At 52.3% G+C, this 70,629-nt stretch overlaps 2 protein-coding genes across 2 annotated transcripts; one reads left to right on the top strand and one right to left on the bottom strand.

Annotated features, from left to right (window-relative positions):
- Positions 1-58,704: 58,704 nt before the first annotated feature.
- On the bottom strand, positions 58,705-61,088 carry LOC126046630 (rho-related GTP-binding protein RhoB). The gene has a single exon (XM_049819301.1). The coding sequence runs from the start codon at positions 60,816-60,818 to the stop codon at positions 60,228-60,230; it is 591 nt and encodes a 196-aa protein (XP_049675258.1). The 5' UTR covers positions 60,819-61,088; the 3' UTR covers positions 58,705-60,227.
- A 5,461-nt stretch (positions 61,089-66,549) lies between these two features.
- Positions 66,550-70,389, top strand: LOC126046629 (ras-like GTP-binding protein RHO). The gene is made up of 3 exons (XM_049819300.1): positions 66,550-66,669; positions 67,326-67,966; positions 68,744-70,389. Exon 2 carries the CDS (start codon positions 67,328-67,330, stop codon positions 67,919-67,921), a length of 594 nt encoding a protein of 197 aa, XP_049675257.1. The 5' UTR covers positions 66,550-66,669; positions 67,326-67,327; the 3' UTR covers positions 67,922-67,966; positions 68,744-70,389.
- Positions 70,390-70,629: the final 240 nt, after the last annotated feature.

The raw sequence follows: 70,629 nt of genomic DNA, 5'->3' as shown, positions 1-70,629 counted from the left end.
CCAAGAAATGGTCACTGTTGCTCTGTCCTCACAGGCACATGTTGGAAGCAGGTGGGGGACCTTGGGCTGACGCTTGCCCACGGAACAGTTTTACTTGTCTTCCCTGATGGGACAATCACTGGGGATGCTCATGCTGCACAGTGAAGCATACTGGAGATTCCCCAGGCTACCATGGACTTAATCCCTTATACCCTCATGGTGTGGCACAGCATGGAGCCTTCACCATGGGCACCCACCGTACTTCTGCATCATTCTTCTTCTCCAACCAGGCATAGCCACTCTGAGTGTCCCAGCTCTTCTCTATGCTTATATATTACACAAAAATCTCCCCACACCTTCTTTCAGCAAGACACCCCCAGATTTCTGAAGAAAGTCAGAAGTATCTACTGTTTTATGGAAGTGAACACAAAGTCCATGTGTCTGATTTTTAACCCCTGCTTAACAACCACTTGTAACAACCCGTAACATATGTAATGTCAACATGTAATGAGGACAAGGAGCAACACTTTGGTAAACAAATATGATACATTTTCTATAAACTATTCTCTGGAGTATCAGCAGCTTCAATGACAATTACAGTGAGATTCTGCTATTGGGAATGCTTTGAAGAACAGCCTGGCAAAGAGCTGTATCATCAAAACCACTCCTAAGAGGGAGTATTTGACAAACTGCCTAAAAAATCCACAAAAATAGCACAACCAAGAAAGTTTGGGAAGCTCAGGTCAAAACTGACTGAAGATAATGATGTAAGGCCACAGGCTTTGTATTGGCTTGCACAGTACCATGTCTTGGGACCAGGGTGGGCTGGCGGTAGATTGGATCCACTAAGGTCATCCTAGCAGTGCTGGCAGTTGTCAAGGCCTCGGATGATGTTTGCTCACTGAGAGACCCAGGAATCCCGCTCAGGATTTCCTGATAAGAGAATGTGGACTTGGGGTACCAGTCCCTTTTAACTCCTGACACAGAACCACAGCTGTTTGTGGAGGATTTGAGGAGGCTGTGAAAACAGTCACTGAACCAACAATACTTCCTTAGCTCCACAGATGAGGAGGTTATCCTTCACCTGTTTGAAGCTCTAGCATGTTACAGAGATGTCTGATACATGGGGAATGAGATTTTTGCCCACCTCCATGCACTCTGTCTCCAACTCACATCTCCTGGGGTTCCCGATCCTGGTGCTCAGCTTCTTCCTCCTTGTGACCTTGGCCATGACAGAAGTACTTCCTGGTCAGAATACCTCTTGTTTTATGGAAGTGAGTGCAAAGTCCATGGGCTTGAGTAGGTGATGTTACAACAGGTAATAAACACAACTAGCAAACTTTCCATAACAAACATGAAGCACCTAGGGAAATGAAACAGGTTATAGACACTGTTTGGTGAAGTATCCTGCCACCAGCTGATAATCACTGGGGAAGTGATGCTACCATGACGAATAACTTTGAGGAGGTGCTGTGAAACAGCTCCATAACCAAAATAATGTCTAAGGGGGAATTTTCAACTAACTACCTGCAAAAGCCACAACAGTAGAAGGACATCATACACTTGGCAAGCCTTGGACAAAAAGGACTGCAGTTAAGGAAAGTAGGTGCTTCTCTAATGCTGGAGTAGATGCATGACTTTGGAACAGAATGTGAAGCTAATACATCACATGGTAGGGCAACTACCTGTAGACCAGGAGCAGGGAGCAGAAGGGGCTCCCACAGAGGCAGGGCACAGACTGGCAGCCAGGGCCTGTCCCAAAGCCCCAGCAAGGGATGAGGGCAAGCAAGGGGCTGGCGGGGGCAGCCCCGGCCCCAGCCACCGGACACCAGCCTGGGGATGGGGCCGGGGCCGGGGCCGGGCCGGGTGGGACGCGAGAGGGCCAGCAGGCAGTTCGTGGGGTCTCGGAGGGGCAGCGCAGGCCAGGACCTGGCTTTTGGCCCTTCCTAGCGAGAGGCCAGAGGCTTTGTACGGCCCTGCACGGGGCCAGGGCTCGGGACGGGCTGGGCTGGCCGTGGCCCAGCTGTGCTCAGCGTGGCCCAGCTGTGCTCAGCGTGGCCCAGCTGTGCTAGCCACTGTCCAGTGTTTGGGTGACTGTGGCCTCCCTCGGTTGGGTTCAGCTCAGCTCGGGGAGGGTCACTTGCTCCCATTGTCCCCGCATCACAGACGTTGCCGTAGCCGAGTGCCGTGTCGCGCCTGCATCACAAACGCGGGCCGAATATGTAGGTGGGGCTGAGCGAGGGCGGGCGGCATTTTGCCTGCGAGCTGCCGGGTGAAGAGAGAGGCTCTTGAGCTGGGAAGGAAGAGCGAGCGGACTGGGTCAGCTGGTTCCGACTGCTCCTCCTCGAGCTCTCCTTGGCTCTCTCTGGCACGCTACAGGCATGTCTGCCACGCCTTGGGGAATAAGCTGGTTCCCCAGCGCAGCGGCCACCATCGCCTTCGCCGCTTTCCTGGGGGTGCTGCTGGTGGCGCTTGTCTACCGCCTCGCGGGGACCGTGGCCAAGCCCCAGGTAGGAGTCGGTGCTGGTGCTGAGCCGAGCCCAGGCCGTCAGGGTGGGGGTCAGCAGGGGCCCGGGAGCAGCCCCAGGGGCGGGCTGGAGGGGCCCTGCCTGGCAGGGGAGGCCGTTTCCCAGCCGGGCCCTGGCCAGCCTGGGCCAGGAGGCTCGGGGCAGGCACAGGCCTGACGCTGGCGGGCTCGGCTTTGTTGCTGAGGCGGCAGGGAGGGTGCCCCTCTCACCCGCTGCTCTTCTTGCCTGTGCAGGAAAGGAGGCCGAAGAAGCGCCGACGCAGAGGCGGCAAGGGGGATGCCAGAGGTGAGCAGCCCCTGGGCCAGGGCAGGTGCCCTGCAAAGACACCCCCCGGCCCCACGGGCCCACCGCCCCGTGCGGGGATGCCCCGTCCGCTCACTCTGTCTCCTCTGCCTGCAGGCTTTCTCATCCTGGAGGCTTCATGGCCCGCAGGGACGCGGTAAGTGGAGCCGTCTCCCCCCCGGAGCACGACAGCCCCCGCCGGTATCCCCCCACCAGGGAGGTCCCACTAACGCTGCCCTCTGCCCCTCTGCAGTTCCACTGTAGACAAGGAGATGGTTGCCGTGTACAAAATAGTCCGTCAGTTCAACAGGACCGTGGAGGACCTAACGAGATACGTGGACATGTGAGGCCGCTGAGGAGGGCATGCGGACAGGGACGGGGGGCATGGCTGGGGGCAGCGGCTTGGGGAGGGCATGGGGAGATCCGTGGGCCTAAAATGGGAGGGTCAGTGCCCTTCTGGAGGCAAGGAACTGCATGGCACAGAGCTGATGGCGTCCCACCTTTGACCTGGGGCAAAGAGAAGCTGTGGGCAACAGGCAGGGATGGGGCCTCAGGCACACGCAGGGTGGGATCCCACGGCAATGATGCAGGCTGCCGCCTCCTTCAGAGCAGGAGGGAGAGGCCCAGGGCGCTCAGGAGTGCTGGGCTTAAGCTTCCCCTTCTCCTCCTCACACAGGCTCAACTGTGAGACGCCTGAGGGCAGCGACAGCTCCTGGACTTCCATCACGGACAGTGAAGCCGGATCCTCTTCAAGAGGCTCCCTGTCGCCTTCGAGGGAAGACCCCCACTCCTGCATCATGGCAAGCAAAGCCAGCTCCTCTGCAGAGGTGGACATGTGAGTCCGCTGAGGAGGGGATATGGACAGGGACGGGGGGCATGGCGGGGGGCAGCGGCTTGGGGAGGGCATGGGGAAATCCGTGGGCCTAAAATGGGAGGGGTGATGCCCTTGCGGCAGGATTGACCTCTGTGGTGCAGAGCTGACAGGCTCTTCCCCTTTTCCTGGGGCAGAGAGAACCTCTGTGCCTGGTGGGATGGCAGGGATGGGGCCTCAGGCACACGCAGGGTGGGATCCCACCGCAGTGATGCAGGCTGCCGCCTCCTTTTGGGCAGGAGGGAGAGGCCCAGGGCGCTCAGGAGTGCTGGGCTTAAGCTTCCCCTCCTCCTCCTCCTCACACAGGCTCAACTTTGAGATGGCCGAGGGCAGTGACAGCTCCTGGACTTCCATCACGGACAGTGAAGCCGGATCCTCTTCAAGAGGCTCCTTGTCGCCTTTGAGGGAAGACCCCCACTCCTGCATCATGGCAAGCAAAGCCAGCTCCTCTGCAGAGGTGCCTCTGTCCCCTCTGAGTGAGGACTCCTGCACTTCCACCATGGTGAGCCATGTTGGCTGCTCTTCACAGGCGTCTTCCCCTGCTCTTGTGGATGGAAAAGACATGGCTCATGCCTCCAGCATGCAGCCTGGCCTGGGACATCCCAGGGCTGGCCCAGAGGAGCAGCCTGGCCCAGCAACTCGCCCACCCTGCGAGGAAGAGGTGGCCAGCTGCCTTGAGGCCAGCAGCGTGAAGCAGCACCAGCAAGTTCTCGAGACCCAGCTGGCTGCTCCCACTCCACCACCAGAGGTGCCTGACATCCAGTCCAGGGAAATGGAGACACCTCTCCAGCACAACAAAGACCAGGAGGCCTTGGAGGGCCTCATCCCAGAATGCAAACTGGAGCAGGAACTGGACCTGCGAGCTGCTCTGGATGAGACACCACAGGATGTCCCAGCCTCTGCGCCTGCAACACCTCAGGGACCAGAGGTGCATGACACGATGGTGGTTCCCACGGTGCACGACCTGCCCTTCCTGGATGAGGCTGTGAAAAGGGAGCCAGAGTGTCGCATTGTAAAAATGAAGATACAATGCCGCTATGGGGTGCCAACCAAGGTCCTGGAGTATGAGAAGATCTTTGAAGACACTGCCCAGGAGCAAAAAGCTTCTCAGCCACCCCCTCCGCAGAGGCGCACTGGGCTGCCCTACCACTCTCCCTTCCAGCGCCGGGACAAGTGCGCTCAGACCAGGAAGGTGGCAGGACAGACCCCTGGCCCGCAGGAAGAAACCACAGAGCATGTGGACACGTGCCTGCAGAGGACGCAGGCTCCATCAGCTCCTCCAACACCTCAGCTACCCGAGGAGCGTGAAGTCCCAGCCTCTGCGCCTGCAACACCTCAGCAACAAGAAAAGCGTAACGTGACGGTGGTTGTCATGGTGCACAACCTGCCCTTCCTGGATGAGGCTGTAAAAACGGAGCCGGAGCATCGCATTGTAAAAATGAAGATACAATGCCGCTATGGGGTGCCAACCAAGGTCCTGGAGTACGAGAAGATCTTTGAAGACACTGCCCAGGAACAAAAAGCTGCTCAGCCACCCCCTCCGCAGAGGCGCACTAGGCTGCCCTACCGCTCTCCCTTCCAGCGCCGGGACAAGCGCCCTCAGACCAGGAAGGCGGCAGGACAGCCCCCTGGCCCGCAGGAAGAGTCCACAGAGCGTGTGGACATGTGCCTGCAGAGCACGCAAGGTCCAACCACTCCTCCAACCCCTCAGCGACCGGAGGAGAGAGACATCCCAGCCTCTGCACCTGCAACACCTCAGGGACCAGAGGTGCATGACACGATGGTGGTTCCCATGGTGCACGACCTGCCTTTCCTGGATGAAGCTGTGAAAACACAGCCGGAGCGTCGCATTGTAAAAATGAAGATACAATGCCGCTATGGGGTGCCAACCAAGGTCCTGGAGTACGAGAAGATCTTTGAAGACACTGCCCAGGAACAAAAAGCTGCTCAGCCACCCCCTCCGCAGAGGCGCACTAGGCTGCCCTACCGCGCTCCCTTCCAGCGCCGGGACAAGCGCCCTCAGACCAGGAAGGCGGCAGGACAGCCCCCAGGCCCGCAGGAAGAGTCCACAGAGCGTGTGGACATGTGCCTGCAGAGCACGCAAGGTCCAACCACTCCTCCAACCCCTCAGCGACCGGAGGAGAGAGACATCCCAGCCTCTGCACCTGCAACACCTCAGGGACCAGAGGTGCATGACACGATGGTGGTTCCCATGGTGCACGACCTGCCTTTCCTGGATGAAGCTGTGAAAACACAGCCGGAGCGTCGCATTGTAAAAATGAAGATACAATGCCGCTATGGGGTGCCAACCAAGGTCCTGGAGTACGAGAAGATCTTTGAAGACACTGCCCAGGAGCAAAAGGCTGCTCAGCCACCCCCTCCGCAGAGGCGCACTGGGCTGCCCTACCGCTCTCCCTTCCAGCGCTGGGACAAGCGCGCTCAGACCAGGAAGGCGGCAGGACAGCCCCCTGGCCCACAGGAAGAGTCCACAGAGCTTGTGGACATGTGCCTGCAGAGCACGCAAGATCCAACCACTCCTCCAACCCCTCAGCGACCGGAGGAGAGAGACATCCCAGCCTCTGCACCTGCAACACCTCAGGGACCAGAGGTGCATGACACGATGGTGGTTCCCATGGTGCACGACCTGCCTTTCCTGGATGAAGCTGTGAAAACGCAGCCGGAGCATCGCATTGTAAAAATGAAGATACAATGCCGCTATGGGGTGCCAACCAAGGTCCTGGAGTACGAGAAGATCTTTGAAGACACTGCCCAGGAGCAAAAAGCTGCTCAGCCACCCCCTCCGCAGAGGCGCACTAGGCTGCCCTACCGCTCTCCCTTCCAGCGCCGGGACAAGCGTGCTCAGACCAGGAAGGCGGCAGGACAGACCCCTGGCCCGCAGGAAGAGTCCACAGAGCGTGTGGACATGTGCCTGCAGAGCACGCAAGGTCCAACCACTCCTCCAACCCCTCAGCGACCGGAGGAGAGAGACATCCCAGCCTCTGCACCTGCAACACCTCAGGGACCAGAGGTGCATGACACGATGGTGGTTCCCATGGTGCACGACCTGCCTTTCCTGGATGAAGCTGTGAAAACACAGCCGGAGCGTCGCATTGTAAAAATGAAGATACAATGCCGCTATGGGGTGCCAACCAAGGTCCTGGAGTACGAGAAGATCTTTGAAGACACTGCCCAGGAGCAAAAGGCTGCTCAGCAACCCCCTCCGCAGAGGCGCACTGGGCTGCCCTACCGCTCTCCCTTCCAGCGCTGGGACAAGCGCGCTCAGACCAGGAAGGCGGCAGGACAGCCCCCTGGCCCACAGGAAGAGTCCACAGAGCGTGTGGACATGTGCCTGCAGAGCACGCAAGATCCAACCACTCCTCCAACCCCTCAGCGACCGGAGGAGAGAGACATCCCAGCCTCTGCACCTGCAACACCTCAGGGACCAGAGGTGCATGACACGATGGTGGTTCCCATGGTGCACGACCTGCCTTTCCTGGATGAAGCTGTGAAAACGCAGCCGGAGCATCGCATTGTAAAAATGAAGATACAATGCCGCTATGGGGTGCCAACCAAGGTCCTGGAGTACGAGAAGATCTTTGAAGACACTGCCCAGGAGCAAAAAGCTGCTCAGCCACCCCCTCCGCAGAGGCGCACTGGGCTGCCCTACCGCTCTCCCTTCCAGCGCTGGGACAAGCGTGCTCAGACCAGGAAGGCGGCAGGACAGCCCCCTGGCCCACAGGAAGAGTCCACAGAGCGTGTGGACATGTGCCTGCAGAGCACGCAAGATCCAACCACTCCTCCAACCCCTCAGCGACCGGAGGAGAGAGACATCCCAGCCTCTGCACCTGCAACACCTCAGGGACCAGAGGTGCATGACACGATGGTGGTTCCCATGGTGCACGACCTGCCTTTCCTGGATGAAGCTGTGAAAACGCAGCCGGAGCATCGCATTGTAAAAATGAAGATACAATGCCGCTATGGGGTGCCAACCAAGGTCCTGGAGTACGAGAAGATCTTTGAAGACACTGCCCAGGAGCAAAAAGCTGCTCAGCCACCCCCTCCGCAGAGGCGCACTGGGCTGCCCTACCTCTCTCCCTTCCAGCGCCGGGACAAGCGCGCTCAGACCAGGAAGGCGGCAGGACAGACCCCTGGCCCGCAGGAAGAATCCACAGAGCATGTGGACACGTGCCTGCAGAGGACGCAGGCTCCATCAGCTCCTCCAACACCTCAGCTACCCGAGGAGCGTGAAGTCCCAGCCTCTGTGCCTGCAACACCTCAGCAACAAGAAAAGCGTAACGTGACGGTGGTTGTCATGGTGCACAACCTGCCCTTCCTGGATGAGGCTGTGAAAACGGAGCCGGAGCATCGCATTGTAAAAATGAAGATACAATGCCGCTATGGGGTGCCAACTAAGGTCCTGGAGTACGAGAAGATCTTTGAAGACGCTGCCCAGGAACAAAAAGCTGCTCAGCCACCCCCTCCGCAGAGGCGCACTAGGCTGCCCTACCGCTCTCCCTTCCAGCGCCGGGACAAGCGCCCTCAGACCAGGAAGGCGGCAGGACAGCCCCCTGGCCCACAGGAAGAGTCCACAGAGCGTGTGGACATGTGCCTGCAGAGCACACAAGGTCCAACCACTCCTCCAACCCCTCAGCGACCGGAGGAGAGAGACATCCCAGCCTCTGCACCTGCAACACCTCAGGGACCAGAGGTGCATGACACGATGGTGGTTCCCATGGTGCACGACCTGCCTTTCCTGGATGAAGCTGTGAAAACGCAGCCGGAGCATCGCATTGTAAAAATGAAGATACAATGCCGCTATGGGGTGCCAACCAAGGTCCTGGAGTACGAGAAGATCTTTGAAGACACTGCCCAGGAGCAAAAAGCTGCTCAGCCACCCCCTCCGCAGAGGCGCACTGGGCTGCCCTACCGCTCTCCCTTCCAGCGCTGGGACAAGCGCGCTCAGACCAGGAAGGCGGCAGGACAGCCCCCTGGCCCGCAGGAAGAATCCACAGAGCGTGTGGACGCGTGCCTGCTAGGGGCACAGGCTCCAGTCCAATCCGGGCCAGCAGGTTTCCTGAGAGCCGCACGAGAGATGCCTCAGGAGGATGGAGAGACACCCCCCTGCAAGAGGGAGCACGGGGAAACAGCCGGCAGCAGCACGGTCAGCAAGGAGACGCTGCCCGACACTGATGGGAAGGAGCAGGGCCCTGTGTCTCAAGGGGATGCGCTCAGTCCTTCCCCTTCGGACCAGGCAGAGCGGGCAGTGCCACAGAGTGAAGGAGCTTCTGGGGAGCCATCAGGCCAGCTGTCTGAGAGTCCCAGCATCTCCTACGGGGACATGGGGCCATCGGAGCTGCCACTGGAGAAGAGTGTCCCCATGGCAGAAGCAGAGCACTCGGTGGGAGGCCAGAGCAGCTCCCGTGAGGACCTGGGGACACCTGAGCTGCCATTGGAGAAAAGTCTCCCCACGGAAGAAGCAGAGCACTCCGTGGGAGGCCAGAGCAGCTCCCGTGAGGACCTGGGGACACCTGAGCTGCCATCAGACATGGCAGCTCCTCCAGGCAGAAGTTCCCCACAGACCCAACACCCCTCCCACAAGGAGAGACCCTCAGCTCTGCCACCGTCTCCGGACTCTGCAGGGACCAGACTTCAGATCCCCCATCTGGCAGAGCTCCTCACAGCCCTCACTGGTTACATCAGGGCCTGCCAAGTCTCTGCACACCTGCAGAAGCAGCTGATTTCTTCATGGGTGAAGCAGCCCCCAGAGGTGTCGGGGTGCCCAAAGACAGAGCTGGCAGCAGAGCTCCCCGGTGCCTTACAGAGCGACGGCCATAGCGGAGCAGAGGAGGGCAAGGGAAGTGCCCAGGACAGAGCTGGCTCCAGGAGACTCTGCCCCAAGTGCAGCAAAGCCCCGCACCACAGCCCGCCTGGCAGTGAAGGCTCCCAGACTTGCGCTCCATCTGATGCTGCAGCCCCGGGAGCAGGAAGGGAAGGGACAGCGGGAGAGAGGCGTCCACCCGAGGACAGGGCCAAGAGGCAGCAGGGCCAGGAGAGGGCTGCTGCCACCCAGCAGTCACAGCGGGTCCATGTGTGTGGGTCCACTGTACGGATCCCTCTGTTTCGGCATGGGTGGCTTCTGCCACTGCGTGCTCCCACCAGGCTCAAGCCACCATGAGAGCAGCCGGGCACAGGAGTCCTGAGACAGAGACACCACCTCTGCCGGGCAGCAGCTGCTGCGTGCTCGCCTCCATGCTTGTTTGCTGTTGGAGCGCCTGCACCAAGCTCCTAGGCACTGGGAAGGCCCAACTGGACAGCAGCAGAAAGTGGAGGAGAGGTGAGGAGCCCCAAGAGAAGAGGACAAAGGGGATGGGAAGCAGAGCCTCAGTGCCCAGCAGGTGCCAGGCTGAGGGCACCATGCTCTTTGGGTGGGTGTCTGACCATACTCTTCCTCTTTCAGGTGTCCAGGGGCAGAGGGCCCAACGGGGCATGGACCCAGCAAGCAGCAGATTTCTCCCAGGCCTTACGAGGCAGCAGGAGCTCTCCCAATAAACATGTTTCTTTTGAAGTGAACTCATGGGAGTGTCTTGTTTCCTGGTGTACTGGGTTTACGTGGCAGGGTTTTGGAAGCTGGGTGTCTGCAGGTGTGGCTTCTGTGAGATCAGGAGCTGGCCCCCATGTTGGACAAAGCCAGTTCCAGCCAGCTCCTAAATGGACCCACCCCTGGCCAAAGCTGAGCCCATCAGCAACAGTGGTGGTGCCTCTGTGATAAGGAGGGGTAAAAAATGCTGCACAGCCAGTGAGAGAGAGAGGAATTGAGAATAACGTGAGAGAGACAGTCCTGCAGACACCAAGGTCAATGAAGAAGGAGGGGCAGGAGGTGCTCCAGGTGCTGCAGCAGAGATTCCCTTGCAGCTCTTGCAGATCATGGTGAAGCAGATTGTCCCCCTGCAGCCCACGGAGGACCCCACGCTGCAGCAGATGGATATGCCCTGAAGGAAGCTGCAGCCAGGGGAGAGACCATGCTGGAGCAGGCTCCTGGCAGGAACCGTGGCCCATGGAGCAGTCTGTTCCTGATGGACTGTACCCCGTGGAAAGGACCCATGCTGGAGCAGGTCTTGAAGAACTGCAGCCCATGGGAAGGACCCATGTTAGAGCAGTTCATGAAGGTCTGTACCCCGTGGGAGGAACCCCACGCTGGAGCAGGGGAAGCGTGTGCAGAAGGAGGAGCGGCCGAGATGAAGCATTATGGACTGACCACAGCCCCCATTCCCCAACCCCCCTGTGCTGCTTGCAGGGAAAGAAATGGAAGAGTCAGGAGTGCAGCTGAGCCTGGGAAGAAGAAGGAGTGGGGAGAAGTGTTTTTAGTTTTGCTTTTGCCTCTCACTATCCTACTCTCTCATAAATTGGCAACAAATGAAATTAATCTTCCCCAGGTGTCCTGGTTTCAGCTGGGATAGAGTTAATTGTCCTCCCAGTAGCTGGTACAGGGCTATGTTTTTGAGCTAGGTATGAGAAGAATGTTGATGACACTGATGTTTTCACTTGTTGCTAAGTAGTGTTTAGACTAAAGTCAAGGATTTTTCAGCTTCTCATGCCCAGCCAGCAAGAAAGCTGGAGGGGTACGAGAAGTTGGCCCAGGACACAGCCAGGGCAGCTGACCCAAAGTGGCCAACGGGGTATTCCATACCGTGTGACGTCACATCTGGTATAGGAACTGGGGGGAGTGGGGGTGGGGGGATCGCCACTCGGAGACTAGCTGGGCGTCAATCGGCGGGTGGTGAGCAATTGCACTGCGCATCATTTGTACATTCCAATTCTTTTATTATTGCTGTTGTCATTTTATTAGTGTTATCATTATTAGTTTCTTCTTTTCTGTTCTATTAAACCGTTCTTATCTCAGCCCACGGGTTTTACTTCTTTTCCCGAATTTCTCCCCTATCCCACTGGGTGGGGGGCAGTGAGTGAGCGGCTGCGTGGTGCTTAGTTGCTGGCTGGGGTTAAACCACGACACCAGGTCAAGTCTGTTTTGCCTGTGACAGCAGTGGCTGAGCGATCTCCCCATCCTTATTTCAACCCCGGTACTTTTAATTTCTCCCCCTATCCTGTTGAGGAAGAGGACTGAGCGAGCGGCTTGGTGGGCACATGGCACTCAGCCAAGTTTAGCCCACCACACCTGGGGAGGAGCAGTGGCTCCTGCTCACTTCTCATCCCTCCTTCTATGGGCAAGCGGGGCAGCACCAGCTCTGTTGGCAGCTTCTGTAGAGAGGACCACGATGGCTCTCCAGGTTCATGAGGAGGGGGACCTGGGACTGCTCTTCCGCTTCAGGCATCCAGAGGCAGCATGGGCTGCCCATCTTCCTGGAGGTCCCCTGCACACCACAGCTGCGTTTCTCGGCTGGGAGCAGTGCAGCTCTGCAGAGGAGGAAGAGGAGGTGAGCGGAGTCCCCAGGAAGGCAGAAGACAGCAGTGGGGGCTGGCGGAGCCGGGAAAAGGGGGGCAGGAAGGCAGGGCCTGGCAGCCAGGGCCTGTCCCAAAGCCCCAGCAAGGGATGAGGGCAAGCAAGGGGCTGGCGGGGGCAGCCCCGGCCCCAGCCACCGGACACCAGCCTGGGGATGGGGCCGGGGCCGGGGCCGGGGCCGGGGCCGGGCCGGGTGGGACGCGAGAGGGCCAGCAGGCAGTTCGTGGGGTCTCGGAGGGGCAGCGCAGGCCAGGACCTGGCTTTTGGCCCTTCCTAGCGAGAGGCCAGAGGCTTTGTACGGCCCTGCACGGGGCCAGGGCTCGGGACGGGCTGGGCTGGCCGTGGCCCAGCTGTGCTCAGCGTGGCCCAGCTGTGCTAGCCACTGTCCAGTGTTTGGGTGACTGTGGCCTCCCTCGGTTGGGTTCAGCTCAGCTCGGGGAGGGTCACTTGCTCCCATTGTCCCCGCATCACAGACGTTGCCGTAGCCGAGTGCCGTGTCGCGCCTGCATCACAAACGCGGGCCGAATATGTAGGTGGGGCTGAGCGAGGGCGGGCGGCATTTTGCCTGCGAGCTGCCGGGTGAAGAGAGAGGCTCTTGAGCTGGGAAGGAAGAGCGAGCGGACTGGGTCAGCTGGTTCCGACTGCTCCTCCTCGAGCTCTCCTTGGCTCTCTCTGGCACGCTACAGGCATGTCTGCCACGCCTTGGGGAATAAGCTGGTTCCCCAGCGCAGCGGCCACCATCGCCTTCGCCGCTTTCCTGGGGGTGCTGCTGGTGGCGCTTGTCTACCGCCTCGCGGGGACCGTGGCCAAGCCCCAGGTAGGAGTCGGTGCTGGTGCTGAGCCGAGCCCAGGCCGTCAGGGTGGGGGTCAGCAGGGGCCCGGGAGCAGCCCCAGGGGCGGGCTGGAGGGGCCCTGCCTGGCAGGGGAGGCCGTTTCCCAGCCGGGCCCTGGCCAGCCTGGGCCAGGAGGCTCGGGGCAGGCACAGGCCTGACGCTGGCGGGCTCGGCTTTGTTGCTGAGGCGGCAGGGAGGGTGCCCCTCTCACCCGCTGCTCTTCTTGCCTGTGCAGGAAAGGAGGCCGAAGAAGCGCCGACGCAGAGGCGGCAAGGGGGATGCCAGAGGTGAGCAGCCCCTGGGCCAGGGCAGGTGCCCTGCAAAGACACCCCCCGGCCCCACGGGCCCACCGCCCCGTGCGGGGATGCCCCGTCCGCTCACTCTGTCTCCTCTGCCTGCAGGCTTTCTCATCCTGGAGGCTTCATGGCCCGCAGGGACGCGGTAAGTGGAGCCGTCTCCCCCCCGGAGCACGACAGCCCCCGCCGGTATCCCCCCACCAGGGAGGTCCCACTAACGCTGCCCTCTGCCCCTCTGCAGTTCCACTGTAGAAAAGGAGATGGTTGCCGTGTACAAAATAGTCCGTCAGTTCAACAGGACCGTGGAGGACCTAACGAGATACGTGGACATGTGAGGCCGCTGAGGAGGGCATGCGGACAGGGACGGGGGGCATGGCTGGGGGCAGCGGCTTGGGGAGGGCATGGGGAGATCCGTGGGCCTAAAATGGGAGGGTCAGTGCCCTTCTGGAGGCAAGGAACTGCATGGCACAGAGCTGATGGCGTCCCACCTTTGACCTGGGGCAAAGAGAAGCTGTGGGCAACAGGCAGGGATGGGGCCTCAGGCACATGCAGGGTGGGATCCCACGGCAATGATGCAGGCTGCCGCCTCCTTCAGAGCAGGAGGGAGAGGCCCAGGGCGCTCAGGAGTGCTGGGCTTAAGCTTCCCCTTCTCCTCCTCACACAGGCTCAACTGTGAGACGCCTGAGGGCAGCGACAGCTCCTGGACTTCCATCACGGACAGTGAAGCCGGATCCTCTTCAAGAGGCTCCCTGTCGCCTTCGAGGGAAGACCCCCACTCCTGCATCATGGCAAGCAAAGCCAGCTCCTCTGCAGAGGTGGACATGTGAGTCCGCTGAGGAGGGGATATGGACAGGGACGGGGGGCATGGCTGGGGGCAGCGGCTTGGGGAGGGCATGGGGAAATCCGTGGGCCTAAAATGGGAGGGGTGATGCCCTTGCGGCAGGATTGACCTCTGTGGTGCAGAGCTGACAGGCTCTTCCCCTTTTCCTGGGGCAGAGAGAACCTCTGTGCCTGGTGGGATGGCAGGGATGCGGCCTCAGGCACACGCAGGGTGGGATCCCACCGCAGTGATGCAGGCTGCCGCCTCCTTTTGGGCAGGAGGGAGAGGCCCAGGGCGCTCAGGAGTGCTGGGCTTAAGCTTCCCCTCCTCCTCCTCCTCACACAGGCTCAACTTTGAGATGGCCGAGGGCAGTGACAGCTCCTGGACTTCCATCACGGACAGTGAAGCCGGATCCTCTTCAAGAGGCTCCTTGTCGCCTTTGAGGGAAGACCCCCACTCCTGCATCATGGCAAGCAAAGCCAGCTCCTCTGCAGAGGTGCCTCTGTCCCCTCTGAGTGAGGACTCCTGCACTTCCACCATGGTGAGCCATGTTGGCTGCTCTTCACAGGCGTCTTCCCCTGCTCTTGTGGATGGAAAAGACATGGCTCATGCCTCCAGCATGCAGCCTGGCCTGGGACATCCCAGGGCTGGCCCAGAGGAGCAGCCTGGCCCAGCAACTCGCCCACCCTGCGAGGAAGAGGTGGCCAGCTGCCTTGAGGCCAGCAGCGTGAAGCAGCACCAGCAAGTTCTCGAGACCCAGCTGGCTGCTCCCACTCCACCACCAGAGGTGCCTGACATCCAGTCCAGGGAAATGGAGACACCTCTCCAGCACAACAAAGACCAGGAGGCCTTGGAGGGCCTCATCCCAGAATGCAAACTGGAGCAGGAACTGGACCTGCGAGCTGCTCTGGATGAGACACCACAGGATGTCCCAGCCTCTGCGCCTGCAACACCTCAGGGACCAGAGGTGCATGACACGATGGTGGTTCCCACGGTGCACGACCTGCCCTTCCTGGATGAGGCTGTGAAAAGGGAGCCAGAGTGTCGCATTGTAAAAATGAAGATACAATGCCGCTATGGGGTGCCAACCAAGGTCCTGGAGTATGAGAAGATCTTTGAAGACACTGCCCAGGAGCAAAAAGCTTCTCAGCCACCCCCTCCGCAGAGGCGCACTGGGCTGCCCTACCACTCTCCCTTCCAGCGCCGGGACAAGTGCGCTCAGACCAGGAAGGTGGCAGGACAGACCCCTGGCCCGCAGGAAGAATCCACAGAGCATGTGGACACGTGCCTGCAGAGGACGCAGGCTCCATCAGCTCCTCCAACACCTCAGCTACCCGAGGAGCGTGAAGTCCCAGCCTCTGCGCCTGCAACACCTCAGCAACAAGAAAAGCGTAACGTGACGGTGGTTGTCATGGTGCACAACCTGCCCTTCCTGGATGAGGCTGTAAAAACGGAGCCGGAGCATCGCATTGTAAAAATGAAGATACAATGCCGCTATGGGGTGCCAACCAAGGTCCTGGAGTACGAGAAGATCTTTGAAGACACTGCCCAGGAACAAAAAGCTGCTCAGCCACCCCCTCCGCAGAGGCGCACTGGGCTGCCCTACCGCTCTCCCTTCCAGCGCCGGGACAAGCGCCCTCAGACCAGGAAGGCGGCAGGACAGCCCCCTGGCCCGCAGGAAGAGTCCACAGAGCGTGTGGACATGTGCCTGCAGAGCACGCAAGGTCCAACCACTCCTCCAACCCCTCAGCGACCGGAGGAGAGAGACATCCCAGCCTCTGCACCTGCAACACCTCAGGGACCAGAGGTGCATGACACGATGGTGGTTCCCATGGTGCACGACCTGCCTTTCCTGGATGAAGCTGTGAAAACACAGCCGGAGCGTCGCATTGTAAAAATGAAGATACAATGCCGCTATGGGGTGCCAACCAAGGTCCTGGAGTACGAGAAGATCTTTGAAGACACTGCCCAGGAGCAAAAGGCTGCTCAGCCACCCCCTCCGCAGAGGCGCACTGGGCTGCCCTACCGCTCTCCCTTCCAGCGCCGGGACAAGCGTGCTCAGACCAGGAAGGCGGCAGGACAGACCCCTGGCCCGCAGGAAGAGTCCACAGAGCGTGTGGACATGTGCCTGCAGAGCACGCAAGGTCCAACCACTCCTCCAACCCCTCAGCGACCGGAGGAGAGAGACATCCCAGCCTCTGCACCTGCAACACCTCAGGGACCAGAGGTGCATGACACGATGGTGGTTCCCATGGTGCACGACCTGCCTTTCCTGGATGAAGCTGTGAAAACACAGCCGGAGCGTCGCATTGTAAAAATGAAGATACAATGCCGCTATGGGGTGCCAACCAAGGTCCTGGAGTACGAGAAGATCTTTGAAGACACTGCCCAGGAGCAAAAGGCTGCTCAGCAACCCCCTCCGCAGAGGCGCACTGGGCTGCCCTACCGCTCTCCCTTCCAGCGCTGGGACAAGCGCGCTCAGACCAGGAAGGCGGCAGGACAGCCCCCTGGCCCACAGGAAGAGTCCACAGAGCGTGTGGACATGTGCCTGCAGAGCACGCAAGATCCAACCACTCCTCCAACCCCTCAGCGACCGGAGGAGAGAGACATCCCAGCCTCTGCACCTGCAGCACCTCAGGGACCAGAGGTGCATGACACGATGGTGGTTCCCATGGTGCACGACCTGCCTTTCCTGGATGAAGCTGTGAAAACGCAGCCGGAGCATCGCATTGTAAAAATGAAGATACAATGCCGCTATGGGGTGCCAACCAAGGTCCTGGAGTACGAGAAGATCTTTGAAGACACTGCCCAGGAGCAAAAAGCTGCTCAGCCACCCCCTCCGCAGAGGCGCACTGGGCTGCCCTACCGCTCTCCCTTCCAGCGCTGGGACAAGCGTGCTCAGACCAGGAAGGCGGCAGGACAGACCCCTGGCCCACAGGAAGAATCCACAGAGCGTGTGGACATGTGCCTGCAGAGCACGCAAGATCCAACCACTCCTCCAACCCCTCAGCGACCGGAGGAGAGAGACATCCCAGCCTCTGCACCTGCAACACCTCAGGGACCAGAGGTGCATGACACGATGGTGGTTCCCATGGTGCACGACCTGCCTTTCCTGGATGAAGCTGTGAAAACGCAGCCGGAGCATCGCATTGTAAAAATGAAGATACAATGCCGCTATGGGGTGCCAACCAAGGTCCTGGAGTACGAGAAGATCTTTGAAGACACTGCCCAGGAGCAAAAAGCTGCTCAGCCACCCCCTCCGCAGAGGCGCACTGGGCTGCCCTACCACTCTCCCTTCCAGCGCCGGGACAAGCGCGCTCAGACCAGGAAGGCGGCAGGACAGACCCCTGGCCCGCAGGAAGAATCCACAGAGCATGTGGACACGTGCCTGCAGAGGACGCAGGCTCCATCAGCTCCTCCAACACCTCAGCTACCCGAGGAGCGTGAAGTCCCAGCCTCTGTGCCTGCAACACCTCAGCAACAAGAAAAGCGTAACGTGACGGTGGTTGTCATGGTGCACAACCTGCCCTTCCTGGATGAGGCTGTGAAAACGGAGCCGGAGCATCGCATTGTAAAAATGAAGATACAATGCCGCTATGGGGTGCCAACCAAGGTCCTGGAGTACGAGAAGATCTTTGAAGACGCTGCCCAGGAACAAAAAGCTGCTCAGCCACCCCCTCCGCAGAGGCGCACTAGGCTGCCCTACCGCTCTCCCTTCCAGCGCCGGGACAAGCGCCCTCAGACCAGGAAGGCGGCAGGACAGCCCCCTGGCCCGCAGGAAGAGTCCACAGAGCGTGTGGACATGTGCCTGCAGAGCACGCAAGGTCCAACCACTCCTCCAACCCCTCAGCGACCGGAGGAGAGAGACATCCCAGCCTCTGCACCTGCAACACCTCAGGGACCAGAGGTGCATGACACGATGGTGGTTCCCATGGTGCACGACCTGCCTTTCCTGGATGAAGCTGTGAAAACGCAGCCGGAGCGTCGCATTGTAAAAATGAAGATACAATGCCGCTATGGGGTGCCAACCAAGGTCCTGGAGTACGAGAAGATCTTTGAAGACACTGCCCAGGAGCAAAAAGCTGCTCAGCCACCCCCTCCGCAGAGGCGCACTGGGCTGCCCTACCGCTCTCCCTTCCAGCACTGGGACAAGCGCGCTCAGACCAGGAAGGCGGCAGGACAGCCCCCTGGCCCGCAGGAAGAATCCACAGAGCGTGTGGACGCGTGCCTGCTAGGGGCACAGGCTCCAGTCCAATCCGGGCCAGCAGGTTTCCTGAGAGCCGCACGAGAGATGCCTCAGGAGGATGGAGAGACACCCCCCTGCAAGAGGGAGCACGGGGAAACAGCCGGCAGCAGCACGGTCAGCAAGGAGACGCTGCCCGACACTGATGGGAAGGAGCAGGGCCCTGTGTCTCAAGGGGATGCGCTCAGTCCTTCCTCTTCGGACCAGGCAGAGCGGGCAGTGCCACAGAGTGAAGGAGCTTCTGGGGAGCCATCAGGCCAGCTGTCTGAGAGTCCCAGCATCTCCTACGGGGACATGGGGCCATCGGAGCTGCCACTGGAGAAGAGTGTCCCCATGGCAGAAGCAGAGCACTCGGTGGGAGGCCAGAGCAGCTCCCGTGAGGACCTGGGGACACCTGAGCTGCCATTGGAGAAAAGTCTCCCCACGGAAGAAGCAGAGCACTCCGTGGGAGGCCAGAGCAGCTCCCGTGAGGACCTGGGGACACCTGAGCTGCCATCAGACATGGCAGCTCCTCCAGGCAGAAGTTCCCCACAGACCCAACACCCCTCCCACAAGGAGAGACCCTCAGCTCTGCCACCGTCTCCGGACTCTGCAGGGACCAGACTTCAGATCCCCCATCTGGCAGAGCTCCTCACAGCCCTCACTGGTTACATCAGGGCCTGCCAAGTCTCTGCACACCTGCAGAAGCAGCTGATTTCTTCATGGGTGAAGCAGCCCCCAGAGGTGTCGGGGTGCCCAAAGACAGAGCTGGCAGCAGAGCTCCCCGGTGCCTTACAGAGCGACGGCCATAGCGGAGCAGAGGAGGGCAAGGGAAGTGCCCAGGACAGAGCTGGCTCCAGGAGACTCTGCCCCAAGTGCAGCAAAGCCCCGCACCACAGCCCGCCTGGCAGTGAAGGCTCCCAGACTTGCGCTCCATCTGATGCTGCAGCCCCGGGAGCAGGAAGGGAAGGGACAGCGGGAGAGAGGCGTCCACCCGAGGACAGGGCCAAGAGGCAGCAGGGCCAGGAGAGGGCTGCTGCCACCCAGCAGTCACAGCGGGTCCATGTGTGTGGGTCCACTGTACGGATCCCTCTGTTTCGGCATGGGTGGCTTCTGCCGCTGCGTGCTCCCACCAGGCTCAAGCCACCATGAGAGCAGCCGGGCACAGGAGTCCTGGGGCAGAGACACCACCTGTGCCGGGCAGCAGCTGCTGCGTGCTCGCCTCCATGCTTGTTTGCTGTTGGAGCGCCTGCACCAAGCTCCTAGGCACTGGGAAGGCCCAACTGGACAGCAGCAGAAAGCGGAGGAGAGGTGAGGAGCCCCAAGAGAAGAGGACAAAGGGGATGGGAAGCAGAGCCTCAGTGCCCAGCAGGTGCCAGGCTGAGGGCACCATGCTCTTTGGGTGGGTGTCTGACCATACTCTTCCTCTTTCAGGTGTCCAGGGGCAGAGGGCCCAACGGGGCATGGACCCAGCAAGCAGCAGATTTCTCCCAGGCCTTACGAGGCAGCAGGAGCTCTCCCAATAAACATGTTTCTTTTGAAGTGAACTCATGGGAGTGTCTTGTTTCCTGGTGTACTGGGTTTACGTGGCAGGGTTTTGGAAGCTGGGTGTCTGCAGGTGTGGCTTCTGTGAGATCAGGAGCTGGCCCCCATGTTGGACAAAGCCAGTTCCAGCCAGCTCCTAAATGGACCCACCCCTGGCCAAAGCTGAGCCCATCAGCAACAGTGGTGGTGCCTCTGTGATAAGGAGGGGTAAAAAATGCTGCACAGCCAGTGAGAGAGAGAGGAATTGAGAATAACGTGAGAGAGACAGTCCTGCAGACACCAAGGTCAATGAAGAAGGAGGGGCAGGAGGTGCTCCAGGTGCTGCAGCAGAGATTCCCTTGCAGCTCTTGCAGATCATGGTGAAGCAGATTGTCCCCCTGCAGCCCACGGAGGACCCCACGCTGCAGCAGATGGATATGCCCTGAAGGAAGCTGCAGCCAGGGGAGAGACCATGCTGGAGCAGGCTCCTGGCAGGAACCGTGGCCCATGGAGCAGTCTGTTCCTGATGGACTGTACCCCGTGGAAAGGACCCATGCTGGAGCAGGTCTTGAAGAACTGCAGCCCATGGGAAGGACCCATGTTAGAGCAGTTCATGAAGGTCTGTACCCCGTGGGAGGAACCCCACGCTGGAGCAGGGGAAGCGTGTGCAGAAGGAGGAGCGGCCGAGATGAAGCATTATGGACTGACCACAGCCCCCATTCCCCAACCCCCCTGTGCTGCTTGCAGGGAAAGAAATGGAAGAGTCAGGAGTGCAGCTGAGCCTGGGAAGAAGAAGGAGTGGGGAGAAGTGTTTTTAGTTTTGCTTTTGCCTCTCACTATCCTACTCTCTCATAAATTGGCAACAAATGAAATTAATCTTCCCCAGGTGTCCTGGTTTCAGCTGGGATAGAGTTAATTGTCCTCCCAGTAGCTGGTACAGGGCTATGTTTTTGAGCTAGGTATGAGAAGAATGTTGATGACACTGATGTTTTCACTTGTTGCTAAGTAGTGTTTAGACTAAAGTCAAGGATTTTTCAGCTTCTCATGCCCAGCCAGCAAGAAAGCTGGAGGGGTACGAGAAGTTGGCCCAGGACACAGCCAGGGCAGCTGACCCAAAGTGGCCAACGGGGTATTCCATACCGTGTGACGTCACATCTGGTATAGGAACTGGGGGGAGTGGGGGTGGGGGGATCGCCACTCGGAGACTAGCTGGGCGTCAATCGGCGGGTGGTGAGCAATTGCACTGCGCATCATTTGTACATTCCAATTCTTTTATTATTGCTGTTGTCATTTTATTAGTGTTATCATTATTAGCTTCTTCTTTTCTGTTCTATTAAACCGTTCTTATCTCAGCCCACGGGTTTTACTTCTTTTCCCGAATTTCTCCCCTATCCCACTGGGTGGGGGGCAGTGAGTGAGCGGCTGCGTGGTGCTTAGTTGCTGGCTGGGGTTAAACCACGACACCAGGTCAAGTCTGTTTTGCCTGTGACAGCAGTGGCTGAGCGATCTCCCCATCCTTATTTCAACCCCGGTACTTTTAATTTCTCCCCCTATCCTGTTGAGGAAGAGGACTGAGCGAGCGGCTTGGTGGGCACATGGCACTCAGCCAAGTTTAGCCCACCACACCTGGGGAGGAGCAGTGGCTCCTGCTCACTTCTCATCCCTCCTTCTATGGGCAAGCGGGGCAGCACCAGCTCTGTTGGCAGCTTCTGTAGAGAGGACCACGATGGCTCTCCAGGTTCATGAGGAGGGGGACCTGGGACTGCTCTTCCGCTTCAGGCATCCAGAGGCAGCATGGGCTGCCCATCTTCCTGGAGGTCCCCTGCACACCACAGCTGCGTTTCTCGGCTGGGAGCAGTGCAGCTCTGCAGAGGAGGAAGAGGAGGTGAGCGGAGTCCCCAGGAAGGCAGAAGACAGCAGTGGGGGCTGGCGGAGCCGGGAAAAGGGGGGCAGGAAGGCAGGGCCTGGCAGCCAGGGCCTGTCCCAAAGCCCCAGCAAGGGATGAGGGCAAGCAAGGGGCTGGCGGGGGCAGCCCCGGCCCCAGCCACCGGACACCAGCCTGGGGATGGGGCCGGGGCCGGGGCCGGGGCCGGGCCGGGTGGGACGCGAGAGGGCCAGCAGGCAGTTCGTGGGGTCTCGGAGGGGCAGCGCAGGCCAGGACCTGGCTTTTGGCCCTTCCTAGCGAGAGGCCAGAGGCTTTGTACGGCCCTGCACGGGGCCAGGGCTCGGGACGGGCTGGGCTGGCCGTGGCCCAGCTGTGCTCAGCGTGGCCCAGCTGTGCTAGCCACTGTCCAGTGTTTGGGTGACTGTGGCCTCCCTCGGTTGGGTTCAGCTCAGCTCGGGGAGGGTCACTTGCTCCCATTGTCCCCGCATCACAGACGTTGCCGTAGCCGAGTGCCGTGTCGCGCCTGCATCACAAACGCGGGCCGAATATGTAGGTGGGGCTGAGCGAGGGCGGGCGGCATTTTGCCTGCGAGCTGCCGGGTGAAGAGAGAGGCTCTTGAGCTGGGAAGGAAGAGCGAGCGGACTGGGTCAGCTGGTTCCGACTGCTCCTCCTCGAGCTCTCCTTGGCTCTCTCTGGCACGCTACAGGCATGTCTGCCACGCCTTGGGGAATAAGCTGGTTCCCCAGCGCAGCGGCCACCATCGCCTTCGCCGCTTTCCTGGGGGTGCTGCTGGTGGCGCTTGTCTACCGCCTCGCGGGGACCGTGGCCAAGCCCCAGGTAGGAGTCGGTGCTGGTGCTGAGCCGAGCCCAGGCCGTCAGGGTGGGGGTCAGCAGGGGCCCGGGAGCAGCCCCAGGGGCGGGCTGGAGGGGCCCTGCCTGGCAGGGGAGGCCGTTTCCCAGCCGGGCCCTGGCCAGCCTGGGCCAGGAGGCTCGGGGCAGGCACAGGCCTGACGCTGGCGGGCTCGGCTTTGTTGCTGAGGCGGCAGGGAGGGTGCCCCTCTCACCCGCTGCTCTTCTTGCCTGTGCAGGAAAGGAGGCCGAAGAAGCGCCGACGCAGAGGCGGCAAGGGGGATGCCAGAGGTGAGCAGCCCCTGGGCCAGGGCAGGTGCCCTGCAAAGACACCCCCCGGCCCCACGGGCCCACCGCCCCGTGCGGGGATGCCCCGTCCGCTCACTCTGTCTCCTCTGCCTGCAGGCTTTCTCATCCTGGAGGCTTCATGGCCCGCAGGGACGCGGTAAGTGGAGCCGTCTCCCCCCCGGAGCACGACAGCCCCCGCCGGTATCCCCCCACCAGGGAGGTCCCACTAACGCTGCCCTCTGCCCCTCTGCAGTTCCACTGTAGAAAAGGAGATGGTTGCCGTGTACAAAATAGTCCGTCAGTTCAACAGGACCGTGGAGGACCTAACGAGATACGTGGACATGTGAGGCCGCTGAGGAGGGCATGCGGACAGGGACGGGGGGCATGGCTGGGGGCAGCGGCTTGGGGAGGGCATGGGGAGATCCGTGGGCCTAAAATGGGAGGGTCAGTGCCCTTCTGGAGGCAAGGAACTGCATGGCACAGAGCTGATGGCGTCCCACCTTTGACCTGGGGCAAAGAGAAGCTGTGGGCAACAGGCAGGGATGGGGCCTCAGGCACACGCAGGGTGGGATCCCACGGCAATGATGCAGGCTGCCGCCTCCTTCAGAGCAGGAGGGAGAGGCCCAGGGCGCTCAGGAGTGCTGGGCTTAAGCTTCCCCTTCTCCTCCTCACACAGGCTCAACTGTGAGACGCCTGAGGGCAGCGACAGCTCCTGGACTTCCATCACAGACAGTGAAGCCGGATCTTTTTCAAGCGTCTCCCTGTCGCCTTCGAGGGAAGACCCCCACTCCTGCATCATGGCAAGCAAAGCCAGCTCCTCTGCAGAAGTGGACATGTGAGTCCGCTGAGGAGGGGATATGGACAGGGACGGGGGGCATGGCTGGGGGCAGCGGCTTGGGGAGGGCATGGGGAAATCCGTGGGCCTAAAATGGGAGGGGTGATGCCCTTGCGGCAGGATTGACCTCTGTGGTGCAGAGCTGACAGGCTCTTCCCCTTTTCCTGGGGCAGAGAGAACCTCTGTGCCTGGTGGGATGGCAGGGATGGGGCCTCAGGCACACGCAGGGTGGGATCCCACCGCAGTGATGCAGGCTGCCGCCTCCTTTTGGGCAGGAGGGAGAGGCCCAGGGCGCTCAGGAGTGCTGGGCTTAAGCTTCCCCTCCTCCTCCTCCTCACACAGGCTCAACTTTGAGATGGCCGAGGGCAGTGACAGCTCCTGGACTTCCATCACAGCTAGTGAAGTTTGGTCCTCTTCAAGTGTCTCTCCATTCACCTTGAAAGAAGACCCCCACAATTCCATCATGACTAGCGAAGCCAACTCCTCTGCTGTGGTGCCTCCATCTCCTTTCAGAGAAGACCCCCTCACTTCCACCTTGACTGGCAAAGTCAGCGCCTCTGCAGAGGTGTCTCTGTCCCCTTTGGGTGAGGACTCCTGCACTTCCATCATGGCGAGCCATGTTGGCTGCTCTTCACAGGCGTCTTTCCCCGCTTTCATGGATGGAGCAGACACGGCTCATGCCTCCAGCATGCAGCCTGGCCTGGGGCATCCCAGGGCTGGCCCAGAGGAGCAGCCTGGCCCAGCAACTCGCCCACCCTGCGAGGAAGAGGTGGCCAGCTGCCTTGAGGCCAGTAGCGTGCAGCAGCACCAGCAAGTTCTCAAGACCCAGCTGGCTGCTCCCACTCCACCACCAGAGGTGCCTGACATCCAGTCCAGGGAAATGGAGACACCTCTCAACAAAGGCCAGGACACCTTGGAGGGCCTCATCCCAGAATGCAAACTGGAACAGGAACTGGGCCTGCCAGCCGCTGTGGATGAGACTCTGCAGAATTTTCCAGCCTCTGCGCCTGCAACACGTCGGCGACGAGAAAAGCGTGATGAGCTGGTGGTTCCCATGGTGCGGGACCTGCCCTTCCTGGATGAGGCTGTGAAAAGGGAACTAGAGCAGCACATTGTTAAAATGAAGATACAACAGCGCTATGGGCTGCATACAAGGATCCTTGAATGTGAGCAGAGCTTTGAAAGCATCTTTTTGAGATAAGCTGAGCCAGCAGAGTGGGGGAAGAAAAGGAAGTGGGGGGGAGCAGCCAGCAGCAGCATGGCCAGCAAGGAGACCCTGCCGGGCACCAATGGGAAGAACAGGGCCCTGGGATACAAGGGGATGCACACAGTCCTTCCCCTTCCAGACAGGCAGAGAGGACACTGCTGCAAAGCAGCGAACATTTCCTGTTCAAGAATGACCCAAGCTGGTGGATTTGCTGAGTTCCTGTAGCTAATCTAAAGGAGAATAAAAAGTAGAAGTCTAGACTCAGGGCCCTAGCAGTCTGTCTATGTCTTGCGTCATTCTTATTCTGCACTATGGAGTGTTTGGAGGTGGCTTACACGAATGGTACTCGTGTCTGCCAAGGAGAAGGGAAACAGGAAGCAGCTTTCCAAAAGAAGTTACATAGCAAGACTGAAAAGAAAATTTATAATCCCTGTTTTCTCAAGGGCAAAGCAAAGGCTATGGCCAGAAATTCTGATCTGCTTTAAGAGGTTTCTGCCCCTCAGATCTGCCAGGACCATTGTGTACATAGTATCTTCCTCTGTTCTGTCAGAAGGATGCAGGTTTAAAAATATACCTATTGAGAACCTTTAGGGTGACAGGGGTGATTTGATACAACCAGGCTGAGGAGCTTGTACACATGAAATAACACCTGCAGATTTGAGGAGGTAGGAACCCCAAAATTCTCACCCTAGCTGTGTCAATGTGAAGCAGAAAGGGACTTGGGGCAGTAACCTTAAAACACACTTCTGCCTGAAGCTGTGGTATCACCTGAAAGGCACCACCAGCTAGGTACAGACAAACTGCTATACTACATGGGGGTGTATACAGGTTATACTACCTGGAGGTGGTATGTAAGAGTCCCTTCCAGAGCTAGGTTCGTTGGTTGGTGTTGCAGCATGGTGAGACAGCTAGTCTGCTCTTAGTTCCAGAAAGAGACTGTGGGCTCTGCACAACGTTGTGTTGTGCAGGTACACTCTATTAGTCTTAAACCCAAAAAGAACATGGAAGTGACAGCAGCTGAAACTGCACAGCAGCACGTCCATCTCTGTCCGCATCATCCCTCTCTCACTAACCCAGATTGCCACTTAGCTGGCCCTTCTGTGAGCTCCTGATTTGTGTCCTTTGTCCCAGGCATTGATTTCCAACATAAGGAGTTAATCCCACTATGTCTAATCCACGCAATGGCTCTTGGGTTCCCTGAGCTGCTAAACAGCCTTACTTGCTCTGTCCAGCCCTGGCACTTCAGGCAGGCTGGCAGAGTGCAGTCAGTGACATTAGCACAATGGTCCCGTTCCGTGGGGAAAGACTGTAGAAGCTGTTCATGCAGAATGATCCCACTGTCCAGAAGCCATGGGTGCATTTTCACCTCACCCTGGCAAATCCTCCTGGGAGCCCGCCAGAAGCCTTACAAAACAACCGCATGCTCATTTGCCTGGATAGCAGCTCTCGGAAGAATGGAGCAAGGGTTGGCCAGGACAGCTTTTTTGCTCAAGGGTCAGTTTCATTGCAGGGGAAGCATTTGTTCCAGTCAGGCCTGAAGGCAAGCCATGGGAGAAATATCCCATTCCAAGGGCCGGGCTGAGGGAGCAGACAGCTGTACTGCTGGTGGGCAGAACACTCGCACAGATAAGGACTATGTTGCCAGCATTTAAGCTGCCAACACCTCTGGGCCTCTGGCATTAGAACCAACTCTAGCAAGGAGGGCAAACAGCTTGTGTTGGTCACCAATACCTGTGTTTACATGTCCAAATGAAGAATCCGTCAGCACTTGAAGGAAAGGCAGAACAAGTACATCTGAGGTTGCTGACAAGCAGATGATCGCAAGCTAATCAGATCCTGGTCATTTCTTAAAACCATGCGCTTAGAACTGCGTGGCATTCAGCATGTTGTAAGAATTAGTTAAAATTATTGCATGTGATCAACAGCAGTGCCCAATAAAATAGCCAGAGCACCTGAAATGGGACATAGAAGCACGATTGAGGACCTGACAGTCCATAAGAGAGAACAAACTTAGTCTTCTGCTAGAGGGACTGAACTGGGAAACTGGAGAATGGAGCCAGGATGTGGGTGTTACACCTCTCTCCAGCTTATTGAGCAAAGTAAGTCTACTCTGCAGCTCAATTCCCCTTAAAAACTGAGAGGAGTCTACCCTGCCCCCATCCCTGCCCTCTCAGTGCCATCTACTTAAGCCTGTAAGAGAGAAGCTCTCTTGCATTGCTTTCATACACTACACTAGTAGCTGAGGTGGGCTCCGTCTGACCAGATGTATCCATTTTAGCTATCCAGGAATCCCTTCATGGCATGTTTAGGATTGTTCACCTCATCCTAAAGGATTCACCTAAACTGGGTCACATGAATGTTCCCTGAAACACCTTTTTTCTCTCCATTGGGAAAGAAGGAAAACCAGGGTGGTATCTCAAATCAGAGGAAGGGAATCACATTCATTTTCTTGCTTTTCTAGTTCTCACAGTGTAAAAGTAGCAGAGGTTCACATTTCACAGATACCTGAAAGGTCATGAGGAGTAAGTTGCAACCCGATAGATAAATGCCTAATGAGACAAAGAGAACTTTGCCACCAGTTACCAGTTAGCAAAACAATCCATCCTCATGGCAAGGAGGCACAAATGCTGCATTTCCTCTCTGGGTAAAGGAGAGAAAAAGCAAAGGAGGAGGAGGCATCTGCTGCAAGACCCAAAAAGTCCATGCCAAGTGGGATGGACAAGATGACTTTCAGCGTTTAACCACCCTGTGGCATGGATAAAAGAAGTCCTGATCAAGCTCTGTCAGGCTGATCTGAGAGATTTCATGTCACAATGTGGCAAATTGATAAGAGGTTCTCCTACAGCTCTGAAAACTTGGCTGTGATTGCTTACAAAAGATGTGACTTTTCTCACAAAATACTCCCCTGCCCCCCCCCCCCCCCCCCTCCAGAAATGTCACTGCACCAGAAAAACACAGCTTGCTTGTAGAAGAATGACATGACTGAAAAACATTCACAGTAAGGCAAGCCAGAAATATCCTTGGGCTGGCACACAAGGAACATGATGCCAAATGGGGACGGGATGATGATGGACAAGATGAACGGCGTCATCGTGATCTGGCACCACTCTTGCACATGTTTGTGGTTTGCTAAAAGGCAGTACAGAGGGATGGAACAAAAGCACAACACTTTCCCGGTGATTTAATCTCACTGTTGAATGAACAAGGGCATCTTTCAGTTTCTCAAGCTTTTAACTATTTGCAAAAACACCAGAAGAGCAGCCTGACAATTGTGAGAAGAGGGCTGGCTTCAAAGGATATTAGGAACAAGCAGGGAGTCTCTCAGGAATGCAGAAAAGGGACTTTGTCCTGGTTTCAGCTGGGATAGAGTTAACTGTCTTCCTAGTAGCTGGTACAGGGCCATGTTTTTGAGCTAGGTATGAGAAGAATGTTGATAACACTGATGTTTTCAGTTGTTGCTAAGTAGTGTTTAGACTAAAGTCAAGGATTTTTCAGCTTCTCAAGCCCAGCCAGCAAGAAGGCTGGAGGGGTACAAGAAGTTGGCCCAGGACACAGCCAGGGCAGCTGACCCAAAGTGGCCAACGGGGTATTCCATACCGTGTGACGTCACATCTGGTATAGGAACTGGGGGGAGTGGGGGTGGGGGGATCGCCACTCGGAGACTAGCTGGGCGTCAATCGGCGGGTGGTGAGCAATTGCACTGCGCATCATTTGTACATTCCAATTCTTTTATTATTGCTGTTGTCATTTTATTAGTGTTATCATTATTAGTTTCTTCTTTTCTGTTCTATTAAACCGTTCTTATCTCAGCCCACGGGTTTTACTTCTTTTCCCGAATTTCTCCCCTATCCCACTGGGTGGGGGGCAGTGGGTGAGCGGCTGCGTGGTGCTTAGTTGCTGGCTGGGGTTAAACCACGACAGACTTGCAGAGTCTAAAACACCACACACTAACATGGGCCAGACCTCGTAAACAAAAAGGGACAAAAGAGAAAGAACAGGTGTGGAGTAACATCTAAGGATAATACAGGCAAATCCTGAAAGCAAAAATAACACTTTATCATGTTCTAACCAGCATGCCATGGTTCATTGTGTGGACAAGGCAAGGTGGCTAAATGGGAATAAGAACACAGGACTGGAAAGGGCAGCGTCTGAGGGGAAAAGAAGTCAAGGAGTCCGATGCACTTGAACTAGGGACTAAATTACCTCTACCCCAAATACTATAGATATGCATATTGTCCAGGAAACTAGGTGTGGTAGCAAGTTTGTCTGAACAAATCTATCAAGGAAGGATGGCTTCCAGAGCTTGGCTTTCTGAGCCTAGGAAACCAGAGGCTAAAAAGGTCTGGTAACTGCTTTCTATAAATACAGCAGGGAGGAAGGGGGAAGCAAACAGAGGAGAGGAAAGAATCCATTTAACCTAAAGCACAGCATTGGCAGGAGAACAAATAGGTACAGACTGTCCACAAATATACTTAGGCTGAAAATTAGAAGGCTTCTTGCCTCTAATGTGATCAGGATCTTTTCCAAAGGCAAAAAAACCCAACATTTCTTTGAAAACAGACTTTCAAGCTGAATTCTTTCAAAAGCTTATAAAAGAGATTTCTGTGATAGCAGGGAAGTTGACTAGTAAGCTGAAAGGTCTCTTTTTTTCTAAAAACAGCTGTCTAGATCCAGAATAGTTATATGAAGGTGGTCTAAAAATATTTATTTTTCATGCTTAACTAGAAATCATTCAACAGGCAATTATGCAAAGCCCTACTGGTCCCTCCATTGACTTCAGTGAAGTCAAGCCCTGTTTGTGAATCTCCAACTCACCTATCGCTAGTTCAGCTCCGTGAGAGCGAAAGAAACAGGGAGAAGAGCCCCACAGAGCTGACACAAAAATCGACAAATGCATTTCTTCCCCAGGACCATATGGAACAAGATAGAAAAAAGAACTAGCCTTCATATGCTCTCCTGTGGAGCAGCAGAGCTGTTCTGAAAGTGTCACCAGCACCTTGGTTCTTCCAAAATCAGTGTCTGTGCAGAGTTACTCCAGTGCAGCTGTGATACTTCAGGTTTACGCTGCACCTTTGTATTGGTTTTGTTTGGCAAGGTTTTGGTAGCAGGGGGGGGGGGGTTACAGGGGTGGCTTCTGTAAGAAGCTGCTGGAAGCTTCCCCTGTGTTCGAGAGAGAGCGAGCCCATACTAGCTGGCTCTAAGACGGACCCGCCGCTGGCCAAGGCTGAGCCAAACAGTGATAGTGGTAACGCCTCTGTGATAACAGTTTTAAGAAGGAAAAAAAGTTGGGACGGGGAGAAACTGCCGCCGGAGTGAGGAGTGAGAACATGTAAGAGAAACAAGCCTGCGGACACCAAGGTCAGTGCAGAAGGAGGGGGAGGAGATGCTCCAGGCGCCGGAGCAAAGATTCCCCTGCAGCCCGTGGTGAAGACCCTGGTGAGGCAGGCTGTCCCCCTGCAGTCCAGGGAGGTCCACGGTGGAGCAGATATCCACCTGTAGCCCGTGGAGGACCCCACGCCGGAGCAGGTGGGTTCCCGAAGGAGGCTGTGACCCCGTGGGAAGCCCGCGCTGGAGCAGGCTCCTGGCAGGACCTGCGGATCTGTGGAGAGAGGAGCCCACGGAGCAGGTTTTCTGGCAGGACTTGTGACCCCGTGGGGGACCCGCGCTGGAGCAGTGTGCTCCTGAAGGACTGCACACCGTGGAATGGACCCATGCTGGAGCAGTTCGTGAAGAACTGCAGCCCGTGGGAATGGCCCACGTTGGAGGAGTTCGTGGAGGACTGTCTCCCGTGGGTGGGACCCCACGCTGGAGCAGGGGAAGAGTGTGATCAGCCCTCGTCCTGAGGAGGTGAAGCGGCAGAAAATAACGTGTGATGACCATAAACCCCATCCCTGTCCCCCTGTGCCGCTGGGGGGGCTTGGTGGTGAAATCTGGGAGGGTAGTTGTGCCCGGGAAGAACGGAGGGGTGGTGGGAAGGTGTTCTGAGATTTCATTTTACTTCTCATTACCTTGCTCTGGTTGATGTGTAATAAATTGAGTTAATTTTGCAAATTGAGTCTGTTTTGCCCGTGACGGTAATAGTGAATGATCTCTCCTGTCCTTATCTCGACCCGCGAGCCTTTTGTTATATTTTCTCTCCCCTATCCAGCTGAGGATGGGGGAGTGATAGAACGGCTTTGGTGGGCACCTGGTGTTCAGCCAGGGTCAACCCATCACAACCTTACTCTGCAGTAACCTCACTCCGTTTAGAAGACTACTGGAATTAGCCAGTGCTACCTCGCTAGTCAGGTGCCCCTGACTACTGTCTGAATATTGATGCTGCATCGAGGTACACAGAACAAAAGCAGGGAGGGACATGTAACATATGTAAATCTTTGAAGCTGCAAATGACTTTGAAACAAAACTGCTAATGGTTAATTTGCAAAGTGACAGCAATCAGAAGGTAAAGTGCCAAATTTTCCTTGCACTTCCCATGGAGCCCACACTCTTTCCCAAGGCAGCAGCTTTGGAGGGGGATATAGCTGAGCATTTGACACATGAACTAGTTAGGGCAGTAAGAGTTGTTAATAGCTTTTGGAAAAAATAGTCCACCAAGTTTGCTCCCTGTTCCTTTCCAGCCATTTTCACTGCCTCATTTGCTGGGACTTTTTAATATGATAGAACATTTTGTGTGGCTCATTCTGTGTTGAGAAATTTTAGCACATTGTTCAAGACACAACACTTTGCATTTGAAATAAATGCTGTGGTCTACTTTTCCGGATTTTTTTTAAACTGTGGCGGATGATTGACTAGGGCCAAGCTGACCCGCACTTCCTCAGAGCATTCACATTTCTTAGATCTGCACAGGATGAGACATGGTGGCATGTGCTTTGTACCTCTGGCCATGGACAGATATCCCATTCTTTAGTAGAAATTCAGAAATACCTTTTCTTTACATGGGGATTTCCCTCAATTCTAAACACCGCTGAAGCAGTGCCAGCATCAGGGCCTACTGTAGGCAGCAGAAGCTGCACTTTGCGCTGGAGAAGTTTCTACTGCCATGCAAGGTGCCACTCTCCTGACCTACACCAGCAGCCTGTCCTCGGAGAGCTACGCCTTTTACTGAACACAGTGCTGGATGGAGCTGGGACAAAGGTTCAGCACAAAAATCAGCAGCAAGAAACCTGCCACAAACAGAGCTACTTTTGGGGGTCTTTCCGAGGGGAAGCAACAGGCAGAGCAGTCAGAACACCACGTCCGAGGGGAAAAAACATTCCAGATTGAAAGTTATTCCAGATCAGTTAAGGGTGTTCTGAGTGCAGCCCTTACCTGAGTCCAGACTCATTTCCCTGTCTAAACAAGCTGGACTGAGCTCTCTGAACCCACACGCTGCTGAAGCCCCCGTAACAAGAGGCCTGGGTTTTCCGTAATCTCAGGCAATTCACCCACTGTCTGTCCTAGGCCAGAGCAGTTTTGCTGAAATAAATGGAGCAGCTAGAGCAGGTTGATCCTGCGGGGCTGTGAAGGGTCTGCCAAGGGAAGGTGAGGGCCACCAACAGCTTTCAGTCCTGGCCACTTAGGTATGGGAGCCCTAGGTGGTGGGTGTCCATTTCGGACCTGTTGTTCTGGCTAGGGTGAGGGGGTGGGTGAGGGGGTAGGTGAGGGTGAGGGTGAGGTGGTAGGACAACTAGGGAGCTCCAGCGTTGGTGGGGCTGTGAAGGGGCTTTCCAGGATCTGAAGTAGAGACTTCCTGGTCTCAAATTCACAGGGTCTCTTTCTTCCCTGCTTTTAAAGATGGATACTACATCTGTCCTTTCCCAAGCTGCAAAGGTTGTCCGTGTGTGCGCCAGGAGCTCTATAAAATAAACCCTAATAGTTTAAAAATTCACCTTGCTGGCCCTTAGGTATCCTAGAGTGCATTTCATCAGACCTTTCCTCATTTGAATCCATCTAACCTGCCTGGATTTAAAGCCTTAAATGTGATGTCTTAGATCCCTTTCAAAAGCAGAAAGTTTTCAGTTCCTATGCAGAGCACCACTGTGGGCTAGTTACACACAAATCTGTGTTTCTTATTACCACTAAATTGAGACGATAGAGAACTATTTCAGAGTCATGTCAGCATCTGGAAGAGCCTGAAGATCCTGAGCAGAAAGGATAAATTATCAGCCTGAGTGAGAATTTTCAGTTTTGCAATTTTTAACAGACTTTACTGAATCAGATGCTCCAAATCTGTCCTGGTTTTTACTGGAAATTACTATTTCTTTTCCTGTAATTTCCTTACTTATTGTTACTGTCTATTTGCCTTTAGCATACCAGTCCAAAGGCTGCTTATTGTGGGAAGCATGCACAAGACTTTTCCCCGTTCAAGCTGAGTACTTTGAGTTTTGCTTAGAATTGCTGCACAGCAGATTTCTGCCATTTCAGGTAGTATCATAAACGTCTCTATGTTCAGAGCCTGTAAGAATTTGTTGTAACATCTAATTCACTGCTAGAAGATGCCCAAAACAGAGCAGATGAGCCTGGTATAAAAGTCAACATACAGCAGAATCAGCAGTACAACTCTACTGTAAGAAATCGCAACTTGTTTCTCTTTGAGTAGAAGTTCACAGAGAAGTTACTTGCTCAGCTTCAAACTAACTTTCAAGTCAGTATGCCTGCTTTCACATGACAGAAATGAATAAAAACAAAGGTAACGCCCTGATGTTTTGTAATGTAAAATGCTTTCCATAAAGCCAGGACAAAATTATAACCCGTGTGCAATAATGCTGAAGACCCTTGGCCATGGCTCGGTATCCCATCACATTACATGATGCACAAACAAAGCAAAACCCCTGCCGTACTGCAGCTCACCGTTCACTTCAGGACACTTGCTTACACCTCTCCTGCGTTCTCCTGCGTTCTCCTGCCTCCCCTCAGGAAATCTCACTGTGGCAGAGTACCAGAGAAGGAGCCACAGGACCAGATTTGGCTGCAATATGGGCTGAGCTGCACAAGGGACTCAAGTGAGGCACTGGCCAGAGTGCGTGCCAAAAGGAAGGATATACATTTATGTCCTATCCCAGAGGGTCTCATTGCTCTGGGACCAGACCAGAACCCAGGTTTTCACAAGATGGACAGGGCTGCTATATTTCATAGAAAAAAGCATCACCTGCCTATTATTTTTCTTTCAGAGTCCTTTTTAATACCCAATTTATTCAACTAGGAGTCATGAGTAAAGCTAAAGTTAACAACCTATTTAAAAATATAAAGCTACTACATTGAGGCAAATGGAAGAGCTTTCAACTTTGAGATGGAAAGGCGTTTCTCCAGACCATGGGCATCGGTGACCCTGAGCATTGCAGGATCTAAACATCTCTTGCAAATTTGTTTTGCAACAAGCACTGACTTGCAAATTAGCGGAACTGCAAGTCCTGCCTGGAGCACACAAGCAGCGGCAAACACTTGAGTTACAAATGTACATTTAAAAATGTTTAACAAAATGGCAGTTCCCTGCCATAAGATGGTGGCCAGAACAAAACCAAAGTGTGACTCTTGCACAAGTGCTCCTCCACCGAGCCATGGTTTACTGCACCCACAGAAGGAAACCCCCTCAGAGGCTCCAGCAAGAGTCACAAGCTACCTGCCACTAGAGAAATATGCAGTATGACCCTTGACAGCCATAAATGATGCTCTAGGCTTAGTCCTCTGCTCTGCCCACCCCACCCTACCCCCCATGAACTTCTCCACACTAGGCATGTTCAGTTGCTCTCAGTTCAGGCTCAATTTTCTTTTATCACCAATAAGTTTCACCTGATCCAATGCACAGAAGTTAGAGGCAGTTTTCTTCTTAGCTGCCCAACCTCCACCCATTAACACAACAGCAGAGCTAACATACAGTAATTTTTTTCCATTGTCCACCAGTCTGATTCATGAAGGCTTTCCGAAAGCTTACATGCAAAGGCAACAAATACACTTTCTGAGCATTTGCAAGGTAACACATTGGCTTGTGATCTCAGGTCACAAAAAAAAATTCCTCCTCTTTGGGTGAAATCTCATCCTTTCCCCTGGTCCTTCCATGTACCTACTAAGTTTTGGCAGTTGAAAATTGACTTGGCTGAGGACAAAAAAATGCCAGACAGGCTTTTCCAGAGGGTGCTATATACACTGTGAGAGGTATTTCAGACTCACACAAGGAAATCTTTACATGGTGAACACTGTCCAATCAGCTAGTGCTATCATTTCTGTGATTGCCACTAATGCTGACAGCTGAACAGAAAAATCTGGGAGCCCTCATCTGTACCATAGACAAAGTACACTTCTACAAAAATGTTTGGTTTTCATTTATAGAACAGGGTATGTCATGTAACTGTCCTCAAAGGTCTTTTATGTGTGGTATACCAAATTTAAAAGACATTTAAAATGTATATTGTGGCACTCTGCTTTAGATCCAGTATTACTCCATATTGCTATGAACAGTTTGGATGATGAACAAGAACGTATACTTAAATATTTGCTGGCTACAAGAACACACCAGTAGGTAAGTTCAGAGATCAAAAAGCTTAGAAAAAAATCAGAAATGAACCAAACTCTACAAGATTCAATTCAGCACATACACATGCAAAATACTAAACTTGAGAAGAGTGAACCAGAGGCACAGACGCAAATGAGGAACATGCAGGTTGGCAGCAGTGCAGCAAAAGAGGGCCTGGAGTTATAATGGATCAGAAAATAAAGATGTGTCAACAATATGAGGCTCTCTGTGAGACAGGAGATAATTATTCTGTTCTGGCCCACGCTGGAAAAGCCTCAACTAGACCAACGTGGCTCAATTAGAAAGAACATAGATAAACTGGGGAGACCAAAGCGTGCAGCCAGAATGATGAAAGGATTCAAAACTATGACCTACAGGCAAAGGCTCAAGAAGCATGTTTTGTCTAATAAAGGAGAATCTTAAGGAGTTAAAAATTGGAGCTTTCCATTATGTAAAAAGGGCAATACTGAGTTATTCCCTGGGTAAAGTAGAAGACAGAACAAAATTACCTTTGCAGCAAGAGAAATTGGGTAGGTTATTGCATACCTGTACAGGCGTAGACCCCTTGACATAAACAGGAGATTTCAGACAGACTAGATATGCTTAATCCCATGTCAGTATTAATTATGCCTAATCCCATTCACAGGGAGTTGCACTGCTGGGGCTATGCCTGTCTAGATTCATATCTGACCCTACACTGAGCACAGCATCCTGAGCAGACAGAGTTAGTGCCGGACAGCCGAGAGGGACCAGGAGTGAAAAGCTGCAGTGATCTGCACTGGATGTGTTTGCGATCCTCTGCTCTGCTAAAAGCAAAGCTCATGTGTGGCCTTACCTAAATCCAGTCTCTGGCAGTATGGGAAAGGGAGCACGCACCATGCGGGAGCTGTCTTGGTGACTCCCAGGAAGGTTTCTTGCCTGTGCTTCTGAGGAGGGAGAGTATTTTGTTGTGGGACAGGCAAGTGAAAAAAACAAGGGGAAGTTCTTTAAACCAAGGAGGTTGCTGCACCGTGTAGGCAATACTCAGTTTTATAATGCAAGTAACCATTTGAAACAAGGCCAACTTAGAACAAGAACTGTTCTTAGTAACATTGGTGGATTTCTGCAGCAAATAACTACTTCCAACAGTATCCTACTGTCCTGGCATAGCCAAAGCATGACACAGACAGTATTTATTGAATTTCTGTCCTAATAACCCCCCCCCCCCCCCCAAGAGCTTGAAATCTGACATGGTAAGAGCTTACTAATACCTGCAACACACTCCTGCTATCGCTGAATGGAGTTAAAAGGCTTGAATTAAAACCACCCTAAAAGGTAGTAGACATAACTTCCAGCTTCTTGCTGGAGTTGCATCCAGCTATGCTGCACCCCGGTGTGAGAGTTGTCTCTGTCCTGCATTGCCCTGTCCCATGCAACAGCAAAAGACTCAGGCCAAAACCTTTCAACCAAGTCGAGTGATCAGCTTCTGCAAAGCAGTTATTTCTAGGGCAGTAGCCTTGATCTCTGTGAGCTGTTGGCATAAGAAAGGTCTGGCTGTGTGAAAAGGGATAAAGAAACAGGTCCTTAAACACTTTGTCTGAAACAACCTGGGAATATTCCTCCATGCTGTGAGCAACCCGGCACTCAATCATCTGAAGTAGCTGCCCTGACAGGATTTTAAGACCCCATAATTAGGTCTTTCACATAAAAATCCAAAGCACAGCCTTTCAGTTTTAAATAGTTCTCGCCTGTATTCCCCCTGCTGCCTGGGTTTTGTGCTGCTCTGCCTTGTGTCTGTGGAGGCTGTGTCATTACCCACCCACAGCAGCAGAAAATTTTCTTGGGCCTGAACCTAACTTTTGTTTTAGTTCAGTTTCTGACACCTCACTCCCACTCCTGCCCTCGGGAACAACTCCCAGCGAGGGTGAGTCACTTCACAGGGTTGTGAAGACAAATATGAGAAGCTCTCGTTCTGGCTCCAGCACTTTCCTAAAACAGTTTGTGCAGTCTCAGGGCATACGCAGGTGCAGCCCCTGGAGCACTGCAGCCAGCAGAGAGACCTTTCCCTGTCTCTGAGTGGGGACTCCAAAGCAAACAGGCTTTTGCAGAAGGTCTCGAGCATTTTCCCCTATTTCCCCAGCGTGCACACACAAACACAGACCACATTCGCTCTTCCATGCCCTCTCCCAGCTAAGGTGTGACTGCGAACAGGAAAGCATAAGCCTGCGGAGAGGATAGTGGGGACGTCTCTGGGTGGCAGCTGCCAGCTGGGAACTTGCTGTGGACAGAGGAGGCAGAGAGCTGGCAGCTGGTAGATAGCTCCACAAACAGAAGTAAGCTGATCTTAGAGGCTTTTTAAAGATTGGAGAGAGTAAGCGATAAAGTCTAAACACAATCTGCTGTTTGAAGGAGAGCTCGTGTTCAAAGCAGGAGACTTTTGGACAACTTCAATGGCAGATAATCACGACTCTCATCCTTGACACCCAAGTTGTTGTTGTACCTGTATGAGCTTCAGGGTGCGTCAAAAAGAGGTGAGAATTTAAATGTCCTAAACACACATGAAAATGAAGATTATTCACAGAAAAGCCACATAAAGCTAACTTAATTGGCTTACTGTGCCTTTGAGATTATTTGTCTAGTGATGGATAATTGTCAGAATATTTACAATTATCGTCTGGAAAAGCAGGAGAGATCCGGACATCAGTCTGAACCTTCTCTTTGCAAATGAAGGCTGGCAGCCTCACACAACTGGGCTTTCCTGTTGAGTCCCCTGGCACTACTGCGTGTGTTCCTGGCTAGACATGCCATGAGTGAAACCTCTCCTGTGTGAACATGGCAGCCGTGCTTGCAGTCTTAGCCAGGAAAGCAAACAAAACTGAAATGCAAATGTTATCTGACCACTTCTAAACTTCAAAAGCATTTAAGGTGAAGCTGTGATGTTGGGATATAGATACGCATTAAAAAATAGCAGCAGTTGGAAGGGCAGAACAAAGAAGTTTCCTGTGGTTGGGGTTTTTTTTCCCCAGACTGGATTTCCTGTCCAAGTACACCCAGCATCAGGAGAAAGGCACAATTGAGTGGATCAGAAGGAAGAAAGTCAAAGATGATCCCTGATGAGGACTGAACAGGTAGGTGCTGTGGGTACGACTGAACCCCAGGACTCCTTTTGCAACCTCAGCCCGGCACTGAACATGGTCCAAGCAGTCTGTGGCACGTATGATGTCTGTCATTGAGCCCTCTGACACACAGGCATTTTCTCACAAGCGCTTCCCCAAGCATCTCCTGTGCAACATGGACCTGCCTATTACTTAATGTTATACATAACCAAGTAGGAGAGACTGAAAAAAGCACAGTGAAATTAGGCACATGTGTTCAAATTGCCATGTCAAGCTGTAACATGACATAGATATCGAAGTTAATTATAGAAGTTTCATTTTTTTAACCCACCTACTTGCTTTTTTTCTGCGCAAACTCACAATTCAGGTATTCTTTGCCCAATGAAACATTATGCAACTTGTTAATTAAGGCAGGCAGAGACTTCATAATCCTAAATTCTGCCTGAGAGGCTGTCCTCTGGCACAGGGCTCCCCTGGGTTCCTAAGGGCAAGCGACTGACTTTGGCCATGTCAGGAGCAAACACTGCCCACCTTCCACAGCAAAGCTCTCTTTTACAGCATTCCCATGGCAACATGGGGACTAATCTAATATACTTGCAGCTGTCTGACCCACAGAAGCCGGAAAGTCAATTTTGTTTGAACTCAAACTTTTCTGTGTGAGTGCAAAGTCACTGAGGGATGTGTTTTGCCAATGTACGAGACTGGCAATTTCTGTTTGCAGAGAGATCATGCAGTTTTCTGAGTCTGTGACGAGTGAAAAGCAACTGACCTCAGGAATGAGAGCACATGTGACTCTTTAGGGCCAGTCCTTCTTTGGCACATCCACTCAGAGTCTCCTGATCGCTCAGCTGGGGTGTTGGTAGCACTAATTCGGTGGCAACAGCCCAATCTCCAAACCAAGCAGCACACAGCGACCTGCGGCTGGCTCTAACGTGTGATGGGAAGGTAGGTGTCCTCCCTCATCACTGCACCAAGCGGTCTCCATTCTTGGGAAAAGCACTTGGCAAAGCTTTCATCATGCATTACATGTGCTTACAGGCAGGTCTCACATAAGCACAAATAAATCAGCATAAATTCAGCAGCTCACAGAGCTGTGTAACGCATCTGTTGTTCCACTTGAGCGGCATATTGACTGCATGCAATAGCAGAAAAGTGCTTTGGCTGGAAGGAGATTGCTTCAGCAGATCCAGACCGCAGAGGGTCAGCAGGCTAGGACAGCCAGCACTCCGGTAAAGCCTGCAGGAACCTAGAAATGGGGACAAGCCCATGTAATTGTGACCATGTGACAATGCTGCCTTTTCCCAGAAAGATGGACCTATCTGCCTGCTGAGTCCACCACGGCAGCAGGCAAATTCATCCCTTACAGGTGTACATCCAGCTAGCATCGAACTTAGTGACTGGGTGGCCACCTAAAGATGGAGATTCAGCCCTGAAAGCGTAAACCTAGTTGTTGCCTTGAAACGAAGCCATAATTTCTCCCCTTCTTAGGAGAGGTGTGAGCTTTGCCATGGCTGACAGTACTGTCTTGTCAGAGGGCACCTTCCTTTCGTTTTTAGGGCTAAGAGGCTCAGCTCTGTCCCATTGCCTCAAACGAGTGCTCCTCCTTGAAGGCCCGTGGAGGGTTGTAGCCCGGAGACCTGGATGGTTTCACCTCCAGCCTAGAAATGCCAGAACTGAGAGTGCAGTGGGACTGACAGCTCAGCAGGCAACAAAAGCACTGAAAATCAGTTCTGTGGGTTTTCAGGAGCAGGCATGAAGGAAAGACATGTTTTAGAGTTGCTATCAGAGGAGGAATGGTTGCTTTCATGTCACCTTAATGCTGGAGAAGCCTGACCGGGTTTCATCATTGCTCTCAGCAACGCGCAAAGTCTGCCGCCCTGCCCAGGTAAGAGATGGTTATTCATTCACCAAACTTCAAATGCTAGAAGAAGGTCATTTAGCACCTGAGCACACGCAGGTAAATCATCAGCTCTGTCAAAAGAGTCTGAAAAGTTTTAAAAGGCACCCTGACTCCTCACACAGCCTCCTTGGTGCACCAGCAAAGGCACCACCAGCCTTTGAAAAGGGAAGCAAAGAAAGCAATGACTGGCACAGGCAAAGAGCTAATTCTTGGCTACCAGCTTCAGCTCTGGGGCCCCACCTCAGAACAGAGCTTCCTCCTTCCGCCTGTGGAAGTGGAGAGAAAAGAAAACCAAAGAGTTATCCCAGTTTTAATGATTCGTTGCTTCGAGCCATGCTTTGGGCGAAACAGCAGACTGAAGGTAAAGAGCATGGAAAATGCAAGGTGGGGACAAAGTCCCCAGCGCATGTGTCTTTATGACTGCCCACTGTTGGCTCATCTGGCATTTAATTGCTAAGGCTATTCCCTCTGTGTCTTCTGTATAGCAGAAAATAAGGATGGTCTGGAGAAATGGAGGTCACAGCTGGGTGGCAGATATCTCTGCCACTTAAAGGCTTGCTAGATGTGAGTGGGGATGGCAGGGTTAGGGAGAGCTACAGCATTACAACACTTTCCCTTGTCTAACACAGAGCTTACCAGTCAGAGTAGCATTACAGTTCCTTTGCCTGCTGGGAGAAGCACCTCTGCTAAGAGGGATCATTTTTGCAAGGGCAAACTGCACTGATGCTGTTCCCATGTTGGACAGCCTTGAAACAAAGAGCAAAGCCAGCACCAAGAGAAAATTGTTCTACCCCTATACACAATCCTAAAGGCCCACTGCTAAAGGCAGGGAATCCCTAAAAAGCCTTCTGCAGATTTGAAATAGAGGATTCAAGAGATGGAGGAAAAGGGATGTTTCCATGCATCAAGTCCTCCCTTTTACATGAGAAAAAGGTGAAAGAGAAAATCTTCGTTCATAGCACAACTGCCTCCCGGGCATCCCCTCTTTGACTAGAAAGTCAGCCTTTTTATGGGGCTTTGATTTGCCAGTGGCTGAGAAGAGAATAATGCAGAAGCACAGTAGGATGTCCCTGCCTTCCAGCTGGCTTACAGCAGGCCAGGGCTATTGCAGGAGAGACGAGGGTTTTGTGGATCAAGTCAAATCCTGCCCCTTCTTACTCAAGGTAACAAACCATCCCTATGCCAAGCAATGGAGAGGAAAGCCCCCGGATGGCCAACTCTTGGGCTTCTTGGGAAAATCGTGCCTGTAGGAGCTCATTTTCCCCCACAATTAAACTTACCTCCTTTTTAGTTTAGGTGTCATTCCCTGTAAAAATTTCAGAGGACTGAAGAGGAGAGGAGATTAAAATAAAATAAAATTAATCCCTCAGGCCAGGAAGGCAGTCATTAATTCATTTGCAACCACGGTTGTGTGACTGTAACTTTCTCGGCACAGCCACTTGGGCCTGAGGAAGGTACTCTGGACAGAAGAGCAAGAAGTGCTCTAATATGAGTGCAAGGCTTTGGTCTCTCCAGCTGCCCTCTGGCAAACCCCAGCTCTTCCACCTGGTTAACGGGGCACTCGACCCCACAGGCGGAGAATATAAAACAGGGCAGCAAAGCACACCCTTTGTGAGGATAGGTAAGGCTTTCTACACTTTTCTTTTCCCCTCTGGTATAATCAATCCAACCTCGCAGAGCATCTGTATTTGTAATATATTGTTCCTGGATGTCCACCAAGCAACTGGACGTCGGAGCAGCACTGCCCCATCCCAGAGTGCATTTAACAGGGGCATGGCAACGTGTCAGAGAAACGGCAAACCTGCGAGTCCTTGCTGAGACTGCAAGGGGGTCACTTCAGTAGGCAAAGATGACACGGCATATACGGGAATCGGGCTGCAAGGACAGGGCTGACTGATGGAGACTTAGGTGAGTGCGGCAGAGGCTGAGCTGGTCATGAGCAGAGACATCGCTGCTGCACCAGCCGCTGCAGCCCAGCGCCGCCGGGTCAAGGGCACGAGCCAGCACCGTCCTCTTCTGTCCTCGGCTGCCGTCGCGGGTGGTCTGGGCTGCCGTCCGGCTCTGCGACCGCGCTGCTCGAGGCTCACCGCAACGTTCGCGGCCAGACAACCACAGTCGCATTGCCATGGCTTTCGCCTTTGACATTAAGTATATATCTAAATATCTCAGCTGAAGAGAGGTTTTTCTTCCTGTCTGGCTGCTATGTACATTAGCAAAGGAAAGCTTAACTAGGCCTTTACAGATCTTCATTTTTCGGTTACACTTGCCATATCACAAGTTTCATCACTAAACTGAAAACCAAGGCATTTCTTGTGGCATCGAAGCTGCAAATTGGAATGTCAAGTAAAATGAAGACTTATAGGGTTGTAATTCCCCAGGAGAAAAGAGGGGCCGCTTCTATAAAACACTTCTGTCAGCTCCTTGGAAATCTTTCCAGCAGGTTCAGCCTCTGAAGTAGGAATTTACAAGCTGGTGATGATTAAAAGCTGGGATTGTGAATATGGCCAGCAGCTCTTGCTTAAAGGGCTACTTTGGTCCAAGTCAATAATAGCATAGCTAATGGAAAGGCAGTAAGTATTCAATACATAATTTCATCCACTGTCACAAGTGCAGGGTTAAACTCCACCACAATCCTGGATATTCATTCCGATCACAAGTTGCAGATCTGTCACTTCGCATCAGCACCTAAAACCTCTCAGATTCCCTTCCGAGGAACATTCGGGGCCTAGCACAGATCTAGTTAAATGCACAAAAATAGGGTGAAATCCAAAATGAACGGTGAGATTCTGCCTTCCTTATATTTGGGCCAGGTTTCAGCACTGAACAAAGGGGACAGAATCTGGCCCTGAAGTCCCAAAGATATTGCAAGCCAAGGCAGAAGAGGCTGCACTGGCTCTACCCACTGCTAGTTTCCTTCTTATGCAGCTCCAGTCATGCAGTGTTCCCCAAATAGAAGTTCATACCTTTTCACCTTCAGGGCTGGCCTATTTCTGCTCTCTGGTATTCAGAAATAAGTCTCACTCCCAGGAAGGAGTCATGCTATAAATACCTCCGTGCAAGTTTCCTGAGTCTTAATGTTTCTTGCAGAAGAGTGCAGCTCCTTGTCCACCAGTGACAAACCTGGGTGGGTTTTGCAATGCCTTTAATAATGTCATAGTGCTGCTACGGCTGCAGAGAAGAAATGGAGACGCATGCAGGAGCAGTAGCGTTGCTGTAGCAATGGTGGTCCAGACACCAGCGAGACCAAGTTAGGATAATCTTTTCTAACTTTAATATGTCAGCTCATTCAGGAGGAGAGCTTGATTGTGAAAAATGCATTAACTCATGAGTGGTTTCAACTGCGTTTTACATTGGGCACTCCAAAAAATAAGACACTAGTTTTCTTAGGTATCAGTTGAACTGATGGAAACAGCAAGAATTGTGCAAGGGGAGAGGGGGCCTGAAGAGATGAACTGCTTTGCCCAAGGGAATGAGCAGCAAGCCCAGGAGCAGGGCAGAGGGCTCCTGACACCAGGCAGCAACACACTAGTAGGCCACGCTTTTCCTGCCTGAAAGGAGCTGTCATGGTTTAACCCCAGCCGGCAACTAAGCACCACGCAGCTGCTCGCTCATTCCTCCCCACCCCATGGGATGGGGGAGGGAGTCAGGAAAAAAAAATGTAAACCTCATGAGCTGAGATAAAGACAGTTCGATAGGACAGAAAGGAAGAAAATAATAATGATATTAATAACAATAATAAAATGACAATAATAATGATAAAAGAATTGGAATATACAAATGATGCATAATGCAATTGCTCACACTCACCAACCAATGCCCAGCTAGTTCCTGAGCAGCGATCCCCCCCAGACCAACTCCCCCCAGTTTATATACTGGGCATGACGTCACACGGTATGGAATATCCCTCTGGCCACTTTGGGTCAGCTTCCCTGGCTGTGTCCCCTCCCAACTTCTTGTGCCCCTCCAGCCTTCTTTCTTGCTTGGGATCAGAAGCTGAAAAATCCTTGACTTAGTAGAAACACTACTTAGCATCAGCAGAAAACATTGGTGTGTTATCAACATTATTCTCATACTAAATCCAAAACATAACAGTATACCAGCTACTAGAAAGAAAATTAAGTCTATCCCAGCCAAAACCAGGACAGGAGCTTATTAAAAGAATTAAGCCATGGCAAACTGCAGGGTTTTAGCTGCCTTACAATGCCTAACAAGCAAGCTTAGTTGTTGCTTCAGCACAACTTCAGGCCAGCAGTTTGCAATGGAGCATCTTGGCAGATGTTGGCACAGCTGAATTTTGCCTGTAGGAAAAGGAATAAACAAGGCTTGGTCTGTCCCTGTCAGGAAAAGGGGGGGAACAGGGAAAAGAGAGAGACATGCGGGGAAACCCTACAGCATCAGGGAGCAGGGAGGTGAGGATGAGCCTGGGGTGATGCTGGTGCTGGCTCTGACCATCCTCCGCTCCCCAGCTAAACCCACTTGGCTTTGATGGGCTGGAGCCCAGGGAAGGGAGGCAGGGTGCGCGGTGATGGCTCTTCTCTGCCCCAGCAGCTGCTGCCCCAGGTGCCTGTGCCTGAAGGCAGCCCTCGGTGGCAACCTCTGATCCCCATCAAGAGCCAGGAGCTGAGCGGCAGCTGCCACTGCACCCATTAAAATCTTGGGACGCAAAACCAAAGGGTGCAGAAGGGACTGAAAGTAGGAGAGGAATTGCTTTCTACGCCACGCATAATTAACTCAGTGCCACAAGCATTTCGGAGGCAGGCCCTCCGCCTTCTCTGCACACAAAATTGGCACTCCAGAAGAAATATAAACCCTGTACTGTGGAAGCAGTGATGCAGGCATAAATGTGTTGTAGCTAGTCCCATATGGGAGGGAGATGAGCTAACTGGTGTGAAGCACCTCTGCACTCTGAGCTGCACTGATAGTGCTATTTCAGGGGATGTCTGAATCACCTCCTTGTCCCAAACAGTTTTCACATGCAACTAATCCCAGAAGTGATGTGAGCCCGGCCTGCCGAGGAGGATGCAGAGCAGAGCAGATGTTCAGGGTGGCTGAGGGTATTAGGAACAACCAAGCCAGTAATGAGAAACGTTTATAAGGAACATTAGCCCTCCAGCCTCAAGGTGTGAAAAGATTCAGGGGGCATCTCATGCCCAGCTTATTTCTCCTGAGAAAAAGGTTTTCACCAGAAAGCCGCTTCTGAAGTGTCAAACCCTCCCACTGACATCCCAGCACGAGCTGCTGTGGCAGAGCCTGCCACTCGGTGACAGCCCCAGAGACCCTGACACCAGCTGCTGGATTAAATGGACTGTGTAGAAACCCCAAGTTTGGGTAATCCCAAGAAATACAAGCCCCATGACTAAAACAGATGCTGTCAGACTGTTAAATATTTAGCTGCCAGCTGGGGTTACTATGGAGAGGGGTGGCTCTGTATGCGTTGTGTGCGGTAAGAAACACCGAGGGTGTGATTTAAAGAGCCTGAAAGGAAGAAAAGCAGTCAGGACAACAATAAATGTAAGTATAAGATGGAGAGACACAAGTCCAGCACCTTTCAGGCTGTTCATTTGATGAACATGGTGGTATCTCCTTTGCCTCACATTTCCTGGGTCCTGTAAACAGCAGGCACCTGATCATCAAAAGGAGAAGAAATACTGAGAGGGGAAAAAGGTTCCTTTGTGAGTCAGCTATAAATAAATATGAGGAGAGGGAGGAGAGTCAGGTGTCCCCGGGACCTCCTCAGCCTCATTTACTTCTTATCTACAAGGGAGAATACATGAACAGGGAGAGCTGAGAGTTTTCTCAGCTCTCCAAAAATGACATGGGTGACTGGCAAACATGGTGCAGTTAATGTCTGCAGCCAGGTAAGTACTGTGCAGAGATGCAGGTAAAGGTGACATTTCTTATCCAGCTATCAGGCTGTTTGGGAGTTTGGCAGGCATGCCACATGTTACATGTGAAAGAAGGGGAGTCCCCACATCCCCTCTGCACTGGCTGCTTGCTGCTCACTGCAGTGCCTGGCTGACAATCCTCTCCAGCCTGGGATGGATACTGCTGCCTTCGGAGGGGCTGAATATTTTCCTCTGGGAAAAAAAAAAACCCAACAAACAAACCACAAAAAACTCATACAAACTGCTTCTAGAGCTGATTGAACTGTTGAGTGAGCTTGAAAAGCAAGCAGTGCCTTACACACACTTAATCCATGAACTCGCCTAGGAAGCATCCCTTTGTTAAGCTAGTGACTACAGCCTGAGTGGAGAGAGGACACACACCTCGGCCTTGACGGCGCAGTTTTGTAAGAGTAATTTGTTGATCTCGCCGTACAAAGCTGAGTTACAGAAGGTGTAGGAGGAATAAATGTTCTGCAGGAGCAGTCTAGCTCCATCAGTCCTAATCACTAATAGGCGGTTGCAGGCTTTCACCGTTGTTTTTCCTTCCTCATTTAAAACAGAAAAACAAAGCCATTTTCCATGACTGACAGCTATGGAAAATAAAATCAATTGTTTTGGCCACAAAAACAGGCTGAGCGTGAGAATCGGCAGTGGCTCAGCTCCCTCTCACCTTCCCCACTTCTGCTTTGGCCTCACTGCTGGCGAGAGGCGTTTGTCGAGGGGCAAGGCAGCAAAGGGGGCTCAGGACCGTGGTCCACCCTCACATCGACACGATGCCACTTAGAGGAGACCTGGAGCTGCACTCACCCTGCTGCATCCTCACCTGCACCTGCCCCTGCGTCTGGCAGGGGACAGCCTGCATCTCCCTGTGCTGCAGCTACCTCAGTTCTCCCCCAAAATCACGTCTGAGCCTGGTTGCCTTCCCCGGCGGCAGGGGACTGCCCTGTATTTGTGTCTGTGCTGTTCCCTGTGACAACAGCTTCATCAAACGCAGGTAAGATCGTTCCACGTGAAGCCAAAAGAAACGCTGGGTGTAACGCTCAAAATTAATAGTCTTTGCCTGCTCATATTTACACTGGGAAGTGTTGCACACGTGCTGCTGCATCACAGGGATGATGAATCTCCCCTAGAGATGCTCAAGAGAAAAACAGGGACTGAAACGTCTCCATAGGAGAAGTCCAGCTGAAAATTTTCCATCTGTAAAGGTGGGAGCGTCCACCAGGCTCCAGTTCTTCCAAGAACATTTAGGAAAGGATCGACGCTCAGGTGCTTGCCAGGACAAAGGGCATTTGCCCTCTTTCTAAAAAAGTCAGACACCTTTATGAAGAACAGGATGAGGGGCAACAGTCAGGGTCAGACAGGAATGACTGGGAAGTGCACAAGTGAGACGTGAATCCCAGCGACAAGCACAACCTTCTCAGCGCAGAGTCTTAAATGCTTCCCATTTAAGAACTGTTTTGATCCAACATCTCCTCTCAGTTTGTACAGAGAGGAAATACTTGTATTCAGTAATTTAGCAATATGGTTTTCCTATACCAGGGAAAAGGTTCATTAATCTTGGCATATTAATAAATGGGCATCTATTAGCAACAAATAGGCTGGAGATCAGATTTCAAGTGCAAGGAGGTGATGCTCAGAGCAGCTTTCTGATGCCAGAAGTAGAGGTCAGGGGAGGAAAAAAATTAAAATCTGACTGACTTCTGGAGGGATTTTGATAATATGGGAAAATCACAGGGGATTAGCATGCCCTGGGGTGGAGAGAGCACACAGGTACCCCAGTCGGGATCCAGCCAGGGTCTGCAGCCAGGACCAGGGCTTTCAGGTGCAATGCCAGCTGCAAATGTCCATGTAAAAGGGCAGTGCCTGGGACACCCAGGTCAGCTCTGGCTGGATGGGAAGGGGCTGCTGGGCTGGCATGTGCCCACTGGCATGGTGGGTGGGCTGTGGGGGAGTCCTGACCTCCGTGTCTGCTGAATGGCTGATATCCCGTGTGGTCCTGTCCTGCCGAGAGGGCAACGCGAGAGCAGGAGCCACAGCTCGAGCATGTGGATCCCTGTCCAGATACTCGTGACAGCCGGGATGCTGTCGGGACTGCACGTTGCACAGGGAAAACTATGAGGAAAACAGTGTTACGTGGCAAAGCAGCAATCGAGTGAGATTTTGCTGGGTGTTCAGCTGCTGTCCAGGAGACAAAAGCATCACACAGCACATCGTCTCAGTTTGTCAGCAATCAAAGCTGTATTTATGCGTTGGCAGTGGGGAGTCACCTGGGCTCTGCTTACACCAGAAATCAGCGTGCTGCTCCCGGCTGCGAGGGGCCTGAGCAGCTCGGTGGGTCCCTGACCGCTGGCAGGGCACTGTCAGCGACATGGGCTGGGGAAGAGGCTCCAGGTCCAGGCACGGACCTTCCCGCTTCACCTCTCCTGCAAAGGCTGCCTGTTGTGACGTGCAAGCACATGAGATCCCTGGTAGAGCTGTATAGAAATAGGTGTAAGAGCACATGCCGTGGGGCGATCCCAGCCTCAGACCCCAGTGGTCAGCAGGGAAATGTCCTCCCAGGGCAGGGCATGGCCACAGGTCTGGAAAAGCCCTGGTCAGTGGACAGAGCAAGCTCTCCTCTGTACTAACCCCTCAGTTCACTCATCTCGTGTCCCACGAGATGAGTGTGGACTGGATACTCTGGTCCTTGTTTCAGCGGTGAAGCTCGCTCATCATCCCTCAATTTAAATAACACTCTCAGAGTTTAGCAGGATGGAAAGAGGTCACTTTTGGTCATGCAGGCTTGGTAACTACCCATGTCAGCTGTAGTGTGGTGGGGTAGGACAGTCACCTTGACAATGAAGCTGTCCCTCAAAGAGGAGAGATATCTGAACGTAGGTCTACCCAGGGAATAATAGGTGAAAGATGAGCTTGACGCCCTCCCAACTTTGTGAGTGACAGATAACCCTCAGCATACAGAACCAGCGTAATTTAGGTTGGAAGGACCTCAGGAGGTCAGCTGGTCCAAGGGTGATTAGTTGACATTAGTTCAGGAGAAACACTGGCATTAATTTCTTCTGAATTCACAGGGATCCTTCAGTTGATCAAACCTCTGCTTGGTGTCAAATAATGCATCCAGCAAAGAAAAAGAAAAACAACAACACTGGCTCCCACCATGGGCTGTGCTTTGCCACTCCGTGCTCTGCTCCCCAGAGACACAACCCACCATCTTGGTGAAAGAGCTCTGGGTCACAGGGAAGGGAATGGGTTAATAAACCCCTCAGCAAATGAAGGATCATTAGAAAAAGCAGGACAGCTACTTTCTAGGATCTACAACCCTTAGCCAAGGGACTCAGCTTGCTGGGAATCAGTCCCAGAGCACCGCAGTAGCCCAGACAGTGCGGCTGAGTGCTGGCGTGATGCCTTTTGCACTGGGAGATTTTTGCTGAAAACATCTAATGGTTTCTTGAGAACTGCTGGTTTTTGTGGGTTGGTTTTTGTTGTGTTTTTTTTTTTTTTTTTGTACTTCGGGGCTATTTATTATTTTTATAGCATCATTTTCAAGCATAACAGGAGTTGTCTAACTGGAGTTGTTTAAAATATAAAAAAGGCTGAAGAGCTTTATGAGAGATGTCAGGAAATTCTGCAGAACAGTTATAAAAGTCACAGATTCTGGAAAATTTAAATCCTGCTGATATTATGGATGAAATCCCATTAACATAGCTATTTGCATATGATTTTGCAGACCTACCTTTTGTCCAGAAAAATATCACCCATCTGTGTTATCGACAGGGTTGCTGAGACACCCCGATAACCCTGTCTGTAACAGTTCCCTCACCCAGAAATACATGTTACAGTCTCAAATCCACCAGCGCTTTACCCTGGGCAGACAAAGACTTAAAATATGGTTAGATTGTGTCTGCCCGACAACAACAATAGCACACATTGGCTGTAAGGACAATGTTATTATAATTTCATAAAGACTCAAATTAATACATCATCCAACAAATGGTTCTGGACAGGAAAGCAATCTTTTCACATCCCTTCCTTACTTGAATTTGCTTCAGTTCATTGGTAGTAGGTTTGAGAAGCTGGTGACTGAAGCCTGGATACGGCCCCTGCTTCATTTCACAGAGCACATGGAGATCCCCAGTGCCACCCAGCAGTGGTGCCACGAGATGAGTCGTAACCAGTCCACTAACTGGGGCTGGGAAAGCCCACCAGCCCCACAGCTCAGCCCCACTGCCGCTGCCTCCCCCATTCGTTTCATCCACCAGTCTGGCAAATTTTGGCCTACGAGCACTTTCTGGATTGCTTTGTTGTTGTTGTTGTTAATTTTTAAAGCACAGCCGCTGGATTGCCTCGCAAATTTAACATGTGAGAATGCATATTTTTCTTGGGTTTATTAAAATCGTTCATGTACAAAATTAACATGGTCTGAGAGTGGAAGTGCCGCGAGTTCTGAGACCGGTGTGTGACTACTTTATGAAATAGCCATCTGGGAATGCCTAATAAACAATTGCTTTTAATTTTAAACATCTGTATCTTTAACAATAAGAGCAGCTGATGTGGGCCTCCATCAGTCCCAGGCTCAAGCTTTAGTTGAGTAAGGACTGGCTGCAGCCTGAAATGTATCTTGTCTCACTCTGCTTCTTTGCGTGCTGGTAATTCTAGCCCTCTGTGGCTTGTCCTGGCTGATTTTCCCCTGAAACTTGATCCTTTTTCAAGGGATCAAAGGAGCAAAATGAGAAACGAGAAACTTTCACAGTGAAATTTCAGCCACTGCCGCTTAAACTGCGTCTCCAGTTTAATTGTCACTCCCGGCCAGCCGGCTGCTGCCTGTGGAGGAGCGTGCTGGTGTTTCCACCCTTACATCCCCATCCCGCTGGCCCAGTTTGCCCCATGGACGCTCCTACTTGGAGGGGGCTAACCTGCAGAAGGGTGCCATTGCTCCCAATCGCATTGGGGAATTTTACCAGTGCAAGAACAGTTGTACAATTATGCTGATAAAGGGATGATTATGCTGATAAACTGACCTCCTGAGTGAGATAAACCAATATTAACCCCAAAGTTTAACGAAGGGTTCACAAACTCAGTATCACCAGCAGAATGAATTATTTACACCTTGTTTGCTATATGGTATAGGGGAACTCTGCCTCCCTGCGAGGTGCTTGTGCACCAGCCCCCCCAGTCCCTGCATGACAGCCTGCCCCCGGGGCGGGAGGGGGGCTGGCACCCAATGCACCCACCCTCAGCCGCCCGGCAGCTACCCCAGGCCCCCCCGGCACTTGCACAGCCTTCAGTGGGGTGTAGGTAGCCGCCAATTAGGGGACAAGCTAGGAAAGAAACCTTCAGTGGGTATTTCTGCAGGGGTGTGCAGAGGAATGGGGGTCCCTAAACCTGCCAGATACCTACACCAAGCTCAAGGGCCAGGCTGGGACTCCTTTAAATGACTGCAGACACCGCTTTCTCATGATGACATGGAAGAAATATGTCCAGCTTATTCTTTTGCCTAGTATGTGACATGTAAAATTCCAGAAGTTTATGTTTCAAATACATGCTTATGCTAAGGGGAATAAAAAGTGGCTGAAACCGATGTCTCAGAATACATAGTACCACTGCCATAGCCGTGTCAGTCTAAGCATGCAAGTGAAGTATCCTGTCATCCTTAGCTGCTTTCCTGGCCCGATGGAGCATTAAGAACATTCTTAGATGAAGAATGTGCAGAGGAAGAATGGCTTTTTATTAAACCCAGTGGTACAGCTGAATAAGACAGAGAAGTCTTCAGGCACCAAAGCCCTCCTTCCAGTCTGAAATCTTCCCAGCTAAATACAGGCTGAGAACAGTTGCTCTGAATTTCACACGACAGTGTTAAATCAGTGAGCCCACCCAAGAGGAGAGGCCACCAGTGTGTGGGAGCCAAGGAGGGTTGTTAGCAAGGAGCCCAGGCATTAGGCACACCTTTGCTAAATTCCTAGCTGCGGCGTAATTACTACAATTTGCTTCCCTTTTTACCATTTTACTAGTGTATCTGTGTCTTTGTCATGCCAGCGTCTCATCCTAGTTAATCCTCAGGAGTGTTCTGAGTGAAATGCAGCAATTGCCATCAATGCAAAGTGTCCTATTACCATCAGAAGGGACTGAGCTCATTTCTGTCCCTAGCTGAAGGGCACCTTTTTTGGGAACACTTTGATAAAGAGCAAACATGGGAGCGACACGCTCCCATCCTGCCCATCCACTCACCGTGGGAAGACAGATTGGTACAAGGCTGTTTTGCCAGAAGCTCTCTCCCATTCAGTCTCTTTGGTCTTCTAAATGCTGGCAGCTTTAGTGTCCCTCCCACCTGACTGTCAGAGAAAATGAAAATGAATTATGAGTACTTTTAGAGTAGCCTGAAATTTGGAGTTTCTTTCAGATGCTCATGAGGGTGTGGTTGGCTTAAACCCGAAACTTACAGATTATTTTCTCCTCAGAACTAAAAAAACCAACACAAACAAAACTCGTCTTTCTGTCACTGACGTTAAGTCACACTTGCACACCAGGCAGTGATGTTCCTCGATATCTTCCGTGCTGATGAGGCTGAAAACACAAAGCACCCATTTACTCCTATAAGAATCCTGAATGCGGAAGGCTGGATTTCCATCTTTTTTGATTTTTACACAGATAGTGTGACTACATCTAGCTATGCACATACCTTATGAAAAGCCCTGGTCTAAAACCCCCTCTGTTTTCACGGGAGGAGAAAATCGGCTGTCACCAGGAAGGGTCAGGCTGCTCCCATCAGACCCCGGAGACCCCTGCGAAGCAGGACCCGATTCTGCAGCCCTGGCTTGTTCTGCTGCCATCAGAGGGAAAAGCCCCACAGAGCAAGGACTGGGGGGTGGGGGGGGGTGGGTCAAACCTCATTGCATTAAAAAACCCCACTGCACAAAAGGAGCAGGAGGCAAGGCCCTTCCAGGGCAGACCCCTGCCAGAGCCTCCTTCCCCACCTCCCGGGAGCCCCCGGCGGCTCCCTGAACTGCCCCCCTCCCCTTCCTGGGAGCCGGGAGGGAAGGGGACATTATCATGCAAATAAGCCCACCAGGAAATCCACTTTGTTTCCAAATTCCTATCTGTCTCCAGCCCTGCCACATCAAGCTTTGAATGCAGAAGAGGATGAATGGCCTAAAAGCAACGGAATTAGGCATTTAGCACAAAATCCCACCCACTGGTCCCCTTTACTTGGAAGCGAGATTTAGCACACACACAGAAAAACCACACAGACTAGCAAGCTAGGGGAAAAATGTACACACACATTTAGTATGTGCTGTAGGCACCAATCCAATATTCTTCTCGCTCTGCTGCTACAGTTTGGTGTAAGTATCGCATCAGTGCCTCCGATTTTAAACCCCACTCTTACACCCCGCCTTTTAGCATGAGTTTGATATTTCAGTCATATAAGAAAAGCAGATATGTCTGTAGTTATTATTACACCAAACGGTCCTTGCGGCTGAATTACAGATGGATAATACGGCACTGACACATATAGGCACATTTTATGGGTAACTGCAAAGCCTCTCGCTTCATGGAGCCTCTGAAGAACTGGAGAGAGGTCTGTCCCTCTGTGCGGGGCGTGAGTGTCTGACCACGAAACTTAATCTATCTGGCTGAAGCTTATCACAGACTGTGGCTTGCCACTGCCACTGGGAGCAAACCAGAAGAAAAGTCCTTGCTTTCAACATGAGCTTGGAAAAATTAAAGGGGGTAGGGGGGAAGGGGGAAGTGCAACTCATTCCCTTCCTCTAGTGGCATTGAAAAAAATGTCCATTTGTTACATCAAGCTACTCAAATCAAACACTTAAACACATAGAATCATAGAACCGTAGAGTGGTTTGGGCTGGAAGGGACCTTTGAAGATCACCAAGTCCAACCCCCCTGCCACGGGCAGGGACACCTCCCACTAGACCAGGTTGCTCAAAGCCCCATACAACCTGACCTTGGACACTGCCAGGGATGGGGCAGCCACAACTCCTCTGGGCAACCTGTTCCAGTGTCTCTCATATAGTTCATCTAGGTTATACACACACGGCGTCCAGATCCTAGGCTTGAGGCTACAACCATCCTCACAAACTAGCTCACCCTAATCTGTCCTCTCTGGAGTTGCTTACCCAGCTGTAGCAAGTTGCTCAGACTCGCTCCCCAGACAGCGCTTCTCCCACACCTCCCTGCCTGCCCTGGCCCAACTGATCCAGCTCGGCTCACCAGCCTGGCAGAGAAACCCCGGCTTCCTTGCAGCAGCCGCTGGATGCTCCCAGCCGCGCGCGGGACCCTACCTGCCCTTCCTGCTGGCTGACCAGGGCATGGAAACAGCGTGCATGGCCCAGACACCTCCCTTTTAGTCAGGTAAAACTGGAGGGGGTGAATTCTCCCGGTGGGAATAGACCTGCGGTAGTGTGAACCAGCCTGGTGGGAGGCGAGCAGGCAGTGGTGTTATCACACGGCTTCACCCGCAAGCCCTTCCAGAGGGTGAGCATGACCCTTCTCAAGCAGTGGAGAGAGGTCCGCTGGAGCTGCCTGTTTCTGCCTGCTGGCTCTAAAGGGACCTTGGACAGTTAGCTTCCATGAGATATGTAACTTCAAGACTGCTGAAGTGAGCTGAAATCCTTCCTTCTCTTGGACTCCACACCTAAAGATGTCCACGAGGAGCTCCACAAGGTTTCAAAGAGACGCCTCCAGCAACCGATCTAAACCTTTCTTCAAAAGCTTCCTTGAGATAGATCCTTATCAGCTTCCTCTACCCCGCCATCTTTGCCGGCTGCCTATCTGTGAAGAAGGCTTTGAGTTGCTGACCTGGAGCATCTGTATCTTCACACACAGACTGGGTTAGCCAGACCTGCAAACAGTTCTTTGAACCTGCAGGGGCAAATGTCTTGTCTTGGGTAGATAGATCTTTCAAGTCAGCTCAATGGATTACAAATGTGATTTCTATTTGTGAATAGATATTGTTAGGGAACCAGCAAACCCAAAAAGAATTGGATTCACTAGTGCTACAGTCCACTAAAATCTGAAAGATTAAACTGGGCATTTTTTCCTTTCTGAAGTCAAAGAATAAAATCTGTGAGTGAATTAGTTAGTGACACTGATTCTAGCAAAATACTTGTGCACTTCCTCAAAGTACTTTTTTTTTTCCTTATTGCAGTGAGTTTGTGTCCACTCTTTATTGAATTGCTAAAACAGACTTGCAACCTGCCCGACACACTGTAAGGCAAATGGAGCTGAATTAAGTTATTGCTGCAAAACCAGAAAGCCATATAAGATGACATTGCTTCAAATTCTGCTGCCGCTCACACTCATGCAACTCCACTATAATATGCAGAGTTGCATGAGAGTTTAAAAAAGAAAAAAAAAATGCAGTTTAATTTCAATGAATAATAAGTGCATTAAAACCCATTTTGCCAAAACCACCAAGAATTGTTACTGATGTCTTTCTCCCACCAAAGATTTGTTTATCCTTTTTTTGGCACGCCCTACTGAGAATGCTTTCTAAACAGAGTCCCCATTCGATCATGCAAGGACTATTCACAGCTGCTGGTGCTGTATCTCCAGAAGGGGAGAAGGTGATACTGACCCTCCCTGGTTGGCTTCGTTTTCAGGCTGTCCAGATGAGACCCCCCCCAACGCTGTCAGAGGGTCCAACCCACTCTCAGGGCGAGAGCGCAGAAGTGGTCTCCTCACTTGAACTGAGAACGAGGGAGACAAACGGGTCTTTCAGCGAGGCTTTTCTTCATTTCCAGGACTTGCTGCTAAGGTTGCACTGGTTCATCATGGGACAAACTCCCCCGGTGGAGCACTGGCTCTCACCAGAACAAACACCTTTTGCAGAGGTTGAACGTGGTCTGAACAGAGTTGGGGAAGGCGCAACCTTTCCTCAGCTGGGACATCTGTGCGGGCATGCGGACGCAGCCAGGGAAGTCTCTGCGTGCCCAGCAGTGAGCACGGGGACTGTGAGGTGAGCTGGTTGTCGACCTTCCTTCGATGCTCTGGCTAACTTGCTCCCTGTCACCTCTTCTCCAGCCAACATGTTACAGAAGACAGACGGGGACCCGACGAACACAAGCTAGGGGACCAGATGAAGACAAGCAAGGGGAGCTCTGCACGAAACCGATCCTTTGTCTGAATGCACCCTGTGGGTCGTGGGCTGGCGCGCCCCGAGCTCGGCCCCCCGGCTGGCGGTGGCGGTGGGCAGCCCCTCCGTGTTAAATCGGGCAGACGCAGCTATGGGGTGGAGTTGGTGGGTGCGATGTCCTTGGGCGCAGCCTGGGTGGCCCCGGGGCGTCAGCCTGGCCATGTCAGCACGGCTGAGTCAGGGAGGGTGGGACGGTCCACACCTCGTGTCCCCCTCCACCAAAGTGGTGATGCTAATGAAGGAGGGAGCAAAAGGATTTATGGCTCCGATCCCACCGTCTGACCCTGACGGGTGGACTCCCACACGGTGATCTCACTCTGTCGGCTTACGCACAGCTTCACAAATAGCAGAGAAAGGTCACGCTCAGTTAAAACTGAAATGTGTTTTCTTGCAGCTTTTCCCCCTTGGGCCAGATGCTGTAGCCCTGACATGGGCAAAGGTCCAATTGGAAATAATGAATGTAATTACCTTGTAAGCACCTTAGTGGAAAATATTGGTATAGTTAATTATACAGGGATGCCATGCTAACCCATTTCCCAGTGTTTAAAATACAAATATTAACGCTTTCTCCTTTGGGGTTTTGAGAAGATTAGTTATTGCTGCAGTCTAACAGAATTTCTAAGTTTTGCAGCTATTGCAATCAGTTTAAGGAAAAAGTTTCTGATGGTGACTTTAACAACACTGGCTGATATTGTGCAGAACAGTGCTACACTGCACAGAACTGGGCTTTCGATTGGCTTTGCAAGAATGAGGACCTCGGCTGTGGCCCTTTAAACATCCAAAACTGACATTTCTTTCAAAGGATGTCTTAGGACCAAAAAGTGAATTTAGGGTTCCCAGACTGAAGATAAGAGACTCACCCTTTGAATATCAGGAGAATTGAAATCCTTGGAGATGGACACTCAAAACCTGGGACTTAGGTAGCTTTTAAGAAATCCCAGACAAATTGTCTAAATGAAAATGCCACTGTCTTTCATTAAGGATCATAGGAAACAGTGCAATAAACTCACAGCATGGACTAAGCGTGTACTCCAGCGTTTGAAGTCTTCAAAATGCAAACCCAGGTATTTCCACACTGTTTCTGACTGACTTTCCAGTTGCTGAATAAGGAGCCCAGTATTTCTACGTTAGTCTGTCGAAAAAGCCCCGTTGCTTTCAGTTGGCTGCTGGCTGAGCCCTCTGTGAACAAACAAGTGAAAGCCACTAAATATGTTTTGCTTGCCTTGGTATTTGTTAACATCTCTGAACAATCCAGTACAGCCTAGGAGATATTCACAGGCTAGAAAAAACAAAAGGCTCGACTCCTTTCTCACGCCTCGGCAAAAGGAGTCAAGGGCATTTACAAAAATATAAAACTGTCCTGAGATTTCCCTTATAGGTACCTGAAGGAGTTTTTCAGGAAAAAAACAAGGGGGGGGGGGGGGGGGCAGGGGGAGAAATCAGCACTTTGGGCATAGGCCTTATTGTTCAGCAAAAATCAAGTAACGCATTTTGCACCGCTCTTCTGCCGGGAGCCGCTGCTGCAGGCAGCACCTGCAGGGCCCGACGCTTCTGCTGCACCTGCGGTACGGCCAGGAGCACCCTCGAAGAGCAGAGATGGCGAGGGAAGAGGCAGGCATGATGTCCTGCTGGGGGTCCCCGACATGGAAAAGCCTAGACTTTTTACATTGCTGTGGGAATTAAGGAGGCCAGCAGTTAGGAAATCTAGCTAGGCAGCTTAGGAGGCTGCTGCAGCACAAGCGTAGCCTCCTGCTTCCGACTCAACACCGAGCAAAGCCCGTCCACATGTCCTGCTGCAGCAAACGAGGGCACTCGCTCCAAGCAAAGGGGAGGTCACGAATAAAAACTGCTTTTATCTGAGTATTTCACTAGAAAAACAAGCCCTGTTGCCTCTGCTACTTTCCAGTTTTCTGCCCGCTTTGTTGCTACACACAAGCCCAAACCTCGCCCCAGCCACCGACAGCCAGCAAGGGCGAAGGGTGAAAGAGCAGCAGGAGCCTGAGCCCGAGCTCACCACGTACCAGGCACAGAGGCTGCTTGTTCTCAGCAGCAACAAGGATGGATTAGTCACCACCTCGAATTTTGAGTATATTTCCACATGCCATCTGTATAGAAAAATTAAGGAAGCAGCACCCCCCAAGGACAATAAAACCACCATCCTCTGAAAGCTGCCAGACAGGTATTTCTGCCAGCAGAGGAAATACAGCTAGAAGCATTTGCAGGCAGGGGGCAAACTCTGGTCTAGTTCAACACCATCCAGGTGTACTGTTGCAAGCTGAGGACAGCCTCGGTAAATCACAACACGTCTCTCAAGTGTCAGCATAGAATCTTTTAATACTTTACATAAAAAACTGCATACACAGTTCATAATTTTATGTAAACATCATATACATCTCAGTTTTTGCCATGTCAGTTTATTAAAAACAAAAACAGTCTCAGTACCACTGTTGAGGGAAGAGGGAGAAAAGTAAACAAACATAAATGGATACATCTGTTCTCTGAACCAGAGAAACACAAGATTATTTTCACCCGGGTTGGCTACCCTGTGAAAATAAGTTTTAAATAAACCTAGATTCTTTAAACTGCCCTTTAGTACTGAAGTCTGATGTACTCACTGCATAAAGAACAGTGCTTTCACCCATTTTTTTCCAAGGCAAAACGATACAGTGGTTTTATTTTGTCTTGCGTCGAAATCAATTTAAAACAAGACCCAGATGAGGTTACCGAGTAAGAATGTTTCCAATGCTACAGTGTTGTAATGCAGGTGACAAGTGCATTGAGTGTTTAATTCAAAAAAAACCCCAAAAATCCACCAAGTTGTGCAAAGTAATTTCTTTTGAAAATAAACTTTTAAATAAGCCCAAATCAGCATACTTGCAGAAGACAACATTAAAGGAAGGAGCAGGCACCAAGATCATAATATGGCAATATCATCCTCTTCCCCCTTGCTCATCCTGCCTCGACTGTCAGGAGGAGGATGTCCAGCAAGGGGGACAGAGCAGTTCAGCTTCGCTTTCCAGCCCGGTGACTTCTGCAGCTGGAGTCAGTTCAAGGCTTGCGTTACCAGCAGGCACCAGTCACTCAGGGCAAGTTCCTTTGCACAACACAAGTCCCAGCTGGGCATCCCCTCCCCACCTCACTTTAAATAAGCACCCCCTGCACTACCCCAGTTTGCACAAGACAGAAAAGGTAAGATATATACAGGCTTCGCTTGGGATTACCCTCCCCTCCCAGTCTCGGTCTTCAGGGCACTAACTTCCACAGCAGGTCAGGCTCAGGCCGAAACATCCGCAGGAGAGGCGAGGATGCTGCAGGCAGCCCAGGAGATGCAGCCCCCTTCCCCAGCCTGCCCGGGGGGGGAGGCACATGCAGGCAGGAGGCAGAAGTCCCTTCGAGCATCTCAGCTCCACCGCTCTCCTCTTGCAAAAGAGAGGAGGCCGTCTGGGAGCTGGGAGCAGCAGGTGGCGGGCAAAGGGGAAGAGCCGGGTGCCATGTTTGCTCAGTCCAGTCTCAGCAGCTTTTTGTTGTCGAGAGTCTGCGATTAACTTGCAGGGGCCGGCGGGAGGAGAAGGCTTCTCCCCGCTTTATTCCCAAGAGTCAGGGCATGCAATCCCCCCCCTCCCCCGGTCCCCACGGCTGAGCCAGCACAACCCTTTTCGGCCAAGGCTAAGGGAGCACGCTCTCCCCCCCCTCCCCCCCCCCAGCCCCCACCCCGATTCGTTGCCAGCCCCCAGCGGAGGGGACAGGCAGATGCCGCGTGCGTGCATGACCCAGCTCCTCTCCGCCTGCCAACAGGTGACCCGGGCGCCCTGCCCGGCGCCGCGCTCCAGCCGCACCCTATAGGACTTTGCAGCAGTTGATGCAGCCGTTCTGGGTGCCGTAGCGCTTCTGCAAGGCCGCCCGGGTGGCGGTCTCGAAGACCTCCCGGACGCCCTCCTTGGTCTTGGCCGAGCACTCCAGGTAGTCGTAGGCCTGGATGCGAATGGCCATGGCGCGGCCATCCTCGGTGCGCACCGGCTCCTGCTTCATGCGGGCCAGCTCGTTGCGCACGTGCTCGTCGTTGCGCAGGTCTTTCTTGTTGGCCACCAGGATGATGGGGACGTTGGGGCAGAAGTGCTTGACTTCGGGCACCCACTTCTCCGGGATGTTCTCCAGCGAGTCCGGGCTGTCCACAGAGAAGCACATGAGGATCACGTCGGTGTCCGGGTAGGAGAGGGGCCGCAGGCGGTCGTAGTCCTCCTGGCCGGCCGTGTCCCACAGGGCCAGCTCCACCTGCTTGCCGTCCACCTCGATGTCGGCCACGTAGTTCTCGAAGACGGTGGGCACGTAGACCTCGGGGAACTCATCCTTGCTGAAGACGATGAGGAGGCAAGTCTTCCCGCAGGCGCCGTCCCCCACCACCACCAGCTTCTTGCGGATGGCGGCCATGGCCAGGCTGGCCAAGCTGGCCTTGCCGTGCAGCAGGACGATGGCAGCGCCTTCCTCCCCGCGGCCGCCGCCTGCCCCTTCCTCTCGCTTCTCACAGGGCACCGTGGCGAGCCGGGCCCGCGCAGGCAGGCGGGCGCGCCCTCCTCTCTCCCCGCACCGGCACCCTGCCTCCCTTCCCCTGCCTCAGGGGCGCGCTGCGGCCGCAGGCGAGCGGCGGGCTGGGCCCTCGGCGGGGGAAGCGCCGCTGCCCGGTGCGGTGCGATCGCAGCGTTCTCGCCCGCGCCGCTCCGCGCTGCCACTGCCGCAAGCTGCGGCCCGGCGCCGCTATTTAAAGGCGCTCGCGACTTTCTTAATATAGCCGCCCAATGGGAAGGCAGGGAGTGAGGTCATCCCCGGCGGAGAGCGCCGCGATTGGTGGGGAGCTGCGGGCGGGAGGCGGGGCGCCGAGAGGCGCGGAGTTGGGGGGAGGGGGGGCCGGAGAGCGAGCGCCGACCGGCCCGCGGTGGCGGCGGCGGGGCCGGGCCGGTGGTTGGGGGGGTGTAATGGAGCCGGGCGGGGGGGGCCGAGGCGAGGAGCCCCCGGGGCCGGTTTGTGCCGCCGGGCCGGCCCCGGGGTGGGGTGTCGGCTTTGCGGCAGGGCGGGGCGGGGCGGGGCGGGGCGGGGCGGGTCCGGCGCGGTCCCTGCCGTGGTGGCCCCGGCAGCAGCCCCGGCGCTCGGGGGTGCGCGGTCCTCGGAGGGTGGGCGAGCGAGCGGGCGAGCGAGCGAGGAACGCGGGGAGGCCGGTGCGTCCCAGATGCGGTCCTTAACGCCCGAGGAAGGGGGGGCCGAGGTGACTGCAGGCGGTTGAATAAAACAAAAGCGCTGGCTGGGTGTTACTGGAAAAGCGCAGGACTCCAGCACTTCCCTTCCTTAAAGGAAAGAAATCCGACGTGTTTTGAGCCCCTCTCCTGCCAGCTCTCGGCCAAAAGGGAACAGAGGAATTGCAAACCGGGAGAAGTAGAAGACTTGAACCGAAATGCCCCTTCGGTCTCGATTTACGGAGATATCGGCAGTCACGGGAATGAAAAAAATGAACGTGGAAATAAAGGAGCGCAAAAGGCTGGAGGTTCAGGTTGCTTGGAGGGTAGGGTGTAAGTACCTTAATATAAACAGATGGCTCACGCTGGCTGCGTTAATAAAGCTGTGCATCGTAAAGTCTCACACTGTGAAATTAGTGGTAGCGATTCCCTACGTCCCTGTTGCAGCTATCGCTGTCTAACTGGGTGTTGTCTCGAGCCTTCTCCTTGCAAGCATTTTCACTTAAACGATGTCCTGTGGCTCCGGCCTCTCGGGATTGGATCCAAAGTGTCCTCTCTTGCTAGCCAGCGCTGGCATTAGTGAATAGAACAAAAATGAGTGATTTGGACAATACGGTTGTTATTAAAAATTGTATTTTAAAATACGCACTTGAAGACCAAGTGCATCAGCGAGTACATCAGGTTGCCTAGCGGGTGACTTGCGGCAGACTGTTACAGAAGTGTGTGTCAACAGGGCAAATGGTTCACTTAATCCTAGAACGTTGAAATATAATTAACCCTCTGTGAGATTTTTGCAATTCCCATTTCTCCCCGTCAGAAGAGCATGTCCCCAGATGGCGATGGATGGATTTGTACTTGGATCTCACGTAGTTTGTACGGCGTATTTTTCGTGAAGCGAACATAATAAATTCAAACTGGCGTTTGAAAACCCCCAGAAATAAAGCGTAGTCATAGGCACCGGTGTTCCACAGTACCCGCGGCCCTTTAGCAGGCTAAATCGGCCGTGTCCCTTTACTTTTGACCGCTCACGGTCTCAAATTCTCCACGAAACGAAAGCAGGCTGCCGCTGTGGCGCAGCCTTGTGGCGGTGGAGCGCCGGCAGCGTGCAGCTATTTTCTCCACGGATAGACTCGCAGCTCCGTGGAGCCGTTCTGCTCGGCAGGCGGAGTCAATCTGCCGTAGAAAGTATCTCGCCCCACGCCACCGCGCGGCTCCACGCCCCGCGACCGCTCCCGCGGTGCCGCGGGCGGCCGGCGGGCTTTGGGCTGGAGCCCACTGCCACCTCGCGGCCGGGAGCGCTCCGCCTCGGGGGAAAAACGGGAAAAGCAGCGAGGGCCTTATGGATCGATCGTCAGGGGTGCTGCTTCGGCGTGCGGCGGAGTCCGTCTTTGTTTGGCTTTGGGGGGAGGGGGGCACGGAGAATCGTGCCTGGGTACTTGGGTTTGGCTTTTCATGAGCGAGACGGTTCGTTAAATAGAAAAGGTGACCAGGCACGTCGCTCGTGTCACCGGTGCCGTGCCATAAAAGGCAGGGAGATAGCCCGCGTACTCATCTCGAAGCACACGGCTCTTGTTCACCCAGAGTGCTGCTAGCAGTTATCCATGCGCCTCAGTGTAGAGAAAGCAAAGCGGCCCGCATGCGTACTCTTTTTTCAGACTTCGAAGCGGGGTGGCCTCATCCCAGCTGTCTACTGGTCCCGGCTTCTAAACTGTGCTAAGGAAATACTCTACAAAGTTGGACTACAAGTAGTCCAACTAACCCAAGTCAAACCCATAGCAGGGACTCTTCTTGTAATTGAACAGTGCAGATACAGTTCCAGCACCCAGTTATGGTCTGACCCATAACTGCTTCATTTTCTAGTGAAGTCTTGCATCTGTCGTCTTCCACACAGTTACGCTAAAGGCAAAGGGCCTGATGTTTCATCTCGCACTTTGCAAGAAAGACTGCAGCAAAGTCTATGTAATTCCTTGACCTAGGGTTTCAAATGCTTTATATGGTTTTCTTCAGAGGCTTTGTATCGGGAGACCTAGCCCTGTGACTCACTTAGGCTGAGACTGTACTCATTTCACTGTCCTAGGTTATACTCCAGCAGTGGACTCTATCAGGAACATCTATGTCACTGTGGTTATCACACATTTATACTTAAATGTGTAGTACCTGGGACTTGATCACGGCCTGGGTTTCATACTTAATGTAAATTTGCTACATGCCACCTCTCTGCTGCTGTGGGTTAGCTCATAAATACCAGTGCACTATATAGTACCTTCCCTGAGCTGTCTAAGTGGAAGTGAGAAGGCCCTTAACTTATGTTATCTTTCCATTTATATATATTTACTTCTCTTCTCTGGAGCATTCTTTCTTCAGCCCATGCATGAAAGCATAAAGTGAGCCAGTTTCAAGAACAGTGGAAATCAGGGACAGAGTTGTACATAGGAATCCTTTTTTCTTCCTGCTTGGATCGAGGCATCAGGGAAAACGGGAATCTGACCAGCATGGCAGTGCTGTAAGTGCAGCGGAAAGAGGCACGGCAGCGGTACTGTAAACGAGCACAGTGGACAATAATCTGTGGAAGTGCTTCCTTCTTGGGATGGTGCCTGAGAGCACAGCTGGAAAACCTGGAAGGAAAATAGTGAAAAGAGGCTCCGGGATGTCGCAGCTTTTTCCTCTCCTTAGGGCATTCTGTATAGGACCGATTCTGTACTGAAGCATGGTTGTGGTGTGGACAACACCAGGGAGAGTAGCGAGCTCACGTATTTTAGGGCTAAATTTGAACTTTATATTGGAACTTTTATATTTTCTGATCAAATTTGCATGAAGCTGAAACTTCACTTCCAGTAATCCCTAAATGTGCACTCTCTAAGCAGAGCATTAGTTCTGCTGCACCACTTACATCTGTGTGATTGATGAAGAAAGTATGAAGTAGGAGAAAGAGACCACTTCTTTGCTTTCATTGCTTGTACTGGTGGTTTTGAGATTAAAACTCAGCCTTTTGTTTTTTTACTTGATTTAATCCAATTGGCATTTTTGTTGCTGAGAAGACAATTCTAGTCAATTACTAGAGATTGTTTCCAGATTATATTCCCCCCCCCCCCCCCCGCTCTTTTTGTTAAAAAGATTTTCTAAAGGGCATGTCTGTAACTCAAGAGAATTTGTGTTCAAGCATAAATCTGTACCAAAAGCGTGAAAACTCAGTGGGGAAGGTAATCTTTCTTCTTTTTGTCAATAAGTAGGCAAGTAAGTACATTGCCTGCTGTGGCATAACGTGCTGAGGGAGCCGTATGTGCCAGTAATGGCATACTGAGTCCTGCACGCTGACTTGTACTGTAACGCTAGCAGCGAGCATCCTGCAGTCCTCATGCAGGCAAAGCTTCTCAGTGAAGTAAGGAAAGCAAGAGCTAGCTAAATATGAGCCGTTCACAGGCTAGTGTGAAAAAGCTCTGAGTAGATGTGGGAGGACAGGCAGAAATGCTAAGTATCTGTTTCTCTAAGCTGCTAAGAGTTTCTGGCACATATAGGAACCAGGCCACTTGTTGCGTGTCACAGCAGGTCCGTTGCTTTCCAGTGTCCCTGAAGAAAAACAGAATTTAACTCTCAGATCCCCTTGTGATCAGTACTCTCAGCAGACAAGCCAGACTGATCTACCTAGAAACCAGAATGCTAAGACACAAAAAGAGAAGGTGAAAAAGACCTGTGTATCTTCATACAGAGGTTTGGGCTAAGTACAGTGCATGTGAAAGTGCCTCATCCCAAACAAGAAATGCCTTCATGATCCTAAAGAGCTCTGTGGGGCCCACTGGCATTGCTCTTCTAAGGAGTAAGTGGGGCAAGTCAGAAGCCAATGGCTTTAATTTTGTCAAGTTCCTACAGCAAGACTATCGGATTCGTACTTGAATAAGACTCAGGAAATATGGCCTGGCAGAGTAAAATTAGAGCACCACAGAAAACTAAAGCAGCCTCAGGTCTCCAGCTGACTTCAAATCAAACAAAAACAAGTTCCTCATCCTTAGGCTAAAATTTTTAGATCTAAAACCACTCATCTTAGTTGAAGAACTCTTCTGTAGCAGAATGAAATAAATGGTCTGACCACATAACTATACTAATCAGCAGTAACGTAACTGCATCACCAATAATGTCTCTCTCTGCAGAGACCAAATTAATCTACCTCTGGTTCCCTTTGTTCTCAGTTTTTAGTGGTTGCAGGCACCTTGCAGTCTTTGTCTACCAGGAAAACTGAGACAGAGGGAGTAGAAGTGGCTTGCCCAATGCCAACAAGAGAGCAGGGAATTCAGTCTTCATCTCGGAGTTCAAGATAGTTCATACACTTAACACTGGACAGTTCTTTCTCTTCAGACTCTCCAGTTGATAAACTTCATTTCACTACTTTGAGGATGATCAAACTCTGGCACAGGCTGCCCAGAGAGGCTGTGGAATCTCCATCCTTGGACATATTCAAAACCCAAGTGGACACAGTCCTGAGCTGCCTGCTGGGGTTGATCCTGCTCCGATCAGGGCAGGGTGGACTAGATGACCCCTTCTCACCTCATCCATTCTTTGATTCTGCAATTTACTTCTCTACGATGCCTCAGCAAATCCGGAAAGGGGTGTCTTGAGGGTCCATGTGGCAAGCCTACTGCTGGCTTAGCCTCTTGTACTGTCAGCCCCCCCACACACAAGCAGTTTGGCACACTCAATACTGAAATGCAGACTCAGGATGAGTCTTTTGCAATAGGAATGAGGAAATTTCTAAAGTAAACATGATGTGATTTGTTAATGAATTACATAACTTCCACTTTATTGCCAGTAAAGTAGGCTTCTTTAAAAAACAATGATGTCATCATATTGTCTTTGTAGATTGGTTGGCTATATTTAGAAACATCAACCTATTCCTTTAAATACTGTGGTCATCATGATAGTCTTTGAAGAGTGGTGGGAAGTTCTCTCCGCAGGGGAACCAGTGATCTAAGGAAGCTGAGGTGGCAACAGTTTTAAAAGAAACCAATCTAATACTGAACATCAAGAAAGAGAAGAAGGTTGATACTGGAAATCACTATCCTGTAAGTCTAACAAACTTCTATCTCATATAAATTAGCCGTGAATATATGAAGACTGACAACACTTTATTAACTCCCACATGGCAATGGATCTATAAGCAAGAGCAGCATGGACTTACACAGGATAGCTATTGCCATTGGTAGAATTCCACTAGCAGACCACGGCAGGAAAAATGTAGTCAGTAAAGCCAGTTTGCATAGTTGTTCAGTACAGTGTTTTATACTCCATCTCACTCACAAAATTAAGTCATTCAATCTAGAAAATGAAGTCTGTTATGGTCTGAACACTGACCATAAACAATGTCTGAGATGATAAAACAGAAATATAAGGCACTGCAAGAGTCTTGGTTACATCCAGACTTGGTTTATGCCTTCATTTTTTGATCTATAATAATAATCAAGAGTAAGGTACTCACAATTTCAGAAGATTCTGATACCACAGAAATTAAAAGGGGAAAAAAATAGGGAACGAAGGGAAGACAGAGTATGGAGAGAAAAAAGGAGAGAAGGAGAAGAATTCCAAACTAATGGGATTTCTCCTCTCCTCCTTCTACCCTGCACAAAAGGTTAAAAAAAAAAAAAAAAAAAAAAAAAAAAACACACCAAAAAAAACCCCAGCATGGGAATAATCCATTTTGTACTTCATCTTGGTTTTCAAGGAATGGCTGCTCTTAGGAGAAAGCTAACTGTAGTTGGAGATGACTGCTGTGGTAAGACATGCCTCCTCTTTGCTCTGTGTCACAAGCAGCTTCCCAAGACCTATGAGCCAACTCTGTTTGACGCTTATGCCACTGACACAGAAGTAGATGGGAAAGAGGTGAAACTAATTCTGTTCGATGTGGCAGGGAAGAATGAAGTCAGTTACCGAAATCTCCGCTCAGTGTTCTACGAGGACACCGACATTATTTTAATGTGCTTCTCTGTGGACAGGCATGACTCACAGCAAAACATCCTTGATTTTTGGATTCCAGAAATCAAAGTGTTCTGCCCCACAGTACCTATTATTCTGGTGGCTACCAAGACAGAACTCAGGGGCGATGAAGGTATTAAGAAGACACTAACTTCTCCAGGCAATGAGCCAATTAGCACTACAGAAGGAAAAGCTTTAGCTGCCAGCATCGGGGCATATGCTTATCTGGAGTGTTCTGCCAAGACAAAAGAAGGTATTGATACAGCCCTGGAGATTATTAGCCAATGTGCTTTAAATGAGAAAAGGAGGAGAAAGAGGCACTACAGGCGCTGCCAAATTTTGTAAGAGGAGTGAATATTATTTTGTTGTTGGATTTCATCCTGTGGAAAGGTAAGTAGATGTCTTTGTTGCTGTTGTGTGGGTGCTATAAGGGCTGCTTTTATAGGAGAAAAAAAAATCCCTTATATCTGCAAAGTGTCACACTTGAAAAGTTGAATTTGTTTCCTTCTCCACCGCCAATACAGGCTGAAGAGCACAATTCCAGATTTGAGCTGAGTACTGGTCTTGAGAAATGGAAATGACCAAGCTACAGTTCTCCACAGAGGTTTTTTGGTCAAGGGAGATACACACAGACTAGGACAGGCACCTAAACCAGCACTTTTGGGACAAGCACAAAAACATGTTGCTCAGTGAATCTAATCCCGGCTTCCTGGTAGCAAGGCTGAGTGGCGAGGAGCTGTGCCGACAAGGCTTCCCAGTATGCACTCCCTTCCATACACTTCCTTGAAGGATGTCCTTAGGGAAGGGTGTCACCACACACATATCCAATAGTCTGCTGTGCTAAATGCAGTGGGTTTCTGACTGGCAGAACAGGTCTGACTTTCTCTAGGATTTATTCACAGAGCTGGCCTGGGCTTGGTTCCATAAATGCATCAGGAATGCAACATATAGCATAGGGTATACAATGAAGGCAGTGCTATCTCCACCTCTTCTTCAGGTACAGGTGGACAAACTGGGGTAAAACAGCCTAGCTCTGGGATAGGATAATCCAGTTCTTGATAGAATTCCTACCTTAAAAGTAGAGAAGTAAAAAGTCCAGACTTCAGTTTCTAAACCTCTTTGTCCTTATGGTCTGAATGTATCTTAAATCTTTCTGTCTTTCCTTAGCACTTGCAGGCAGAAGACACAGGGAATGCCAACAACCATGCGCTCAGCTTTGCAAGTCATTAACAATCTGGAAAGAGACAGAAATCCTGTCAACCTAAGCAGAATATCTCAGAGAGGCACAGAGATGGACCAAAATGGAAGCACTTTGGGGCCATCTCCATACTACTCCTTTCTGTGAAGCACTGATTGCTGGCAGCCCCAGGAACTGAGTTATGGACTGATATTAAAGGCACAGGTCTGGAAGCGGGCAAGTAATGTGACTTCAGGGTTTGAAGACACATGCTGTAACACAGTAAGTGGACAGAGAAATGTTTCAAGGTAAACCCCTTCAGATCCTGAAGTAAAGGTACAGGGCTAATTGAGCATAACCGTCATGAACTGCGAGAACATGGAAGCCTACACTTTCTTTTGCTGATTTCCTTGGTGTTGGTTTCATCACTCTGGCAGCTTGGTTGCAGTTTCCCGGGGGGAAACAAAATAAGAATAACCATAAATTTTTAAACCGATTATGCCACCTGGAGATGTACACTTAGCAAACTAGCTTTGCCAGGTGAAAGACCTAGTAAAATACACACTTGATTTTTTTTCTTAGCCATTCTGCCCACCAGTATTTGTCTACTGATGGTATCACAGGTAGAAATACTGGGGTTGGCCAAGTATTCATGACTGGATGGGTTGCTGCTTTCCTTCTACATCACTTTTTAGTAGCAGTTTTTAAGTCCACAATCACACTGTGGCATAATAACAAATGCTTCAAAGACGACACTTTACATTTCCAAAAGTACCTTTCTTCAAAGAATCTCTGAGCACTTTTCAACACGAATTACCAACGCATCTCTTGGTGATAAGTAGGTGTTATTTCCTTTTTCAAAACTGGGAAGCTTAAACTGCTGCCTAAAGTAACTGTGAACCATCTACATCTTGGAGCTTTCTTTTTCTTGACTTGTTTTCCATGCCCTTTCCCTTTTGCCTCGTGGACCATTCTTAACCTCAATTTCCTCTCCTCTCTGCTTGTGATAATCCCCTCAATGCGAGCTGATCTAGTACCCAAACTTTAAAACTCTTCTCCCGGTGCAACTTGGATGTAAGTGTGTGCTGTGCCTAAGTGCTCTCCTGATTCAGCTAGTAACGCACATTAGTGCATTTCAAAGAGCTGTATTTATGTAGATAGGTTTAAATTGTTATTTCCATTTCATACGTGTATGTGTGGGTGGGGAGGATTAGACTGCAGATAAGTTAAGGAACACAGGTGTCTCAGGTGCCTCTGATGTGGGGTATTGAATTGGAGAGAGGCAGTTTTGCAAAGATGCAAAGCACTTACTGCTCCCACTACTTGGAAAGTTCAGACCAGTTGGGAGAATCTGAGCTTTCACTGCCCGTTGCTTAGTGGGACGCTGGTCAGCTCATTGACTGGTGTCTGTTTTCAATCTAAACAAACAAGTATTTTCCTCCAGAAGGGCGCTTTGTTCAAGATAAAGGTAACTGGTTTCACTCACAGTATTCACTGTATGTATCTCTGAATTAAACTGTTGTTACACTGATCTTAGTTTCTATTTCTTAACATTAACCTTTTAGTTGTTCTAATGTGCAATAAAAAGTTGGCAATCTGTTTCCACTGTATACTCCTCTGCAACTGGAAAAGAGAAATCCTGGGAGGTTTTTCATCATCCTTTTGCTGAAGCTGTATAAATTCTCTTTTTGCCACTTTTGTCAAAAAATCCAAATGCTCTTCCTCTTTATCTGTCACAGAGCACTTTTGCAAGAGCAGGTTACTATGTGGCTGTTCAAGAAATCCGTTGGACAGTTGTCCATATTTTAGGGCATCTGGCTCCCATGAGAGATCCACAGACTGGATAGTTTCCTTTTTTCCATTTTAGCATTGCCTT

Source organism: Accipiter gentilis, chromosome 16, assembly GCF_929443795.1.
Source record: "Accipiter gentilis chromosome 16, bAccGen1.1, whole genome shotgun sequence".
In the NCBI taxonomy this organism is placed as follows: Eukaryota; Metazoa; Chordata; class Aves; order Accipitriformes; family Accipitridae; genus Astur; species Astur gentilis.
The sequence above is the reverse complement of the archived record's forward strand: the minus strand, read 5'-3'. Positions and strand labels throughout refer to the sequence as shown.

Excerpts from the sequence above, each read along its gene's own strand:
- LOC126046630 (XM_049819301.1), bottom strand. The coding sequence starts at position 60,818 with ATGGCCGCCATCCGCAAGAAGCTGGTGGTGGTGGGGGACGGCGCCTGC.
- LOC126046629 (XM_049819300.1), top strand. The coding sequence starts at position 67,328 with ATGGCTGCTCTTAGGAGAAAGCTAACTGTAGTTGGAGATGACTGCTGT.